Raw genomic sequence first — 72,089 nt, 5'->3', positions numbered from 1 at the left:
GTCCGACTAAAGTGCGGCGCAAAGCCCTTAGTAAATGTGCCCCAATGTGTCCACTAGCCTAGGACTAACCTCATTCAGGCACCAGGGGAGCTAATGCCAACTACTCGGGAGCGGCACAAATACTGCACCTCGAAGCAGCGATGTACAGCACCCACAGTACCAGGTTTTAGCCTAGGAGCGCCACTGACTGTTTTCTTTACTACAACCTTGCTTGGACTGCTTGTTTTCTCTGACAGACACCACCTATGCTGTATGGCTGCCTCTAATCTGGATACAACGGACTGTCATATATAAATGTGGAGTAAGGGATAGTGCCCCTACTTATTACATACAAGTCAATTTAAAAGTATTAGGAAATACTGTGTAATGGAATAAACTTTTACTCATAGGAAAAGTATACAACCACCGCTCCATTCAAACTGGAGGGAATGGGGCTCACTGGGGACGAATTATAATGTCTTGTACACCAGTTTTCTGTTACGCAAGGCATAAAAAATGGCAATTTTTGGCAAACACAATGAACCAAATTAAACATTTGTGCCCTGGCATGGAATTTAATTCTGGTGCAAGTAATACTCCAGAATTACTAAGAAGTTGGAATAAATTACCGTATATACTCGAGTATAAGCTGACCCGAGTATAAGCCGAGACCCCTAATTTTACCACCAAAAACTGGGAAAACATATTGACTTGTGTATAAGCCGAGGGTGTAGTATACAGCAGGCCAGCCAGCCCCATGTAATATACAGCCAGCCTGCCCCCAAGTAGTATACAGCCAGCCTGCCCCCAAGTAGTATACAGCCAGCCTGCCCCCAAGTAGTATACAGCCAGCCTGCCCCCAAGTAGTATACAGCCTGCCTGCCCCCAAGTAGTATACAGCCTGCCCCAAAGTAGTTTACAGCCTGCCCCCATGTAGTACACAGCCTGCCCCCAGTATGCCAAGCGAATAAAAAAAAAATAAACTTAATACTCACCCTCCGACAATACTCACCTTTGATGCTCTGCGGCGGCTCCCGGTCCTCGGAGGTGGCGGCTCCCGGTCCTCGGAGGTGGCGGCGGCAGCTCCAGGTCCTGTGCGGTGGCGGCAGCGGCTTCTCTTTTCTTTCTTCAGTAGCCGGCAGTCATGTCCATGCGATCTGCCGGCGAGCGCACACTGATGATGTCATCGGCAGCGACACTGCTGCATCATATTGTGCGACTGCCGGCTAGTGAAAAAAGAAGAGAGAAGTGGAGCCGCCGCCGAGGATCGGGAGCTGCTGCCGAGGATCCGGGTGCCAGAGGGTGAGTATTCTTTTTTTTTTTTTAAATTGACTCGTGTATAAGCCGAGGTGAGGTTTTTCAGCACATTTTTTGTGCTGAAAAAATCGGCTTATACACAAGTATATACGGTAATGATTCTGGTGGGTTTGGCACCAAATGGTCTGACAGTACACAAAGCGCTGATCTTCATAAATCGATCCCAGTGTATTTCTGTTGTGCAACTGAATACAACCCAGCCTTTCTCACTGTTTTACAACTACATTATCTCATTTCTATAGTCTAGATCAACAAATGAACAATGTCTAACAGTTTCTTGTTTTTGGGATGATTTATGTTAAGTTATTACAACACACAAGAACTCAAAGCCTGAGAACGAAGAGATTCCTCTGTATTTCAGGACAGTGTGGCCTGTTGCAGATCTTAAATCAAGAGCCTGCTGGAGTCCAGATGTTCACAATTTCCTATTTAACTATCACATGGTTAATGCAGAATATTCTAGTGCTGAATGCGTATAGATACAAGCATAAATCTTCCAAAGATGCAGACCAGTGATGTTACATCCGAAACATAGTTTTTTCATAATTAAATAGGGTGCTCTGCTAGATCCCATAGTCTGTAGTAAATCAACAAACAAATAAACCCCACAGCAGAGAAGTTAATTTCAATTGCAAAAAAACTATAACAAAAAAACTGCAAAAACTAAATCTTAAGGAATTTTTTAATAAAGAAAAATTCACTTTGCTGGAGGTTGAGAGGTTGAAACTAAATTACTGTGGACCTATAACCATCTCTATCAACTGGAGAGGTTTACATTAATTTTACATTTTCAACAAACACATTTTTCAATAAATTCAATATTCTTTTCATGTAGATGTGATACTTCAGTAGGATTGAAGAAGGATTGTACAGACTTAGGCTACCTTCACATGATAGTTGTTTTTGTATGTCCACAATCTGCAGCTGTAATGGCCATTTTTGTGGCGGGTTGCTGGGGAAGAATCACATGGGCTGGCCTAGAAATATTAAGTGTCGGGACTGGTTGCCATATTTGAGTACTGGACGTATTGGACTTGGGACTCTGGTCCTTCGGGACTCCTATGGATGTTACTGTATGTGGGGAAGAAGGAGGGTTTTTTTTCACACAATAGAGTTATAGCATGGATATAGCATAGAGCTATATGATCATTCTGCCTTAAACTGTAATTTCTGCATACAGCAGGATTAAAAATTTAACCTCTGGGAAAAGATAAGATAGGCAATCTGTCACTCAGATTCCGTATACTGATATAGGAAATTTGCCAATTAGTTTGCATAAACCGCATGCAGAGTGAGTAAAATCAACCTATTGTATTGTTATAGGTAATCAATCAACCAGGTAACCTGTCAATCAGCCTGTAAGGCTGTATTAAATTATCCTGGATTAAAAGAGGACATAGGGAGAACTTGGAATATGGGCTCCAAAAATACACAGCGGAGGTCAGGTGGGGGAATCAATAAATTATGGAAGGCATCCCCGACCAAGACCAGACAGACCCCAAAGGAATCGAAAGAAGTGAGAAAGGATAGATCTAGGTTCTCATATCTTCAGACGGAGGAACTCCCGTCTGAACTGAAAGAGACCCTCTCTGAAATCTTGACTGTGGTCAAGGATACAAAAACCTCAGTAGAAGAATCCAAGCTTGCTATAGGGAAAATAAATACTCAGATTGATTCCTTACAAACAGAAGTTACGTTGATGAGGGATGAGATTAATAAGACATGGGAGAAAATTAAAGGTTTTGAAAATAGCTGCAAGGAACTGGAATCCAACATGAAAGAGATAAGATTGGAGGTAGAACGTAATCGAAAGGAGAACTGCAGACTGCAGAAAAAACTGACCGACCTTGAAGACAGCTTGTGGCGTGCCAATATTAGAATTATTGGTTTTCCGGAAGGTTACCAGGAAAGAGATATGTCGGGTAAGGTGCAAAAATGGTTGATTGAAATGTTTGGTATAGATGGCCTCTCCGCGGTGTTTGGCCCCCAGGCGACCCTCCCAGAACTATTCTTGTCAAATTGGTTAGCTTTCGGGATCGAGACTACATCAGGCAAAGTCGGGAGAGGGTTGCCGATGCATTGAGGGATGCTAAAATCTCTATCTATCAGGACTTCTCAAAAGATACACAAATGAAACGGGAATCCTTTATAGGAGTTAAAAAGAGATTAATCGAAGCTAAGTTACAATATGCAACCAGAAGCAACCAGAACTCCATAATGCAGTAAATATATAATTTGGGGTCCTTGCTGGAGGGAGAGGAGGAGTGGCGAGAGTGGATTTTGGAGACCTACGGATCTTGAGACGCCGTTGGTCAAAATGTGGGGTGGGGATAGTCTGCTGGCTGGGGATTGTTTTTTTTTTTCTTCTTCTCTGTTATAAATGGTTAATGAAATACAAATAAGTAAACATCTTCCAGCACTTATCTGCTTGCTGGAAACTCATCTCATTGCAGATTACACTTACTGTTTCCAAAAAGATGGATTGGAAAGGAATTCCACTCATATGGTAACATTTTCTCAAAGGGTGTATCTGTGTTGATGTTTTTAAGTTATTAATTCTAGGATAGATAAATTAGGCAGGTATGTTTTTCACACAGTCAACTTAATGGCTTCAGAGTTATATTGGCCTTTATGTATATCCCACAACCAGCATCATTTGAACTATTGCGCATACTGTTAAATTTTGAGGAAGAATATGAAAGCTGCCCCCTAATGATTATGGGGGCTCTCAATATGGTAACGGAGGATGGGAGGGATAGACTTAGATTCTCACAGGAGATGAATTGTAGGATAGAAAAAAAGGAGTAGATTATCATATCTCTGTGAGGATCTAGGATGGATAGATGTCTAGAGGCAATTATACAGAAAAAGAAGACCATTTTCATGTATGAGTAGATCTCTCTCCCGTATCAATTTATGCTTGATTAACATCTCCTTCTTCAGTTTAATTCACAAGATGGTATACAAAATATTTTCATCTCGGACCATGCCCCCGTGATGATTATACTAAAATCAGGGGATAGAAGCTGTCGAAGGTTCAAGCTGAACCCATATTGGATCACAATTTTACAGCCACAAATCGAACTTGAGGAAACAGTTCAATGGTTTTGGGATATTAGCTCCCCCTCATCAGACTTAGTTTGGGATACTCTTAAGATGTATGTGAAAGAGTTGTTCATAAAAAAATATTAAACAATCTAGGGGTCAGTTTGGACAGAAAGAAGTACAATTGAAAAAAGATCTTGATAGTGCGGAGAAAGCTTTCATGGGAAGTCCAACAGAATCAAATCAGAATCAAAACAGAACCTGCTTTGTAGAGAGGCATGGCATAATTTTGTGACCGAGAAAGCCCAGCACAGGTCGTTTTGTCATGCACAAAATCTATTTGTGGAAGGAGGTAAGCCAGGGAGATTCCTGGCGAACAAGCTACAAAACCCTAAGAGAAATAATTTCATAACAGCATTTAAGGGAAGGGACAGACGAGTTACGAGGGACTTAGATGAGATCCTGAATATTTTAAGAAACTTCTATGTTGAGTTATGTAACTCTGAGCAGGAGGTCAGTAAGGAGATGATAGTAAAATATCTCAACGAATTACAGGTCCCCAAAGTTACCTCACAAAATAGAGAGATCTTGAACGCCCCAATTACCATAGAGGAGCTTAAAATGGCACTTGAATCATTTAGTAAGGACCCTTTACCGGGCCCGGACGGGCTACCATTCAGCCTCTATAAGAAATATAGCACCCTTCTTTTGCCTAAATTATTAAGGGTTTTTAAGAAAATCCTTGCACGTGGTAGGGTCACAAACTCAATGGCAGAGGCTGGCATTGCACTTGCAAAATTGTTAGCCCTGAGATTACAGAAAGTCATACAAAACATAATACACAGGGACCAGAATGAACCTTATTAATTAATGTAAAAGTGGATTTATTTGTATCAATATGGTTAAAGCTAATAAATATTGGACACCCTATTTAGGGCATTCAGTTAAAACAAAACAAATCAAAACTGTAGAGAAGGTCTCATTAAGGGTTTACACATGCAAAAGGAATCACATGATCAACATACGGTAAATCATATGTGTGTACTTATATTAAATGATGCATGCCAGCAACAGGGATATCTTTTTAAACAACCTAGTCCAAATTAAATGAATATATTATTCTAAGGACACCGTTACCCTGTTTGCTAAATAACTCTAAGCTCCCACACCAAGATCACATACAGTAACTAAACTCCTCTTAGCCAACAGTTTGCACCAACTAAATACCATCTAGAATTTGTCTGTCTATCCACCTATTGTCTAATGGTGATAATATATTTTCATTTTGTGAGCTTCATATAAGGGTAAGGACACAAAGAGAAAACTTGAACAAAAACAACATTTGAAGAAAAAACTTTAACCACATAAAACTGGCCATTTTTTGTTTTTGTGTCCATTTTTCACTCCCCTACATAAAAAATCTAACTTTTTTATTCTTCCATGTACAGAGCTATATAAGGGCTTATTTGCAGAACAATTTTTACTTCCTATTGATAGTATTTGATATTCTATGCTGTGTAATGGGAAGTGGGAATAAAATTCCTGATATTATTGAAAAATAACATTTGCACCATTTTTTGTGGGCTCTGTTTCTACAGCTTTCACTGTGTTCTCCAAAGGGCACCTTGACTTTGTTCTTTGGGTTGGTACAGAGAGACCAGAATTATATTTTCTGTTTTATTAGGTTTAAATACGAAATAGATTGAAAAAAAACAATTCTTTGATTTGCCATATTCTAACATTAATAACTTTTTCTTACGTCAGTATACATATAAGACACAGGAATAACTAACTTGTTTATGATTTTTTTTATTTTCTGTTTATTTATTTAATTTTTATATCACTTCTAGGGAAGTGGGTGATTTGAACTTTTAGGTTTTCAATTGTTTTAAAAACATTTTTTTAGACTATAACCCTACAGATTCTGATTGCTCCTATTATATACTGCAATACAACTGAATTTCAGTGTATGGAAGATTTGCACATGGCAGAAGCTTAGAGATCCTGCTGAAGGACAGGCCTGGGAGTCTAGCCGAGACTCCCAACTCTCATGGCGACCCATTGTCCAATATCTGATGGTGGCAGCCATAACCCCTTTCCATACACCCATCCCAACGCTTCAATGTAATAGTATTGTGCTAGATAAGTATTACGCTAGCATCATGAAAGTTGCATTAAAATTTGGCTTTAAGGAATCATTTTGGTAATTATTTTTCCATCTTTTTATTCCTAACCCCCAATATATATATTGTGATTTCATTCTGACTTTTTAAAATCGCTAACAAATACCGTAAATGCGGCTGAGATGGGAAAAGATCTACCTTTGCTTCTCTAAAGGTGGTCACAAGAAATAGTGTAGCTCAATCTTCTACCCTGTAACTTATTTTCGCCTAGAGAGTTATGGACAAAGCATAAAAAGTAAAAAACCATCTGTCAACTGCTTCACAATGATGTACCTCTCTTTTCTGAGAGATTTAGCATTATGAAGAAATAGATCTTTGAAGCTATGAACAGCTGACATTTTGAAGCCTCCTGGTAAACAACAGTACTAGAGGACTAGGCAGCATTTCATAAGATAGGAGTTCTCAGGCTGGCCATAATAAATGCTTACAATGGGAAGCTGTGATTTTTTTTGGAATTTCCCTATTTTAAATAATTAAATTCTGTCAAGAAAACAATAAAAACATAAATTAGGATTCAAGATAAACATATGAAGGTTTATTTAGTAATGAAGCAGATGTGGAACCCAGTGCGCTTATAAGGGTTCTATATAAATACAACTGAGAAACATATGTGGTCTTCTATGGCTGCTTCCTGGGGAGACAAAAATGTAAATTGGTATCTCTTGTGCCCTCAGTGTTGTCTTTAGCCAGGCAAGGCTGAGCATGTATTCACTTAAACCTATTTAATAACATTTACCTTTGCTAACCTGTGTTTTGATAACTCAAATTGTTGGAGTCACATCATCTTTTACACACATGGAAGAGATTAGTGGCTTCCCTGCTGACCAGTATTAGTGCACTAAATAAGGTAGTTCTCCTTTTTGCTTAATTAGTTGAGAATGACTTGAAGGAGATTAGGGTTAAAGGTCAAATGGATGTATGAAGACAGATGAGAAATATAAATCAAGAAAAAAAAAGTTACTTAGGCCAGTGATTGGCTGCAGGAGTTATGGATGTGACATCATTGCTACCGTAAACACTGGTGCTGAAACAGTGGGAAATGTGAAGGATCTTTTTCTATTTTCCGATCTGGAGGAGATTGTCCAACTGATACACTTTATTATAACTAGTGCAGGTCCTGAAGTGCATAATTTCCATCTTTATTGGCTTCACACACCACTCCTTTTTACAACAATTGTTTTTGTTTGTTTTTACTGGATTGGTTGTTGATTGTTGGAAACCATGGTAAACAAAAGGATTATTTAACCACTTATGAGTTGGCTACAGCTCAGACAACCCATTCAATTAAGTGTATTGTTCTTCATGCCTTACATTTTGTAAATCACATATAATGTAAACTGGATAAAAGGGATTTCCCTGTACCTATACACCATTTGACTTTTCTTCATTTGAAGTCTACAGGGCCAATGAATAGCTGAGTACAGTACATGACCAGCATTATCTACTCCATAGACAGTGAATGGAGCATCAGGGCACATCATTTACCGCAGCCTTATTCCAACTCCTCCTCACTATGGATGGAGCCATCACTGATCAGACATCTAATATACAGTCTACAATACATCATTGCCGAACTACAGCAGCACTACATCATTCGAGAAAATGGCTTATTAAGAGCAACTGTATAATTATGCTAGCTGATATCTCACTTTAATAACTATTTATCTGTAGGAGCTCAACTTCCCAGTAGATAGGGGGATCATAAAACTTACAAACTGCAGATCCCTAGCCTGGTCTTAGATCTGGGAGCCAAGGTTAGAACATTAGAAAATACTGGAATAGATGAAAGATAATAGTGTAATTAGAAGTGCATTTCCAAAAACCAAGGGAAAATGTAAAAAAAAATATTATAAACATCTGAAACTCTCAGTGAATTATTATACTGAAAGCCGGTGACTTAACCAATTTAAGTAGCTGATTTTTTTCTCCAAATGATAACACATTTAACGAAAGAGCTCATCGAAAGTGCATTGTCCGATGATAATGCACTGTGCAGCGATTGTGCAAGATCGTGGGCCGGATATCCTGCATGTGTCGCTTCCCCGCTCATGTCCGATGGAGTTCACCTTCTTCTTCCTCGATGATTTGCCACCAACTGAAGGCGAAACAAATACCTAAGAATGTAAGCACTTGGCTAGAAGACCTAACTCTAAAACAACCCCCAAAAAAGGGTCTTATATCTTTGTGTTACCACAAACTTCTGGGGACACCATATAATATAGTAAAACCAGCATATATCGCTCAGTGGGAGAGGGAATTAGACATTACGTGTACACCTCAGGATATAGCCAAGATACATAAACACTCACATGGGTTCTCAAGGTGTGTGAAAGTCCAAGAAAATTCATATAAAATCATCACAAGGTGGTACAGAACGCCAAGCTATCTTAAACAAATAGGTTTATGTCCCACAGATGAGTGTTGGAGATGTGGACACGCAGAAGGGAACCTCTCCCATATCTTCTGGTCATGCCCCCGGATTAGACCATTTTGGGAAAGTGTGGAAGAACACACCTTCTTCTTCCTGGTACATGTAAGTGCTTGGTCTTGCGACACAATTTGAAAGCCCGATGAAAGTGCGATCCCGAACCTCAGTAAATAAGTCCCAATATGTTTTAATGGTTTGTGGAGTCTATTTCCTGTGGTTGAAGGGATAATTTGGTGAAGATGCATTAAAGGGGTATTCCCAGGAAGACAAGATTCTTAAATATACTCAGGATAACAAAATAACATATTCTCTAATGCACCGTTAATACAGCAAAAATACAGCATTTCACAGATATAATTCCAACCTGTCTCTATTAGTCATGGTGTTTACAGTTGGGTTGCCCCTGGAAATCTGCTGATTATAGTCGGATTCTTCTCATGAATACATTCACCTGTTTTCACACTGGAGTGCTCTCTGCCTCCTGCCTCTCTCTCTAAATTACAAGACCAGCTCAGACACAGGCACTTCCTGTTGGTGAGCAGCAGTGTGCAGAGACTTACTCTACAAGCTACAGGCAAGATAATGGGGGTCACCGACGTGTTACCTGAATATTTCCGATTTGCGCAGATTTTCCCTGCATTGCCCCGGGATTTTGGCGCACGCGATCGTATTGTGGCGCACCGGCGCCAGCATGCACGCGACGGAAATCAGGGGGCGTGGCCGAGCGAAAACCCGACTGATTCGGAAAAACCGCCGCATTTAAAACAATAAAAGTGTCGCTTGGGACGCGCTTACCTTCACTTGGTCCGGCTCGGTGAAGTTGAGCGCGTTCAGATGCTTTTCAGCGCAGCGCACCTGGTGGACGGTGCAGGAACTACCTTGATGAATCCCGGCCGGACCCGAATCCACCGCAGAGAATGCGCCGCTGGATCACGAAAGGACCGGGTAAGTATATCTGCCCCAATGTCTTTATCCTGGAGGGAGGCATATAGCAGTAAAATTGTAAAGTAAGGGGGTTAAAAGGATCTTTATTGTGTAAACATCACAAAGGGTTAAAATTTGAGTACTTTCTTTTTTGGGCAAACCCCTTTAAAGGGAACCTACCACCACGATTCTACCTATAAAGGTAGAGCGGGTGGTAGGAGGATGTATGGGATGAGGATAGCCCTTTTTAGAGCTATTCCTCATGTCCCCGCTATCTTTTTAAAACTTTAATACAAAAATATGTACATTTTCTTAAGCAGCTACTTGGGCATGGAGTAGCCAGACATCTGACATTTGACAACGGCGCGCAGCTACAAGAAGTGGAGTTCTGTGCAGTAGCAGTAGCTCTGGCTTCGGAGTAGTGGCTGCGCAGCCGCGGGCTGACCGTTCTTGGACAAGGGCGCGCAGCTACAAGGAGCTGCGCGCCGAAGATGTCAGGGTAGGAGGAGAAAAGAGTCTACTGGGGCGTGGAGGAGGCGCCACATGTAGCCTCATGTCTGGCTACTCCACGCCCCAGTAGCAGCTTAAGAAAATATACATATTAGGGTATTAAAGTTTTAAAAAGATAGCCAGGACGTGAGGATTAGTTCGAAAAAGGGCTATCCTCATCCCATACATCCACCTACCACCCGTTCTACCTTTATAGGTAGAATTGTGGTGGTAGGTTCCCTTTAATGACCACTTTTTAGAGGACTTTTGTCTATAATTGCAGTTTATCACCTTACCATAGGATAGGCAATAAATGTCTGATAAGTGGCAGCTCCATCCTGCTTCCTGCACATCCACAGTGAGGAGGTTGAATCAGTAAATCATACACCCACCCGCTCTATTCACTGTCAATAGAGTAGATAATACTGGACAGGTACTGTACTTGATTATTCATCGGCCCTGTAGACTTTAAATGGAGCAAGTAGTGGATATGAAGAGCCAGTTCTACTGATTAATCGGCACTAGTGTTTATCACCTATCATGTGTATAGGTAAAACATTCAAATTATGAAGCAGCCCTTTATTGACTTTCCATGTTATAGATGAGATAATTGGTTCCGGTAATATTTTTTCCTGAGAAAAGGTCATCTTCATATATAATGACCCAGCCTGGAAGACCCCTTGTGAGGTAAGGCTACATTCATTCCTCGTTTTCTGTATATACTCAGTATATACACCAGAGCATGTATATATACTGTCAGAAGGAGGCATCTTTTTTTCCTCTGTCTGTTAAGGGATAAATTGTATTATATATATATATATATATATATATATATATATATATATATATATACTAGCTGTAGCTCAAGGTGTTGCCCGGGATGCTATTAGCTATAACAAAATAGAATTGGTTAACACAAAATATTTTATTTGTATTTATCTCTTTCTCTGACTGTCTCTGTCTCTGAGTGTCTCTGTCTGTCTTTGTTTTTGTCTATCTATCTCTGTCTACGAGTGTCTCTGGCACGGATTGTCTGTCACTGACTATCTTTGACTGTCTGACCGTCTCTGTCTCTGATTGTCTATGACTATGTCTGTGTCTTTCTCTAAGTGTCTCTGACTGTGTCTATCTGTCTCTGTCTACGACTGTCTCTGTTTCTGTCTGTCTCTGACTATCTCTGACTCCAGGTTTCTCTGACTATCTCTGTCTTTCACTGTCTCTATCTCTGATTGCCTCTGACTTTGTCTGACTGTCTTTGACTTTCTCTGTCTGTCTCCAACTTTCTCTGACTGTCTCCGTCTGTCTCTGTCTGTTTCTGTCTCTGACTGTGTCTGGTTTACTCTGCCTGTCTCTGATTATGACTGTCTCTGGCCGTCTCTGTCACTTTGTCTATGTGGGGATTTATGCGAAGTGTCTGAGAGCAGAACTGTTCTAGTTGCCCACGGCAACCAATCAGAGCTCTAGTTTAATTTTCCCACAGCTGTTTACAAAATTACAGCTGATCTCTGATTGGTTTCTGTGGGCAACTGGAACAGTTTTACCTCAGTCATAGGCCCTGAGTGACAGGTTCCCTGAGTCACAGAGAGCGGCTTTGCAAAATTTGTTAAATACGATGGTGCAGATTCCTTTAAACACAAAAACATGGGATGGAAAAACACAGGAAGCTGCATCTATTCTTCCTGTTCCCTCCTGCTGAGTGATGTAGACAATCAACGCTGGCCTTAAGTACAGATGCATAAGCTCTGGGAGTACGCAATTGATGTCACAGTCTATATAAGGACAGTGATATCATAGAGGAAACACCATGAACATCCCCAGCAGCCGGTCATTGGTTGCTAACGATGTTCTCTCCTCCTCCCACTTTCAGGATGGAGGAACGGAAGGACCTATCCATCTGTATGAATCCTCCTGATATATCCTTACAAAGGTGTGAAGGCTTAGTATGTATTTACACACAGTGGGGGGCGGGGGGATATCATCAGGCAGGCTCCTAGGGACAGTTTGTAGCCTTGTGTAGACATGTTTGTGGTCTATTTTTTCAGAGTATTTTCAAAATGCTGCAAACTGAGGTTATGTTAAAATATAGTTTTTATTTTAGTTTTTTACACTTAGTTTTATGCCATTTTGAAGAGTTTTCGGGGTCAATAGCATTTTTTTTTGTTTTGAATCTGTTGGAATATAAACAGTGTCAGGCACAGTTAATTCTTGTATAAGGTAAAGGCCAAGAGTGGCAGAATATTGCTTGCTAATTTATTATTGTTGTCATGCTTCTGCATTATTTTAGACATAATTTTATTCCAGAGAGACTGATATAAAATGTACTTGAATTTGGGAAAACATTAGTAAATCTTTTTGGTCTTTGAAATTCCCTGCAAAATAATAAACACAGCTGAAAACTTGTTTTCTCTGCCAATTTAATCTTTTCTAATGGACAGTGGCAGCGACCCATAAAATTTCTTGGCCTGACATGAGTCAAATAATAAGAGTTTATAGCTAATTTACACTGTAATAACATCAGTGCTGGGTATGTGCAAGTCTCACTTATTTTCTTATCTTGTTGGGCACCAAATTTGCTGATGTCATCAGTATTAGTATTACCCTGGCTATCCTGGCCTTTACATGGGAACCTGTCATAGTGTCTCAAATCCACTAAAGTCCATCAGGTTCAGTAATGTCATGTGTTAACCATTTCATAAGTAATTTTTCATACTTAGACTAGTATAAATGACTTTATGTAATTTATATAGCCATTGGGGCACATTTGAGTCCGTGAGCCAGTTTTCTGTCGGACTTTGCACATCATTCTTTCTACTGCAAACCAAATGCACATTTAAAAAGTGCCACCCTTTTGTGGCACAGCTGCACTATTCTTCATGCGCCACATATTTCTGCACTGAAGAGGTCGTTCTAGTGCTCAGTCGAACCGTGCACCATATTTAACATGAAAAATTTGGCAGAAGCGTGTTGCACGCCCCATGTTAAAGGTGCACAAAAGAAAGTGGTGCACTCTGTAGGAGCAGTGCAGAGGACGTCAGATTCATGTACAATGGGCACCAGAAATCCTGAATCTGCCTCCCTGTGCACTATACACAGGCAAACTCCACATAGTGCACATTGCACTGTTCTTAGTAAATGTGCCCCATTATGTTAAAATTATTTCTGAAGCATTTTCAAAGAGATATACACTCAGTAAGGAACCAATACCTATTCTTGGTTAATAATGTGTTAATTTAAAAACTCAGGGAAATATTTACCATTATATTCTGAGGATCAGACACCTTATAACTAGAGATGGGCGAATCGATTCAAACATAGTGGAATTCGATGCAAATTTGATGGAAAATTCGATTTGTCTGAAGTTTAAACTGATTTGTTTTTCCCCTCTTTTTTAGCTAAATGGGCACAAGCACAACGTGTTACATGGGGCAGAGAACTCAGGGAAGGAGAAAGGAACACCCCCAATGACATCTGCAGACCTGTAAACCAATCATCGACCGGCAGGCTTATGTGATGTCACACAGCCCTATAAAAACTGTCAGCCATTTGCAATCTCGGCGATTCACACTGCATGTGTAGCGTCTAGCTGCTTTTACTGTACTGTGCTGTAGGGATTTCTGCTCCAATCCCAGGGTGTGCGTCTAGGGGGATCTGTATACCCCAAATAGCAGTTCTTTTTTGTTACTGAAGCGAGTAGAAAGAAATCTGTTTCATATCCACACAGCTGCTGTAGTGATTACTCCCCTCTCCCAGGGTGTGCGTTTAGGGGCATCTGTATACCCCAAATAGCAGTTATTTTTTGTTACTGAAGCGACTAGGAAGAAATCTGTGTCATATCCACACAGCTGCTGTAGGGATTTCTGCTCCTCTTCCAGGGTGTGTGTTTTGGGGCATCTGTATAGCACAAATTATAATAGTTTTTTGTTGTTATAGTTGAGAGCAAGAAATAAGTGTCAAATCCACGTAGTTTTTCACTCCAATTACAGAGTGTCCATTGTGGGGTATCTGTATAACGCAAATTCTCATGTAGTTGATTAACCACTATGTCAGACAGAGAGCTGGCAGGTGGAGCAGGCACAGGTCGCAGCACAATAAGGGGACATCACAGCAGGGGTGACTCTGTGAAACCAGAACTGCCATTGTCATCTAGCGGCAGTGTGTTTTGTTGATCTAGGTCACCCAATTCCTCAAATATAACATCTGACAACCCCAGACAAGAGTCTGTGGGTTTGTCAGATACAACAATTAGTTGGCATGGTCCGGGAGCAGGTCAGCGGTCCTAACCTGCCCTCAACCTGCCTCTGTCCTGTTCATTTCCCTCAGCCAGAGAGCTACTAGGTGGTCTGGGCTCAGCGTCACTATACAGCCAGAACAAAGTGTTTGAGGACAGTCAGCAGCTGCTTGGCAGTGAAGAGGTAGGGCAGACATATGCTGCTTCGTGTAGTAGGCAGGCTGTGCATACTGACACCGGTGAGGAGAATAGCGGTGACGCAAATTGATGATGATGTAGCGGATCGCACATGGGAGCCGGGGGTAGCAAGGGACTCATCATCGTCGGGCGAAGAGAGTGTCAGCTTGCGTATCAGGCAGCGGAGCAGACAGCAATTCGCTACTGTGGCCGTGAGTCAGCAGGGTGGCAACAGTGTGAGGATGGGAGCCAAACGGCCGCGGGGTACAAACCCCGCTTCAGAGGTCCAATTAAGCAGTGGTACAAGGGGTCAGCAAGGCAGCGGGGTTAGTAGTCATTCAGTGCAGAGTGTTGGCAGTAAAATCACCACCTGGGAGGTGTGGCAGTTTTTTGTTAGGACACCAGAGTAGCCGAGCATGCGTATATGTAGAGTCTGCGGGCAGAAAGTGAAGTGTGGCCAGGGAGCTAACATTAGCACCATGGCCCTGTATCAACACATGCAGTGTCAACATTCAATGGCCTGGGAGAAACGTGGAACATACGTGGAGGTCCATCCTGCTGCCGCATTAACAGCAGCAGCACCTAATGGCACACATGCCATTTCAGCCATTTAAGACTCCTTCACCTCTGCTAAAGCTGGTTTGTCCTTGACATCATCTCACGATCCAGATGCTCCTGCTCCTCGCTACGCATGGCGCTATGATTGAATTAGTTCCTGCTCCTGCGTTCCTGTGTTCCTGCATTCCTGTGTTCCTGTGTGCCTGTGTTCCCATTCCCATCTGCCTGGACCTCTCGTTGCTGACCCTGGATTGGACTTGACCTTGCATCTCTGCGACCTGCCCTGACCCTGTGCCTGAATCTGACCACAAGACTGTCTCCTGCTAAGGTACTTCAACCTCGGCTCCCACCGTGGGCTAGTCGCACCTGTGGAACAACCTAGTGGTACCCTGCCGCAGCAAGTCCATATCGTTTGCGGCGGCTCTGGTGAAGACCAGGTGCCACTTAGATTCCGGTCCCAGGTGTCGGCTAGTACCAACTCCTGCGGTGGTCCAGAGGATCCACTGATCCCGAATCCTGACATTAATGATGCAAAGAGCTAGAATAGATGGAAGTGGTAAGTGTTCCTCTTTAAAGGAACACTCCAGTCAAAGGTGATTCATTGCATTATACCTTGTTCAGGGCCTGAAGGGAGGAGCATAATTGTAGGTTCTAGCGAGGTTCTAGGAATACAATGAAAATCAGTAATGCTCCTCCCTTTAGGCCCAGCACCATGCATTATTCAATGAATTAGCTTTGACTGGACTGTTCCTTTAAGACACTTCCAGCATTTTGCCACTTATTAGAGCTCTTTTAGGTGAAACATAAATATGCGGTAATTGGTAATAAATGTATGATTAATTAACAACAAATAATAATTATGTAATAATACTGTCAGAAGTATATGCTGAGTTTAGTGGAGTGGAATAAGTTTGATTTAAGGAATGTATTACTGGTTACTAGAAGGGTACATATTGAATATGAATTATATGGAAATATGGAAATAATCTAAAATAAGAAGGGTTAGGGTTTGAATTTGCACTTTATAGGGCACCATATTTTGCACTTTAAAACACACCAGGGTTGAGTAAGGTGTTTTTGTTTAAACAGAAACAAAATTGGGAAAAGGGAAATTTAGTAAGATAGATACACTATAAGATAAATTTTACCTTACTGACTACTCGATTATTGATAATTTTTTTTTTTTTTTTTTTCTTGAACTTCCACATCGCCCCCCTATACCAACCGCCCCCCCCCCCCCCCCCCGGGTTTTTTTTTTTTTTTTTTTTTTTTTTTTATTAAGCACCTTGATACAAAGCTGATTACCTTAAGTAAAGTGGCAGGCAACACTTCGGGAACATAGAGTGTTCAGTATAGGGTGGGAAGATGAAGTTTTAAGTAATGCTTTATATGGAATTAGAGGGGAATACTCCATGAAAACGAGGGATCAGGCTTAATTTTGCACTTTGTATCGCACTATATCCGGCACTTTAAAAGGTATTAGTGTTAAGTAATGTGTTCTTGTCTATACGGAGAATAATACTGGCAGAAATAAAGTAGAATTAACAAGAGATAACACACGATAAGGTGATAATATTTATTGCATGTTAAATTCTCTGGATATTGACTATCTGAACAATGTTGTTTATTATTATTATCATAATGGGTTTTTTGTTTTTTTGTTTTTTTTTTTATCCGCCTCCCCTTATTCCAGGGAAACTAAGTGCGCTTAGGAAAAATAAATATGCATATGTATTATTTAAGGGAGGGTGGGAGAGGGAGGGGGAAAGGGCGGAGGGAGGAGGAGAGAGGAGGGAAAGATTTCTTTTTTTTTTCTTCTTCCTCCCAACCCTGGCTCTCTTTTCGTCTCATCACTCTTTTTACTTATACTTTGATACCCAATTTCCCGCTTTAAAGGGGAAAGATTGGCAAGTTTCAGTTGAAAAGTTCAAGTTTAAGTGACCTTGGTAGTAAGCGGGCATGGTACCGCTTCTTTCCATAAACCCCCAGAATAAAAAGTAGGTTAAGAAGATCTAAAAAAGAAAACCTACATGACCCTTGAGTTCTGTGGGACAGGGTCCCCTCGATTCTTTATAAGGCTTTGTTTGTTTGTTTTGCTTTTTTGGCTTTTTTTTTGTGTTTTTTTTTTTTTTTTTTTCTTTCTCCCCTTCCCACGCTCCTTCCCTGATCATTGGTCCAATTAATTGATTAGTGAATGAACGGTTTAGGCTCACAGTCATCCCTTCTGTTAGGTTCTTTGAATGTTAAGGGCTTGCACAGTCCCGGCAAGCGGTCAATACTATGGAACTATCTGAGGAGGAAAAAACTCCAGGTGATATTTCTACAAGAAACACACCTCTGCCTCCGCAAGCCATATCGATTATCTTCCACTTCATATCCTCACGCATACCATAGTTATACGTCAGACCCGAAAGCCAGAGGGACTAGCATATTGATTTCTAGCGCACTTCCTTGGGAATGGATAGATACATATTCTGACGAAGAAGGGCGAGTGGTCTCAGTTAAGGGACGCATCGCCTCCCAGATATTCACATTTACATCTGTATACCTCCCTAATAACGGCCAGGGCAGAACTTTGAATAATATCTTGGACAGGTTAGCTAGATTTGAGGAAGGTACCGTGATTCTGGGAGGAGACTTTAATGTGGCCCTAGACCCAAGAGTAGATATCTCATCAGGAGTTTCACAACATTCAGCCTCGGCATTGCGCTATATTAGGCGCATTATACATGGCCACAGATATGTTGACTCCTGGAGATTACTGCATCCAACGGAAAAGGATTATACATACTATTCCGTGCCGCATGATGTATACTCTAGACTCGACATGATATTTGTTAAACATCAAGATTTGCAGTTACTCCAGGACTCAACAATTGATACTATTTCATTTTCTGACCATGCCCTAATTGAAATAAGGGTATCTCTTGGGGTTTCCATGCCTAAACAGTGGCAGTGGAAACTTAATGTTTCACTACTGGAAGATTTACAAACATTGACGGAAGTAAAACAGGCCATAGAGGAGCATTTTACCTCAACCCAGGGCGGTGACTTGGACCCTTACACCAGGTGGGAAGCTCATAAAGTAGTTAGCAGAGGGGTTTTTATTAAGTATGGTGCGAGACGGAAGAAGGAAAGAGACAGACGTTTAAATGCCCTACTTGAACAAATAAAGGTACTCGAAACACAACATAAACGTCTACCGGACGGCGATCTTAGGATACAACTAATACAAGCCAGGGAAGAGCTAAGATCGTTTCTGCTATATAAAGCAAAAAATACACTTAAAAAATGTCGCCGTTTTTTCTATGAAAATGGGGACAAATGCAGTCGGGGTTTAGCAAAAGCTTTGCGCAATCAGAGGTCCACTACATATGTCCCAAATGTAAAAGATAAACAAGGCAATAATGTCAGTTTACCTGATAAAGTGGCAGAGGTGTTCAGGGAATATTATGCCTCATTATATTCAGCAGATAGCGCCAACCAGGCTACAGCAAACCCAAACTTTAGGGTACATATACAGGATTATATAAGGGAGTCAGGACTACCTTCCTTATCCGAGATCGACCTGGAAAATCTAGAGAGCCCAATCACGAAGGAAGAATTGGAAAAGGCAGTAGGGGATACACCGCTCGGTAAAGCACCAGGCCCAGACGGGTTTTATCTAGTATATTATAAACAGCTATTTGAGGAATTGAGTCCATATATGATTGAGGCATTTAATTCTCTGACAGTTGGCCAGACCTTCCCAACAGACTCTCTCAGGGCATATATCACAGTCCTTCCAAAGGAGGGAAAGGACCCCACGCAGTGTCTCAGCTATAGACCGATCTCCCTGCTCAATGCAGACACAAAATTGTTGGCCAAAATACTAGCGGAAAGACTGATGCCAATGGTGGCTAAAATCATACACCTAGACCAGACAGGCTTCCTTAAAGGCCGGGAAGCCAGAGATAACACCACGAAGGCTATTAATCTAATTCACTACACACAGGTACACAAACAGGCAGTTGCTCTGCTCTCAACAGACGCAGAAAAGGCGTTTGATAGGGTGAATTGGGTATATGTAGCTGAGACACTGCGTGGAATAGGCCTGAAACAAAATATGATGAAATGGATTTTAGCACTGTATTCAAATCCCACTGCAAAGGTTAGAGTAAATGGGATCCTGTCAGGAGATCTGCAGATCTGTAACGGAGTCAGACAGGGTTGCCCATTATCTCCACTAATTTTTGTTTTAACCCTGGAACCATTCCTGAGACAAATAAGATCAGATCAAAATATCTCGGGTATAACATGTCGATCCGAAGAAATTAAAATAGCTGCATATGCAGACGATTTATTATTTTTTGTATCCAACCCAAGAATCTCTATTCCTAACCTCATGCGCCGTTTAAGAGAATATTTCTGCTTATCTAACTTTAAAATTAATCTCTCTAAATCTGAAGCATTGGCAGTAAACATACCACTGGAAGAGTCAAAAAGATTGGAGGAACTGTTCCCCTTTAAGTGGCCAAAGGAGGGACTATCATATTTGGGAATAAAGCTAACATCTAAATTAAAAGATCTATATAAGATAAATTTCCTTTCTTTACTAAGTACTATTAAAAAGGACTGTGAAAACTGGGGTAAAGGGAGGTTTTCATGGCTGGGCCGTTGTGCCATATTTAAAATGAATATCTTGCCTAGAGTTCTATATATGTTTCAGGCCCTCCCAATACACCTCCCAGGCGTCTTTTTTAGGACAATAGCATCGATACAGCAAAGATTTACATGGGCGGGGAAAAAACCACGATTAAAGAAGGAGATCTTATACAGACCAAGAAACAAGGGGGGACTGGCACTGCCAGACCTTAAATCTTACTACAGAGCTTCCCACCTGGTGAGGGTACTTGACTGGTGCAAACACACTAAAAATAAATCATGGATCACTGTGGAACAGCAACTGTCACCAGTCTCACTATCTAGTGCTCCCTGGCTTGAAAAAGAACTACTCCCACAATTAATGAAACATCCAACAATTGGGGCAACTCTAAGGGTATGCTCCTCCCCTCAGGTCAAAAATGGATTAATTCCAACACACTCGTCTCTCTACCCGGTCCTGGATAACCCTAGATTCTTGATGGGAATGGAAGATATAATCTTTAGGGACTGGAATGCAATGGGGGTAAATAGGGTATCTCAATTCCGCTCAGGGTCAAGATGGCGTTCGCCAGGGGAAATGACAGAAACCTGGGGGGTGAGAACGCTGACCCCATGGAGATCTATGTTCTTGCGCTCCTATTTATCCACATTTCCGCAGTTAGAATGTTTTGAAAGTGAAAAAACTGACTTTGAAGAAATATGCACAAACGTAGAACCTGCCCAACACTCCTTATCTAGGATCTATGGCATATTAATGAAAGAAATGAGCCAAACACTGCCCACTTTTACAACAAAATGGGAACAGGAACTTCAAATTAATTTGAAAATAGAACAATGGGAACGAGTATTTCAATTTACGTATACTTCTCTTATTAGCTCAAGACTTCAAGAGGGGAACTATAAAATTATATCACAATGGTATCAAGTTCCACTGAAGATACATGCCATATTCCCAGAGGTTAGCCCACTGTGCTGGAGATGTGGAAGGGAGGAGGGTTCATTTGAGCATGTTTTTTGGTCCGGTTCTGTGCTGCAGCCATTTTGGCAAGCAATACATTATGTTATCCAACAGAAACTAAATATTAATTTCCCCTTTGAGCCGGCCTTTGTTCTTTTACAACACTGTGAATTCCCTAAACAAGTATACGTAGGGTCATTATTACAATATTTATTATTGGCAGCACGCTTATGTATACCGATTTTTTGGAAAAAAACATTAGCACCACCTATGTCCCTCTGGCTTTCAAAAGTAAATGATATTATGAATATGGAAGAATTAACTTTGTCCGCAAAGGGAGCAAAAGATAAATTTGATGCCACTTGGGGTATATGGACGAGATTTAGTTGACAGAAGAGGACAGTTAGAGTTTGAAGGCTTGCCAGCAATTAAAGTTGATACTCACGAGGATTCTTGAGTATGGTTGGGAGGAGCAAGAGGGAGGCTTTTTCGTTTATTTATTTATTTATTTTTCTTGTTTTTCTTTTTCTTGCCTAATGCTTGTATTGTGTAAGGGTGGATATTTTCTTGTTTGACTACTTTGTCGTGTATTGTAATTTTGTGTCATGTATTGCTGTGGTTTTATGGATGTAAGTATTTATAAAAAAGAGATAAATAAAAAGTAAAGTTTCAAAAAAAAAAAAAAGAAGTATATGGACATATACTGTGAACAATTACCTTGCACATCACACAAATGTTCATATTTAGGTGACAAAGGATTAAAAGGGAACATAGGAGATTATTAGGCAGATCTTTACAAATGGCAATGCCCAGCTGGAAGTCACCACCCAGGAACCACATTAGTCAGTCACTGTCACAGTGGCTGCTTTGTAAATGCTATTGAAGTATTCCAAGCTTTGCAGACATTGTTCTGTGTCCTGAATTTGCACAAGGATCTTATATGTAAAATGTGTTTTCAGCAATCCCATTTATGTGAAACCCAAGCTTGACCAACACTGAAAATAAAAAAAAACAACACACAAAGTAAATTACTCTAGAACATGGGCGCCAATTCTGTCAGAAACAGGTATGAATAGAAAACAGCAGATTCTTGGTGTTACGGTGGTATGTAACACAAGGATCAGCAGCTATTCAACTCTTCCTCTCAGATTAGAGTAGCACAACAAGACCATGAAGAGGTCAGTCCTTACTGACTAATCCTTTGCCGCAGAGGCTCATTGTCAGATTTATACTCACTTCAAATGGGGAATAATCTTCTCTCTAGATCAACTAAGATTGCCCAAAGTCTGAAAAGAGCTCCATGGCAACTCCAGCGTGGCTTTTCAATTACTTGGAAGGATTTGAGATGTGCAGGACCCGCAAAGGACTTTTTTTCTTTTCACGGGGATTACTTCCTAAAAGAGCAGCTAGAATATGTAATAGACATTTTGGGCTGCATATATTAGGAACTTCTCTTATGGTCTAAAGATCAATCTGTAAAGCTGTTTCTGGGAAGGGGTCACACAATATATCTGAAAACAATTTGAGTGCTTTTGATTCTGAGTCTCCATTATAGGGGACCAGAAAAGCAAAGATTTCCCCTAAGCAAGCAACTAAGATAAACATAATTGTAATGTCATCTGTAAATATGGATGAAAACATGTGGGAAAGTCTTTCCCACCAAGGACCTAAATCTGAGTTAGGCGGTTTTCACACAGCCCATATCTAGCCTACAGCCACACACCGGAGAGGGATGAGCAGCACTCCCCTCTCCATAGCGTTGCACAGAGCGCGGCCATACGTATGGGGAAAGATAGAGCATGCTCTATCTTTTCCCCAAGCACCATACAGTACGGTGCCACACATATCTGGTGACTGTGCAGGCGCCATAGCCTTCTATGGGGATGTACCTCTATATCTGGCCGCAAACTTGCTATCAGCACTGTAAATCATAATTTAAGAAGCAAACCAAAGGAACAATGCTTCAGATTATCAATGTACCTCATTTAGAAATCTAGAATGTTAACACCCTATTAGGGAATTCATAGTTATTAGTTAACATTTCCACTTATCTATAATACAGAAGGAGCTAAGATTTGGGGCTAAAGCAGCAGGGACCCCAACCAAGATCTCGCTATATTTACAGAATGTCCAAAAACATACTGGTTGGTTGATTTGATTGTGAGTCCCATGGCCACAATTTTAGAAAGATTTAGAAAGGCTGTAAACATAACAGCCTATGCTTTCTTATATCCAGTTCTCTGGGACCGAGGGGTGCCTGCTGTCACTGCCAGCCTTTATTTATGGCGCGGCTTGTATTAGTGGGAGCACGCTAGTGACGCTTGTTCACTGTTGACCCTCTGTATAGAAACAGTGGCTGGCAGTGACGTGTGGCACCATACTTGTCTGGAGTGCCAGAGAGCAGTAAGTGGTTGGTTGTTATTTTTACATCAGACAGGGTCCATGTAATAAAAAATATCAGGCCATGTGCTGCCCATCAAAGCACATAACTTGATGAAATCCTAATTATTTGGAAGAATACTAGCACAGGAACTTTCATTACTGCAGGTTTCTTCCAGAAGTTTGTTTAGTTAGAAGAAAAACCCTTTAACCTCTTGTCTTCCATCAGGAAGTCATATTCTGTTTCCTAGATAAAAGTCATGATAAAGCGTCTGCCCTCAGTGAAGAGATGATAGAATATATCAGATCTGGTAGAAGGACATTCTTGTGCACCTGATATCTCCTGAAACATGATGGTGCACAGTAACTCTTGATGATGTGCGGTTCTTCCAAATCATGATAGAAGAGGCACAGATAACTCTTTGTTTGAGAACAGTTTTCTCATTAAACTCACATTTTCACGGTTCACCAGAATAACCAAGGTCTGTCTACTGCTTCTTCTGTTGAACAGTTTTATTCCATTAAAGATAACATAAACTGCCCGAACAATTGCAGCATTGTGGTGAGCAGAAGTTCAAAGGGTGAACACACGTCACGGGGGAAAAATGTCTGCTTTGAAGACGAAATAGTAGGTTATGGTTGTGAGGTTTAATGGAATTGTACTTTTAAAAGAAATCATTTAACAAAAACTGCAATAAGTTTTATAGCAGGGATAGAACTGGATATGGTTTGTATCAAAAAAATACATTATGGTTATGTTGCAGTTGTGTATATTTTTGTCTTTCCTTCTGTTTGAACATTGTATGGTTTATGTTGTTTTTACATTTTATGGATTCATTTATTAGAACGACAGTAAAGAGGAAAAAATCATATGGGGCATTGCTCTGGCAAAGCAGAGAGGGGACCTTTGATGCCTATATGCCCTACTCAAAACTTCTTGTTTGTTCATAAAGTTTGACAAGTTTGATTCTTGCACCATAAATTTAATAAGATACTTAAACAGGACCTTTATCTCCCAGTTTCAAGTTTTGCATAGAGAAAAAAATTGTAGATTGTAACTCATTATAATAAATGTTATGAAGCTTAAATATATAAACCTCTGATTATCCCATGAGTAATGAGGCCAAACATGTAAACTTTGTTTACTCTGTTATCTATGTTATTCATTGGAGACATGTATCTTAAAATTTTTTTTATATAATTAAGAATTTTGGTTTATTAGGCCTTATATATGTTCTGGTCGTTTGTCTTTTGTTCCATGTTTAGTTTTTTCTATCCTGGAAGGTGCGACTTTTGTTTTTGTAACTTTTTGTTGCAAATGTTGCAAATCCACTTGGACATAAGCCATGTAAGGGAGGTTTTGTACAGGAGTGGACACTTCTGTAAATTTTGGACATATGCATTTAAGGCAGTGGCCTACATCTTTACGCACTCTAGTCGCACCCCAGGGAGATGTTGACATATCAAAATGACTAAAGCTGTAAATTACAACTTATAGAAACAAATGTGCCGCATATCAAATTATTGAAAACTAGCTAAATTTAGAAGAAACCAATACATTTCAATAAACTGTGAATGCAAAAATGTATAAATTAAAAAAGGAGCAGTCCAAACTTTCAATGCCAAGAAGCTTTATGTGTAAATTTTAAACATTTAAAGCTTGTGAAGTTATTAAAATTTACATGTTCAAACATGGTCCAAGGAAATAAAAACACGCCATATCCTGCCATATGCAATATAATGTCCTTGCATGGAAAGTAACTGCGCAGCTGTACTTCAGTATTGCACGCAATCCTTCCTCTGCACCTGATCCAAGGCCTAAACAGTTGGAAAAATAAAGAAAAAAGTGATAGATTAGACAAATATTGCACAGAACATCTGGAAAATAAAGATGAATAAGGCACATTGCACAAAGTTCAGACAAATGTGTACTTAAAAATGAGTATACAGTGAAAAGTTGAAAGACAACAAAAAAGCCTTAAAAATAAAAAAAAAATGCAGAAATAAAGATACATGTCCCCATTAGCTGGTGCGTGGACTCACATTCAGACCTACATTTACCTTGTTTTGAGGCAAAGGTGATTTTTACAACTTTCTATAGTTTAGTAGTTTACTCTAGTAAGTTTGAAATATACTAATCTGATAAAAAAGGGATGAAGTTGTTTCCTGGACAGTGGTTCAGTGGTTAGCACTGTAACCTTGCACCATTGAGGTTCTTGCCAGTCAACAGCTGTGTGGTGGTTGAATATTCCCCTAGGGCAGTGGTGGGGAACTTATGGTACAGGTGCCAGAGGTGGCACTCAGAGCCCTTTCTGCGGGCACTCAGGCCATCACCCCAGGACAGAATTCACCAAACAATGAGTCTTCCTGCAGTCCCAGGCAACTTAAGAAATGCTGCTCTCAGCACTATTGTAAAGCGACTCTTCTTTGGCTGTTTGGAACTGCAGGAAAAGTGAGAAGGTGTGGACAGGGCTTCATTATCTTTGGAGGTCCTCCTTCTGGACCCACCATTCTTCCTGTACAGAGAGACCCTGGAAAGAAGCTACAATGATGGTCTAAATTTGTCCTCATTCTTTCAACAGTATTGGTGGCCTAATAATAATTTAGACTATATATTCAGATCTTAAAAACTTCTGGGCCCCAATGCAAAATTGTAGATCGACCTCCTATAATATTTAATTCTATAGTACTGACTGATTTATTCACATGAATTATTTGTGATTAGATTATGAGAAAAAAAAATAAGAGATATGCTTTATTTAAAACGTTTTATATTTTGCTAATGCAATGAATTAAAATAATTTTAGTTAATTACATAGAAATTATCAGGATTACACAAGACTGTGCTGCATCCACCGAAACTATGAAAAACCGAAACATATCCACTTGCTCTACTTTCAAGCCTTCTATATTCTGTACATTCACTTTTCTGTTTTATGACTCACTTAAACATCTAACAAATGTAATCATGAGATACCAAATTTATATAGGTTTTATAATATTTTCTTACATTAGCAAAAATTAAAACCTCCTTTACAAAAAAAATTCTTCAATTTGCCATCTTCTGGTGCTAATAAATCTTCTTACTTTAGTATACAGAGCTGTGTGTGGTGTCATTTTTTTAGACTTTTGATGATGTTTTTAATGCCACCATTTTAAGGACTGTACGACCTTTTGATCACTTTTTATAAAATTTTTAAGTATTTTTGAAAATGGCAAAAAAGTGGCATTTTCAACTTTGGCCACTATTTTCCATTATGGGATTTAACGCCGGAAAAAACTTATTATGTTTTTATAGAACTGACTTTTTGGGACGTGGTGATACCTAGCATAGTTACATTTATATCAGTTCTAGTGAAAGGGGGGTGATTTAAATCTTAATTTTTTTGTAATTTTTTAAAACTTTTTTTATTAGTTTTTTTCCTATTTTTCAAACCCCCCTGGGATACTTTAACCCTAGGTTGTCTGATTGATCCTACCATATACTGCTATAATACAGTATGGCAGTATATGGGGATTTTCTACCTCATATATTACAATGTGCAAATCGCACATTGTAATACATGGGCTAAAATCAGATATCCTTGGGTCTTTGTATGACCCGAGGCTGTCATAGTAACCTCCACTGATCAAATCCTAAATGGCGGCGCCCAAGTGCCATCGAAATTTAATTGCCTCAGGCAACTTTGCCGGAGGCATTTACAGGGTTAGCACCCACGATCGCTGTCAGCACTGACAGTGGGTGTTATGCAGAAAACGCCCCACCTTTTATGGAGAAGGCTTAGCTGGTGAGCCCTCACCATATACCCGCAGCCGGCATGTGACGTATAAATATATCATGCGTTCGTAAGGGGTCAAGGAGCCATAGACTTCTATTGCCCTCCGTGATCTCAAGAAGGTTATTTTATTTGGCCAACGGTTCAAAACTGTTTTCTTTTTCACTTTTCTGTACCACACTTTTCCTTGCAATAGAAGCACAATGTGAGGTTCTTTTACTAAATATGGAAATATTTAAGTGAATTTATGGGGAATGAGCAGCACAAGCCCTGTGTGGTCTGGCTGCATTTGGTTTGCAAATACAAAAAAGCCAGTAATTAACTTCATTATGGAAATACATACCATCTAATTTTATTTATTTCATTTTAGAAAAGAAAGAAGTGCAATATTTACGACACAAACATGAATTGATACAATAGGATGAATGAAACAATATGCCTTGTTCAGAGCTGGAAAATACATTCAGTGTTTACAATAATGAAGAGAACTTCCTTGAGAAATCTGCTCTCAGGCTGGTCATGGCGCATTAAAATTAGCCTGTTACTTACTGATTTTGTCCAGCTACACTTAAAGAGGTTGTACCAGGATAATAATAAAAAAATATATGTCTACTTTCACCCAGAGATTTTCTCCATTGAAGCGAACGGAGCTAAGCTGCAATACCAGACCCATGAACTTGTGAGCCGCGATTTCTGTGAGAAAGCAAAAACATTTTTCTCATTCTAATAGACACATGTTAAGAAAGACAAGTTCAGAAGCAATGGAGAGATGTATCAATCTGTATATGCCAGTGATTTGCGCACTGCATACACTGAAACAAACTACCCAAGGGTAGAACATGCCAGCTAACCCACATGCAAGATTCTGCTGGAATGGCAGACCACTTGTGATTCCACTGGTGCACGAAAAGTCCAATCACGGCCGTCGTGAATCCAGTAAAATAGAAGAGGAGACTGGCACTCAGAATGAACTTGTAGGGTCTTATCCAGATGATATTTATATAAAATATAAAACACATAACATCCAACAAAAAGGTAAAGCAACGGGGTCAACATGTTTTGACTCTCAGCGTCTTACTTACGAACCTCAATTTACTGAATATTCTAGACCATTTTTAGGCTGTTTTAACTCCTTTGAAAAAAGGGGCATTTCTTCTGTAACTAGAAGATGTGACCGGACAGAAAATAACCAGTGTGCCAGAAAATTCAGTCGATTCAGAAAATTATCAACGGCTAGAACCCCAATGATCACAAGAACAGAATAGACGTCCACCATTACAAGAATGATGGTCTCACCAGGTGGAGCATGCATCCTGCCACACCATTCAGTAATATGGATTTGTCAGAAATTACAGAGCACGGTGCTTCGCTATCTCTGGCACTACATAAAGAGTGAATGGGAGTGTAGGGCGTAGCTGGGTGCTCCCAATTTCTGATATTCACATCTCATGATCAAGGCTTAGAATGTAAATAAATTTGTAAAACATAAATAAATGCAAATAAAAAAACCCATAAAAATATGTCATGGGAAGTCATTTAAAGTACGAATGACATGACATGAAATTGGCTGTCCTAATGGACAAGTACCACTTCTGGAGTTATTTTCTTTCAGCTATTGTATTCATTCATTTGAAGTTGTTTTCATTAAAAATAATTATGCATATAAAGGAATTAAGCACTAACAATAATTCAATATGCTCCTTAAATAAAACAAAATAAAACTATATTGAAGATCTGCTAGAGTTATCAATAAAGCTGTGTGTACAAGACCTATGTTATACATAATTGCATATTGAACTGGATCTGTAGCATAATTAAAATGATTAAAGGGATTGTTTAGTTTTTAAATAAATAATTGTTTTTATAATGATAAGTTTACCAATTTTCCCAAATTCTTTCTGTATTAATTCCTAACGATTTTCTAGATCTCTGCTTGCTGTTATTCTATAGGAATTTTCATTGGTTGGGGATAGAAATCTGCCCATGGTGTTGTAATGTCACACAGGTGCTCCGATTAATTTCTGCATTATAAGGAGACGTACACCTGTGTGACCATGGACAGATTTTTATCCCCTGGAAGTAAAAAATGAAGATTCCTATAGAATGACAGCAAGAAGAGATCTAGAAAGTGGCTGGCTTTAGCACAAAGCTTGGATTGCAAAAAGAGGGAGAGGCTATGTGTTGGGGATCCCTGAGTACATGGTAGAGGGAAGGGCATTAATGTTAGTGGCAGCCAGGGATCACTCATGGAGATAATATAGGCCATATAGGCTGAAACACATCTTACCTGTTTTTCCACATGCATGTTATGCCAAGGAAGATATGTGAGCCCATTATGATGGAATTTTAAAAAGAAACATGAATAAAGTCAAGTAAGACAGGTTTCTATGAAAATAGAAGTAAAAAATCATATGATAAAACAAGGGGATACACATAATCCATAGGGAAAATTCAGTATTCCCTGAAACACACTAGTATGATTAATTTGTACAGTATATACATAACTTGGTTGAACTTGATGGACATGTGTCTTTTTTCAACCGTATAAACTATGATACTATAAACTATGATATATAATTTATGACATGTTGCCCAGAAATTTAAAAAGGGTTTTTAAGTTTCCACAATAAATGTTATTATTTTTCAATATACATTTGTAATGGCCCGGCCAATGCAGTAATTACAAAATAAATCACTCCTATCACGTCCAGCACTTTCCATTGTAGTTAAAAGGTAAACTTGTCTTATTTTTTATTCTAAATGAACAGATTAAAATGTTCCTATGTACATGAATCTAGATTGAGCTGGTAGATGTATCCAATCTATGCTCATCCTTAAAACACATCAGTGATTATATTGGCGTCTCCTTCGGAACATGGCCAGGGACTTAGGTCCAGGTATGTACCACCTTAGTTATGTTTGTGTATCTTGCTTACCAAGGTGCTACTTAGTAGCTAATAGATGGCAGCTACTGGTACATAGGCAGTTTCTGGTTACACAAACAAAAAAATCTCACTTCTGTTTTAATTATTTTATAGGAAATGGATTTTATGCAACATGTAGGTATGGATATGAGTAATCTTCTCTCCGCTTACCTTCTTGTAAAGATGAACATGTATATTACTTCATGGGGAAAAGGTTACAATATTATCCTAAAGATCTGTGGGACTTGATGCAGAGAACTCCTGCAGGATTGAGTTGATGAGTTTCAATAGAAAAAAGGTAATAATTGCAAAAATGTAAATACAGTATGCATCAATGCATCTTCTAAATTCTTCCATAGCTTATGTCATGAGCATATAGGCCCACAAGCCTTCACCTAGATGTTATACAGCATGGTTACAGGATCACAGTGATGTCCTTCTGTAATCCAGGAGATTGAGAATTAGACAGAAAAATAATTTTAAATGTTTCATACATATGACTTAAGGAGTCACTGGGGACTGAGAACGGTCACACAGGTTCACCTTTCCTGGTTTAATTTATGTCCCATAAGACAATTCCATTATTCTAAGTCACCTTCAACAGCTGCCACCCAGACTTGTGATGATGTACCTGAACTATAAGTCTCAGAACTATAGGAGGGGCTGTCCTTGCCCCCCCCCCTTGACTATTTATGCATCATAGGAAGGTCTATTTCAATATATTGTTGTATCTCCCAGAATATTGAAGGACATCATTGTGATCTGGACGTTGTCCTCCATAACAGGATGGTGGAGGTTTGTGGGTTTTTATCCTCATAACCGGATCCCTTTAATTATTATGTCTTTTCCATGTATATTTTGGTATGGCTTATACGAGAACCGTACAGTACTCTGAATTCACTAATGTTTTCAGAGTTAAACTTTGACCTATATTGCTTATGTATGCTATTGCTGACATGACATATACTAAGCCTCTATTGTAAGAAGTTTGCCCGTAGAAGTAATAAGGTACAACAATAACGTAAAACATAACTTTTATTACAAGTTGCCCTAAAATAAGGCACAGGTTCACGCCTACTTTTCACCTCCACATTTAATATACATCCTTTGTACCTTAACATTTCAGTATTAAGACTATGTAGTGGATTACTTGGATTGGGATATTTCAGCTGTTTAACATCTGTTCCGTATTTGTCCAGGTCATCTCCATGGTGTGTCTAGCCAGACTCCACAGTAAGCAAACATCTTTTAAGATCCTTCCAAAGTTTTTCTAAATGACCCAATGCTCCCAACCTCTGACCTGATGGTTCTTTCACCTTTCTTTTATGTTTCAATCCTAAAACACCATTCCACCTGACAATTCCATGATATATAATAAAAAACTAGATCAAGGCTGTTGTTTAAATATCATAAATTATATTCTTCTTGTCAAGGCTTCCTGGTCTTCATTAAGTTGGTACAGATTAAATAAGGGCACAAAATCAAAGGCATTAATAAGGTAAAGAAAATTTCCATGACCACATAAAGGGATACTCTTTTGTACATTTATATTAATGAGCCAACAAAGCACAAGAAAGTATCTTTAGATTTGCTTAATTTATTACTTTACTGATTCTACGGCCTAAAACCCACGAGCCAGTCTGATGTGACTAACTTACATCAAGCTCGTATTGTGTGCATGCCCGAATGTCCGGCCCGAACGTTAAGAGAACTGGAACTGAATATACCCCTCAGGCCTGTGTATAGTCCGGCCTAGGCCACATTATACCCCTGAACTCTGAGAGGCAGGGCCCCATATCAGACTTCTGAATGGGGCCCCCCTACACCCACAAAAATTATACATTGTTCTATACTTACAGATTTATACACTTTTACACACATTTATACACTTAAGTGCACGCATTCATGCACTGATAAATATGCTGTACAATGTGCAGCATAATGGGCACATTTACTTACCTGTCAGAATCGCGATCCCCGCTCCGGAATGTCCACCGGAATGCACATCTGCCGCGATCTACATAGATCCTGCACCCGATATCCTGCATGTGTCGCTTCGCGCTCAGGTCCGCCAGAGTTCACCTTCTTCTTCCCGGTGCATGTAAGTGCATGGCTTGCGACACAAACTTGAGTGTTAAGTCTGAATCCATCGGACCGTCCAACGGCTGAAAGCTGGCAGGATTGCGTCACAATCCAATCGCGTGCGACGCAATCCCCGACACAATCTCTATACCAGGAGATATAAAGTAACCTATTCCCTTGGCTTTGAGTTTACATCAAAGCCAATAATTACACAACTGTTATGTATACACAATTTGCACATTATGTTTACACTGCATTTGCGTAAACGCAATGTAAAAAGGATGTTAGTCTAGGCTCACATGTTGTATTTATATAGTGATAAAATTGCGCTTAGTTAACCAGTTAACCAGTTAACTTATTTAACCAGTGTGCTGATAGCACATTGTAATGAATGAGGAGGAAAATCCCCATATAAGATAGGATCGATCAGACAACCTAGGGTTGAAGTACCCTAGGGAGTCTGAAAAATAGTAAAAATAAAAATAAAAAAAAGTTTAAAAAAAAAATTATAATAAAAAATCCAAAAATTTCAAATCACCCCCCTCTCCCTAGAACTGACATAAATATAATTAAACAGTAAATATTAGGTATCGACACGTCCAAAAATGCCTGATCTATCAAAATATGATAAAGTTTTTTCAATGCGTTTAACCCCGTAACGCCCAAAGTCGAAAATGGCACTTTTTTGCCATTTTGAAAAATATAAAAAAATCTATAAAAAGTGATCAAAAGGTCGTACAGTCCTAAAAATGATATCATTGAAAATACAAATCAAATTTCGCAAAAAATGACACCACCCACAGCTCCGTACACCAAAGTATAAAAAAGTTATTAGCGCCAGAAGTTGGCAAAATCAAAAAAATAATTTTTGTACAGGATGTTTTAATTTTTGAAAATGTATGAAAACATTATAAAACCTATACAAATTTGGTGTCCCCTTAATCGTACCGACCCAAAGAATAAAGTAGACATGTCATTTGGGGTGCTCAGTGAAAGACGTAATATCCTAGCCCACAAGAAAATGGCGCGAATGCGTTTTTTCACCATTCTCACTGCATTTGGAATTTTTTTCCCGCTTCCGAGTACATGGAATATTTAATACCATTACTATGAAGTGCAATTTGTTACGCAGAAAACAAGCCATCACACAGCTCTTTACGTGTAAAAATAAAAAAGTTATAGATTTTTGAAGGTGGGGAGTGAAAAATGGACATTAAAAAACAGGAAAGGGCCCAGTCCTTAACCGGTTAAACAGTGTAAATGTGAACACCATGTTTACACCACATGTCCGTAAAGAGTTGTATGCAAGGACAACTATTTTGTTTTTAAGGGACAAAATGGTTACATTAATGAGAAATTATCTTCACACAGGGACATTTTTTAACCCCTTAGTGATGCAGCCTAAAAATACTCTAGTGATTGGGGCATTTTTAGCAAATTTTCATATACGGTTGTTTAAGGGCCATACATCTTTTATTGCATGCTACCTTGTTTGGGGTTAACAGTGGAAAAGGATTTTTTTGTAATTTATAGTACTTTTTTAAAATGAACTCAAAATGAACTGATTTATTAATGAATTCCCTATTTTTTTCAGTCATTTTGATATATAATATGTATAGTCTCGGGCAAAGGGGGCAACTATGACGTGGGTATACTCTGGCCTGGGGGGGGGAATACTCTGGGCTAGGCCACACCCCGGGTATAATCTAGGCTGCGGGTATACTCTAGCCTGTTACACCTGCAAGTTTGATGGAAGTTAGCTGAATCCGACTCACTTGTGGTCTTACCTAGTGCAACTTTTCTAAGTGTAAACATTTAATTGTACAGAATTATTCCAGAATGTAGCATTATAGAATATGGCCTTGCACTCCATCATCATCATCTTCAATATCACTTTCACCTGGTCTCACCATCACTCATTTCTTTCATCCACAGGTATGTCTGCTTAATTTGGCACCAGAAGTCCCAGCGCTTCTCGTCTTTCTCTGCACCTTTCATGCTATTGGTCTGTGTAAATGCAAATCTGTTTCCCTGTCCTCCCTGAGTCCTCCCTGACTTCCTGAATCTTGTGTACTTGCAGTGGCACTTATTAAAAATGCACTGTCAAGATGGTACTGTTGTAGGTGGCTGTCTGTGCATTGGCTCCGGCTTCTGAACCCCCCAACCCTCTCACCCAGCCCTGCGGCATTAACTTGTCCTCTCACTCTATCACTCCCCACCAAGCTGATCATCAGCAGTAGAAACTCCATGTCGCACAACTGGTTGCAACAGAGCGCCGGTAATGGGTCCTGGCTGCCAAGAGCATCAGTAGCAGCTTCATTGGAGCACCTGAAATGTAAGTGATCACAACCAGGGCCTTACAGCAAGTCAGGAGGACGATACACCAAGGCTCCAATGGCAGCCACAGCTCTCCATGTGTTAAAGTGACTGGTATATTTTTGTACCGTAATTGCTTCCCCATATATAATGTGTCATGTAACCTGTATTGTTCTGTATTGCAATGTCCTGTAACTGTTTTTATGCAACCAAGGAACTAGCAACATATAAGAATGCACCAATTTTTATTGTTAAACTTGTGTCTAACTGTGTAACAATTGCCGGTACACTTTGTACAAAATGATTTCCCCCCGGGGGATCAATAAAGTTGTACTGTATTGTATTGTGGGTTTTAGACATTAAAGGGGTTGCACGGTTCCTGACCTCCAAATCAAACTCATGGGTGTGATTAATACACCCTCTATTGCTAAAAATACAATAACTTTCACTTAAATGTTGTGGTAATTGTTATTTTTACCAAAAATTACCTCTTTATTCCTACAGGCGGGAACCGAGAAAGCAAAAAGGCTGCCACACTATGCATTGGGACTACAAGTCCCATGATGCTTCACTCCCACCCTTGTATCGTAGAGGAGGCAGACCTTCTACATACAAGTAAGTATGCTGTATGGAGAATTACACTGTGTGCAGCACATGTGCGCGCACACCGGAGGGTGAAGACTGCAAGTGGTGGTGGATCCTAGACTGTTTACCACGCATGTGCGGCCAGCGCTGGGGACTAAGAACCTGTCATTTCTCTGGAGATGAAGGACTATAAACAACTAGTGCCTTATAACTTTATATTATATTATCTGTAAAACTCCCTACAATCGCTAATAACATTGAATCAGTGAAGGGAGTGACTTTTAAGCCCCATTACAGAGATAGGAATTATCTTTATATCCAGTGCTACTGTAGTACATTGCACAGTATAGGTAACACTGGAAACAATAGACCCCTGTTTAATACACTCTGTGCATTTACTTAAGAAAGCATATTTGAATACTTTGTTTGAAGTATACTTGTTCTTGTGTAATGGCTGTCAAAGAGATTTGCCTTGCGTAACTGTTACAATTATCTTTGCCAAGTAAAGTATGGAAGCCGGCAAGAGAAGTATCGAATATCTTGTTTAATTAAGAGATAATAGTTTACTATAAATTTTATCACTTGAGAAGATACAGAAGTTCTTTCAACATCAAAGAAATGAACAAACTTCAACCACAGTTTACTTCTTGCACCTAATTATAATGTTACTTGAGAAGCTTCAGGAGGAAATATACTATTAGGAACAAGAACTCTGCACTTTTATCATCAAAGTATTCTTTAAGGTTTGGAGCTGTTGCTTTTCTTATTGCTTTATGCAATGATATATTATTTGTTCTGCTTCGTGAAAAGAAAATTGTTGCATATGAACAGGATCAGTGGCTGAATTACTACCATAGTATCTACTACAGGGTCTGCTATAGAAGCGGGCCAAGGCAGGGCCTCCTGACAAAGAAACAGTTGACTGCAATGGTGTAGCAGGGAGCGGTTTGATTCCCTGCTCCACCATTGTGCCTCTGCTACTTCTTTGTGTGGCTGAGGCTGGCCATCACCATGTGATGACCTCATTGCAGCTGCTGCAGGGGGTAGAGGAAAGGTGAATAATCTGTTTTTATTTTTAATTTGAGGGGGCATGAGAAATGGGGGCTATTGTAAGTGGGATGTAAGGAAAAAGGGGCATAAATTGGGGTCTACATAAAGGTGGGATTAAATGTGTGTGGGGGGTGTAAGTGTTTTGTAAATTGTGTATAAACTGTTAAAAATAAATTAGCTGATTTAAAAGGGTTGATAGAAGGGGGTGTTATGAGAAAGGAGATACAAAAAGGGGATATTTAACTATGTGGGTGCCATCATATGATTTTAATAGTGGCACTACATTAAAATATATTATAAATTAAAATGAACTGTATGAACTGTAGGCGTACAATGTAACTGTACATTGAGGTACTGACATATTCACACACTATAACATACGGTTACGAAGGGGGAAGAGTCAAAAATTTGCAATCGGACCAAGTTATTTCCAATAAAGGATTCAACATTGTGATCTTTACAGACATGCAGATGAGATCAAGTCTTCCTCAAACATTGCACCCCTTTTTTTATCAATGTAGGTAGGACATATGTCAAGATCACAGATTTGGGTTCAGGAAGGAAGCCTGCTCTCAGCCCACCAAAACCTAAGTTATTTTAGTTGCCATTACTCGTCATATACACTCACCGGCCACTTTATTAGGTACACCTGTCCAACTGCTCGTTAACACTTAATTTCTAATCAGCCAATCACATGGCGGCAACTCAGTGCATTTAGGCATGTAGACATGGTCAAGACAATCTCCTGCAGTTCAAACCGAGCATCAGTATGGGGAAGAAAGGTGATTTGAGTGCCTTTGAACGTGGCATGGTTGTTGGTGCCAGAAGGGCTGGTCTGAGTATTTCAGAAACTGCTGATCTACTGGGATTTTCACACACAACCATCTCTAGGGTTTACAGAGAATGGTCTGAAAAAGAAAAAACATCCAGTGAGCGGCAGTTCTGTGGGTGGAAATGCCTTGTTGATGCCAGAGGTCAGAGGAGAATGGGCAGACTGGTTCGAGCTGATAGAAAAGCAACAGTGACTCAAATCGCCACCCGTTACAACCAAGGTAGGCAGAAGAGCATCTCTGAACGCATAGTACGTCGAACTTTTAGGCAGATGGGCTACAGCAGCAGAAGACCACACCGGGTGCCACTCCTTTCAGCTAAGAACAGGAAACTGAGGCTACAATTTGCACAAGCTCATCGAAATTGGACAGTAGAAGATTGGAAAAACGTTGCCTGGTCTTATGAGTCTCGATTTCTGCTGCGACATTCGGATGGTAGGGTCAGAATTTGGCGTCAACAACATGAAAGCATGGATCCATCCTGCCTTGTATCAACGGTTCAGGCTGGTGGTGGTGGTGTCATGGTGTGGGGAATATTTTCTTGGCACTCTTTGGGGCCCTTGGTACCAATTGAGCATCGTTGCAACGCCACAGCCTACCTGAGTATTGTTGCTGACCATGTCCATCCCTTTATGACTACAATGTACCCAACATCTGATGGCTACTTTCAGCAGGATAGTGCGCCATGTCATAAAGCTGGAATCATCTCAGACTGGTTTCTTGAACATGACAATGAGTTCATTGTACTCAAATGGCCTCCACAGTCACCAGATCTCAATCCAATAGAGCATCTTTGGGATGTGGTGGAACGGGAGATTTGCATCATGGATGTGCAGCCGACAAATCTGCGGCAACTGTGTGATGCCATCATGTCAATATGGACCAAAATCTCTGAGGAATGCTTCCAGCACCTTGTTGAATCTATGCCACGAAGAATTGAGGCAGTTCTGAAGGCAAAAGGGGGTCCAACCCGACTATGCCCAAATACAATATTACACTCACTAGTTTTTCAACTAATGCCTTTTCTGAGTTCATGGAATCGTTAGAATACAGGAAAGCTCTTATTAAATTGAAATTTAAATAACAAAAAGGACAGTGTTTAGAAACAAAGTGGTTATCATAAAATAAACAGACATACACAAACAATGCAAAACAAAATAGTTTGATAAAATAAAAAGGATAAAAAACAGAACTTGCTACATTGCAGGAAGATATAAGTCTGGTGCCTCAGGAAGCAGAAATAAGCGATCAATCTATCCGTTAGTGATCTCCAAAGGAGGACAACATGCTTTGGTGACAACATCCCCTCGTAGCCCTGTAACGACATGAGAATGGCTTGGTGTATGTTAATGACCTTTTACGACCAAGTCTTTTATGAAACTTTTATCCCTCAAAATCTTTATATGATTATATATTACCAGGCATGGATCCTACAAACTTGGTCTTACTTCCATCTTTTTCCTCATAATGTCCCACACATATACTAAATATGATGCTATCAGTTGTAATAATTTAGGAATTATTTAATTGTTTCCTGTTGCTAGGGTGACATTCAGTGCTCTTTAATACAGTAACAGCAGAGACCTGGATGAAGTTATTAGGGAAAAGCATGTGGTCAAAATATGTATCATGCCACATATTTATTTGATGTGTATAGCAAGATGGGGGTTTTAGATTCTCCCAGCGGGCAATTAGGTTTTATGGTCGTGTCTGGTTCTTGTGGGTACAGGTTTTATGACCCAAGCCTCCTGGCCTGGTTTAGGGACAAGTTGAGGAATTTCAATCGAGGGATAATTTTGATGTTTTTCTATCTTTATCCCCACAACATATTATATCAGATAAAAACCTAAGTGCATGTTCACACATAGTAGCTTTGTGGCACCCATTTCAATTGTCTCATTTATTTAAATTACCTTTTAGTTACAAAATTTCTTGCATTATAACATACAATGCATATGTCTTGTGTCCCTGGTATAAATCTTTTCTGTGTTCAACATTGATTTATGATATATACGCTCTTCCTTTCTGCTGGTGTGTATCTTATGCTGCTGGGTTAGGACACTACAATTAGCGTAGGAATACAAGCATTTTACAGGCATTTATATATGTGTATGTGTGTTTGTGGTGCCCTGTATGGAGACCTCCAATTGCAGAAACAATGTATACTTTATGCATTTAATTGTTTCTTTATTATCCTATAGCAAAATTGTCTATGTAAAGCATCTTCAGCTGTAATGATTTATGGGGTTGCAGTAATAGAACTTCTCAGAATTTGTAGTAAAAACACTATAATATTTGCCACGTTTCCAGGAAGACCCCCTTCCAATGTCAAGAATTTGTTCAGCAGGGCACATCCTTATTTCATCTTTTTCCAGAAAATCTGGTCAATATTAAACTTCAATATAGCCTTTATGCACACACTATACACTTGATTTAAAAATATACTATACATCTGATTGGAAGATTCGACAACATATCGACATAACTATTGGCCCCAATGTTGGTTAAGTCAGCAACTATAAACTGACATAATTGGATCGTCCTAGGACATAGCAATCATATGTATTCCAAAAGACGACATTATAAAATGAGATATTCCGTCATAGCATTTTTTTTATATTTCCACTGCTGGAAACATCATCTCTAGAGACGACAGCCTTCCCAACTAATGAGACTGACCCCAGTTCAGGTGGCATGATAAGGGTTTGCAGGAAATTATGAGTATAATACATTAGGGTACAGGAACCAGTGATCATGAGGAGATGAATTAGCAGGAGAGACTTTAGCAGGTTCTAAATGTTATTGTCACTTTTTCATTGCAAAAAAGAGTTGGAAAGTAATACCAATTGGATGAGTTTATGACAATGCATCCCCTTTTGATTTTAAATGTTTTTTATGTCTTTTACCATAACAGATAAATATTTACATATGCAACATCCCCCACCTGGGCCTAGTCTTTTCTTGGGGCATGGAGGCAGCCGGGGCCCAGAATACTGGAGTGGCTGGCGGTTGCAACCTAGGCATGCTAATGTCACGGTGCTTGGTTTGGGGACCAGAGGGCTGTCCTGCAGCCTGGCAGGTCTCCAGCGGGTGGTGTGTCCAAGATATTAGATGAGGGAGAGGCTGTGGTACAGGTTCTCTCTTAGTGTCCGTAGTGTGAGTCCCTGGAGGATAGATGGGGTGCCCTTGATGGTTATACAGCCATAGCAGGGGCCAGACGGAGGCAACGTTGTGCATAAGATAACTTACAGTTCTTTATTTGAACCAACAGTAGCAACAGGCCAAACGATTCTTTACAGATGGCGGATACTGGGAGTGATCTTGGAGAGTGAACCTCAGGAGTTGGGTCACTAGCCTGGATGCAGGGGCAGGCTGGGACGTGCACAAATGGAAAACGAAGGTATTCCAGCACTCGGTATCTTCTTAAAAGTTTCAAATTTTTATTGTGTAAATATTAAAAGTTGAAAGGTCACATCTTAGCATAACATCAAAGAGATCTCCACGTTTCGGACTAATGTGCTTACGTCCTTATTCATGATCTAAAAATCGCTGTGATCTGCCATCTTAAAAAGGAAAATGACCAGGTGAATTGATTTGTACTTAATTAACCCTTGCGTATTGGCAGCGGAAATGCTTTCCACAATACAAACACTTATATATTATAGTATATGTTTAAAGCATTAAAATATAACATACAATACCAACTTAGTTGTTCAAATCTATCAGCATATTCTATCGTTTACTGCCAAAATACGTGGCTATACGTACCAACATACGTCACATGACCAATGCATTATTTCACGGGGTTGGAGCAAAAGACTCAAATGACATATCCCATTGTGTATGTTATAACAATTTTCAATACAAATACAAAGTATCTGTTTTATTGTTTAAACCTATCGGCATTCGAGTGTTTAATGCTAGAATCCAAAACATCTCACGATTGCAAGTTTGTGTGTTCTGTTGCCTCCCCTGGTTGGAATAGTAACCCTCTCTATGCCCGTGACTTCCAAGGAGGAAAAATCACCTTTATGTGTGTGGTAAAAATGTCTAGAGAGACTAGAGATGTTTTTATCTGTAGATTTGGAACCATCTGTTACATGTTTCGCAATTCTCTTTTTAAGGGAACGAATAGTACTCCCGATATACTGTACTCTGCAAATGTTACAATAAGCCAAATAAACAACATATTTGGTATTACAGTTTATGAACGTCTTCATCTTTATGGGCTTGTTGTCTTGTTCAGAGGAAAAAACTTTTTTGTTGGTCATAAATCTACATACATTACATCTGTTCCCACCACAAGCATAGGAACCTTTAATATCTAACCATGTGTTTGATTTGCCCTGTGAGGCAGAGGAAAATACAGAAGGTGAGACCATATTCCCTATTGTACATGCTCTTCTAGAAACAAACTGACATCCTGGACGTAAAATATTTTTGAGTTAATTATCTGCTTCCAATATTGGAAGATATCTTTTTATTATTTTGATAATATCTTCATAATCCTCGCTATACGTTGTAGAAAAAACAACTTTACGGGGGATGAGATTCTGTCCCTTGTTCTCATGTTGGTTTTTTAAGAGGGTTTCCCTGGTTCTATTGCTGGCTATAGCCTTTGCTCTTTCTATGTCCCTATCTGAATATCCTCTGTTTTTTAATCTATTTGTCATATTGATGCATTCCTTTGAATAGGTGTGAGGGCTGCTACAGCTTCTCCTTGCTCTGATAAATTCTCCTACAGGGAGATTACGAATTACATGTTGTGGATGGCAACTGGTGGCTTGAAGAATTGAATTACCACTAATTTCTTTGCGATATAGTACAGACTCGATATTGCCCGTGGTGTTATCTCCTTTCAGAGTCACATTAAGGAAAGCAATATCATTTGTGCCTATATTATGTGTGAACTCCAAATTATGATCGTTATTATTGATATACATGATAAATTCAGATACAGATGTGGTCAAGCCCCTCCATATGAGCAGACCATCATCTATGTATCTTCCATAAAAATAAATGTAATCTCGGAAAGGATTGTTATTAGAGATGAGCGAACATGCTCGTCCGAGCTTGATGCTCGGTCGAGCATTAGGGTACTCGAAACTGCTCGTTACTCGGACGAATACTTCGCCCGCTCGAGAAAATGGCAGCTCCCGCCGTTTTGCTTTTTGGCGGCCAGAAACAGAGCCAATCACAAGCCAGGAGACTCTGCACTCCACCCAGCATGACGTGGTACCCTTACACGTCGATAGCAGTGGTTGGCTGGCCAGATCAGGTGACCCTGGGATAGACTAGCCGCTGGCCGCGCTGCTCGGATCATTCTGTCTCTGGATGCCGCTAGGGAGAGAGCTGCTGCTGGTCAGGGAAAGCGTTAGGGTGTTCTATTAGCTTACTGTTAGGCAGGAGTGATTCTCAAAGAACCCAACAGCCCTTCTTAGGGCTACAATAACGTTCTACTTTTTTTATTTTAATTTGCATCTTTTACCATTTTGTGAGGAATTAGCAGGGGGACTTGCTACCGTTGTGTTTAGCTCTTAGTGGCACACATATCCATAGCAAAGACCGAAGTGGGAAAATTCAGTAGGGGTTGGATTTCTATTAGGCAATAACTCAGTGTCATCTCATCTGGCATAGTAGTGTGCTTCCTTTGATACTTGGCTAGAAAATAGCCATAGGAGAATACAAACAGCTTCTTGAAGCCTACAGTAGCGTTCTATATATTTGATTTCTGGTTGATCTGCTGGTGGCTGTAGTTTCTGCAGTGCATGTACTTGCCAATTCTGAGCAATTTGTAGTGAGACTTGCGACCGCTGTGTTCTGCGCTTAGTGGTGCACATATCCATAGCAAAGGCCGAAGTGGCAAAATTCAGTAGGGGTTGGATTTCTATTAGGCAATAACTCAGTGTCATCTCATCTGGCATAGTAGTGTGCTTCCTTTGATACTTGGCTAGAAAATAGCCATAGGAGAATACAAACAGCTTCTTGAAGCCTACAGTAGCGTTCTATATATTTGATTTCTGGTTGATCTGCTGGTGGCTGTAGTTTCTGCAGTGCATGTACTTGCCAATTCTGAGCAATTTGTAGTGAGACTTGCGACCGCTGTGTTCTGCGCTTAGTGGCGCACATATCCATAGCAAAGGCCGAAGTGGCAAAATTCAGTAGGGGTTGGATTTCTATTAGGCAATAACTCAGTGTCATCTCATCTGGCATAGTAGTGTGCTTCCTTTGATACTTGGCTAGAAAATAGCCATAGGAGAATACAAACAGCTTCTTGAAGCCTACAGTAGCGTTCTATATATTTGATTTCTGGTTGATCTGCTGGTGGCTGTAGTTTCTGCAGTGCATGTACTTGCCAATTCTGAGCAATTTGTAGTGAGACTTGCGACCGCTGTGTTCTGCGCTTAGTGGCGCACATATCCATAGCAAAGGCCGAAGTGGCAAAATTCAGTAGGGGTTGGATTTCTATTAGGCAATAACTCAGTGTCATCTCATCTGGCATAGTAGTGTGCTTCCTTTGATACTTGGCTAGAAAATAGCCAGAGGAGAATACAAACAGCTTCTTGAAGCCTACAGTAGCGTTCTATATATTTGATTTCTGGTTGATCTGCTGGTGGCTGTAGTTTCTGCAGTGCATGTACTTGCCAATTCTGAGCAATTTGTAGTGAGACTTGCGACCGCTGTGTTCTGCGCTTAGTGGCGCACATATCCATAGCAAAGGCCGAAGTGGGAAAATTCAGTAGGGGTTGGATTTCTATTAGGCAATAACTCAGTGTCATCTCATCTGGCATAGTAGTGTGCTTCCTTTGATACTTGGCTAGAAAATAGCCATAGGAGAATACAAACAGCTTCTTGAAGCCTACAGTAGCGTTCTATATATTTGATTTCTGGTTGATCTGCTGGTGGCTGTAGTTTCTGCAGTGCATGTACTTGCCAATTCTGAGCAATTTGTAGTGAGACTTGCGACCGCTGTGTTCTGCGCTTAGTGGCGCACATATCCATAGCAAAGGCCGAAGTGGGAAAATTCAGTAGGGGTTGGATTTCTATTAGGCAATAACTCAGTGTCATCTCATCTGGCATAGTAGTGTGCTTCCTTTGATACTTGGCTAGAAAATAGCCAGAGGAGAATACAAACAGCTTCTTGAAGCCTACAGTAGCGTTCTATATATTTGATTTCTGGTTGATCTGCTGGTGGCTGTAGTTTCTGCAGTGCATGTACTTGCCAATTCTGAGCAATTTGTAGTGAGACTTGCGACCGCTGTGTTCTGCGCTTAGTGGCGCACATATCCATAGCAAAGGCCGAAGTGGCAAAATTCAGTAGGGGTTGGATTTCTATTAGGCAATAACTCAGTGTCATCTCATCTGGCATAGTAGTGTGCTTCCTTTGATACTTGGCTAGAAAATAGCCATAGGAGAATACAAACAGCTTCTTGAAGCCTACAGTAGCGTTCTATATATTTGATTTCTGGTTGATCTGCTGGTGGCTGTAGTTTCTGCAGTGCATGTACTTGCCAATTCTGAGCAATTTGTAGTGAGACTTGCGACCGCTGTGTTCTGCGCTTAGTGGCGCACATATCCATAGCAAAGGCCGAAGTGGCAAAATTCAGTAGGGGTTGGATTTCTATTAGGCAATAACTCAGTGTCATCTCATCTGGCATAGTAGTGTGCTTCCTTTGATACTTGGCTAGAAAATAGCCATAGCAATAGGATAGGATTGTTTGGTTTTAAAAACTCAAAAAAAAACAAAAAACACAAAAAAACACCAAAAAAAACAAAAAGAAGTAAAAAAAAAAAAAAAGTTATAACTCTCATTTTAAAAATGTTTAACCCGAGGGCTAGGGGTAGAGGACGAGGGCGGGGACGTGGGCGTCCAACTACTGCAGGGGTCAGAGGCCGTGGTCCTGGGCGGGGTGAGACACCACCTGCTGATGAGGGAGCAGGGGAACGCCGCAGAGCTACACTCCCTAGGTTCATGTCTGAAGTTACTGGGACTCGTGGTAGAGCACTGTTGAGGCCAGAACAGTGCGAACAGGTGATGTCGTGGATTGCTGACAATGCTTCGAGCAATTTGTCCACCACCAGTCAGTCTTCCACGCAGTCCACCCATGTCACCGAAATCCCCACTCCTCCAGCTCCTGCACCTCAGCCTCCTCCCCCCCAGTCTGCCCCCTCCCAGGAAAATTTGGCATTTGAACCGGCATACTCTGAGGAACTGTTTTCTGGACCCTTCCCACAGTCACAAACCACTTGTCCGGTTGCTGCTGAGCAATTTTCCGATGCCCAGGTTTTCCACCAGTCACAGTCTGTGGGTGATGATGACCTTCTTGACGTAGTGGAAGTGTGTAAAGAGGTGTCCGACGATGAGGAGACACGGTTGTCAGACAGTGGGGAAGTTGTTGTCAGGGCAGGAAGTCCGAGGGGGGAGCAGACTGAGGGATCGGAGGATGATGAGGTGACAGACCCAAGCTGGGTTGAGAGGCCGGGTGAACACAGTGCTTCTGAGACGGAGGAGAGTCCTCGACCTGAACAGGTTGGAAGAGGCAGTGGTGGGGCCAGACGGAGAGGCAGGGCCAGAGCTGGTGCATCAGCGCCACTGTCAACTAGTGAAGCTCCCGTGGTGAGGGCTCTTGCGGCGAGGGCTAGATCTTCAGAAGTGTGGAGGTTCTTTAAGGAAACACCGGATGACCGACGGACTGTGGTGTGCAACATTTGCCAAACCAGGCTCAGCAGGGGTTCCACCACTACTAGCTTAACTACCACCAGTATGCGCAGGCATATGAATGCTAAGCACCCCACTCAGTGGCAACAAGCCCGTTCACCTCCGGCCGTGCACACCACTGCTCCTTCCCCTGTGTCAGCTGCTAGTCAGCCCCCTGCCCAGGACCCTGGCACAAAAACCCCATCGTCGCCTCCACGATCCTCCACAGCATCCACCAGCGTTCAGCTCTCCATACCCCAGACGCTGGAGCGGAAACGCAAATATAGTGCAACCCACCCGCACGCCCAAGCCCTTAATGTGCACATCTCCAGATTGCTTAGCCTGGAGATGCTGCCCTATAGGCTAGTAGAGACCGAGGCCTTTCGCAACCTCATGGCGGCGGCCGCCCCTCGGTATTCGGTCCCCAGCCGCCACTACTTTTCCCGATGTGCCGTCCCAGCCCTGCACCAGCACGTGTCAGACAACATCATCCGTGCCCTGACCAACGCCGTTTCTGACAAGGTCCACCTGACCACGGACACGTGGACGAGTGCTGCCGGGCAGGGCCACTATATATCGCTGACGGCACATTGGGTTAACTTGGTGGAGGCTGGGACCGAGTCTGACCCTGGGGCTGCTCATATACTGCCGACGCCGAGGATTGCGGGGCCTACCTCGGTCCAGGTGTTTCAGGCCTACTATGCCTCCTCCTCCTCCCACCCCTCCTCCACCTCCTCCTCCGAACTACCATCCGTGGGCACGGCGCCATCAGTCGGTAGCTCTAGGCACAGCAGCAGTGCCGTCGCTAAGCGACAGCAGGCGGTGCTCAAACTGCTGAGCCTAGGCGACAAAAGGCACACCGCCCAAGAGCTATTACAGGGCATCACGGCGCAGACTGATCTGTGGCTGGCACCGCTGAACCTCAAGCCGGGAATGGTTGTGTGTGACAACGGCCGTAACCTGGTGGCGGCTCTGCAACTCGGCAGACTGACACATGTGCCATGCCTGGCCCATGTGTTAAATCTGATAGTGCAGCGTTTCCTCAAGACATACCCCAATCTGTCTGATTTGCTCACGAAGGTGCGCCGCATCTGTGCGCATTTCAGGAAGTCCAGCCCAGATGCTGCCACTCTCAGGGCAGCGCAGCGCCGCCTCCAACTGCCCGCTCACCGACTGTTGTGCGACGTGCCCACGAGGTGGAATTCAACACTGACCATGTTATCCAGAGTTTACCAGCAGCGCAGAGCGATTGTAGACTGCCAGATGTCAACTTCCACCAGAACTGGTAGTCAGGTCAGTCAGCTTCCTCAAGTCTACAATGAGGAGTGGACGTGGATGTCTGATATCTGTCAGGTGCTGAGTAACTTTGAGGAGTCAACACAGATGGTCAGTGGCGATGCCGCCATCATCAGCCTCACCATCCCGCTGCTTGGCCTGTTGAAAAACTCTCTGGTCAGCATGAAGTCGGAAGCTTTGCGCTCGTCACAAGAGACGGGGGAAGAATATTCCCTTGTTGATAGCCAAAGCACCCTGAGGTCTGTTTCTCAGCGCATATCGGAGGAGGTGGAGGTGGAGGAGGATGAGGAGGAGAATGTTGGCGAGACACAAGAGGGGACCATTGTTGAGTCCTTCACTGTTCAGCGTGTATGGGCAGAAGAAGAGGAGTTGGAGGAGTTGGAGGAGGAGGAAATGGACAGTCAGGCCAGTGAGGGGAGTGAATTCTTACGCGTTGGTACTCTGGCGCATATGGCAGATTTCATGCTAGGCTGCCTATCCCGTGACCCTCGCGTTCAAAGAATTTATTCCAGCACCGATTACTGGGTGTTCACTCTCCTGGACCCACGGTACAAGCAAAATCTTCCCACTCTCATCCCTGGAGAGGAAAGGAGTGTGAGAATGCATGAATACCAGCAGGCCCTGGTGCACAAGCTGAAACAGTATTTCCCTTCTGACAGCGCTAGCGGCAGAGTGCGTAGTTCTGCGGGACAAGTAGCGAGGGAGAGTAGGCGAGCAGGCAGCTTGTCCAGCACTGGCAAGGGTACGCTTTACAAGGCTTTTGCCAGCTTTATGTCACCCCAGCAAGACACTGTCACCTGTCCCCAGTCTCGGCAGAGTAGGGCTGATCTTTACAGAAAGATGGTGAGGGAGTACGTAGCTGACCATACCATCGTCCTAAATGATCACACAGCTCCCTACAACTACTGGGTTTCAAAGCTGGACATGTGGCACGAACTGGCGCTGTACGCCTTGGAGGTTCTTGCCTGCCCTGCCGCTAGCGTCTTGTCCGAGCGGGTTTTCAGTGCAGCTGGTGGCATCATCACCGATAAGCGTACACGCCTGTCGACTGACAGCGCTGACAGGCTGACGCTTATTAAAATGAATAAAGGCTGGATTTCTCAGAATTTCCAATCTCCACCAGGTGAAGGAAGCTCAACCTGAATAATTGATCCACTCCTCCTCCTCCTCCTCCTCATTTTCCTCCTTCTCCTCCTCTTTGTACAGTAAAGCAGAGGAAAATGGCTATTTTTTGACAGGGCCCACTGGCTCTTGCTATAGTACTTCATGCATTTAATTTTTCTGGAGGGCCACCTACCCGGTCCTCTGTTTGAAACAATTTTTGTGAGTGCCACATACAGGCACTCAATCTATTCCATTTTTCTGGAGGGCCACCTACCCGGTCCTCTGTTTTAAAAAATTTTTGGGACTGCCACATACAGGCACTCAATCTATTCCATTTTACTGGAGGGCCACCTACCTGCTCCTCTGGTTTGAACAATTTTTGGGACTGCCACATACAGGCACTCAATCTATTCCATTTTACTGCAGGGCCACCTACCTGCTCCTCTGGTTTGAACAATTTTTGGGACTGCCACATACAGGCACTCAATCTATTCCATTTTACTGCAGGGCCACCTACCTGCTCCTCTGGTTTGAAACATTTTTGGGACTGCCACATACAGGCACTCAATCTATTCCATTTTACTGCAGGGCCACCTACCTGCTCCTCTGGTTTGAACAATTTTTGGGACTGCCACATACAGGCACTCAATCTATTCCATTTTACTGGAGGGCCACCTACCTGCTCCTCTGGTTTGAACAATTTTTGGGACTGCCACATACAGGCACTCAATCTATTCCATTTTACTGCAGGGCCACCTACCTGCTCCTCTGGTTTGAACAATTTTTGGGACTGCCACATACAGGCACTCAATCTATTCCATTTTACTGGAGGGCCACCTACCTGCTCCTCTGGTTTGAAACATTTTTGGGACTGCCACATACAGGCACTCAATCTATCCCATTTTACTGGAGGGCCACCTACCTGCTCCTCTGGTTTGAAAAATGTTTGGGACTGCCACATACAGGCACTATCCAAATGAAATTGTCTCCATAGCAGCCTCCACACGTTGTCTCCATTGCTACCTCCAAAAGTCGTCCATATAGCTGCCTCCATACATCGTCCCTTTATCAAACGAGGTGTGTCAGGCAGAAATTTGGGTTGTTTTCATGGATTCCACATCAAAGTTGTTAACTTTGTCGCCACCCTGCTGTGTTATCCACAAAATATACTGGCAAACTTTTACCATTTAGGGATATTATTTCAGCGCTTCTTGCGCATCTGTTTACATTCCCCTCACCCGGCATATCCTAAACTTATAAGAACGCTACTACACTTGATCTTATACAAAAGGTTCTTAGAAGTGCTGTTTGGGGAGTAGCCTAGAGACAGGGGCTTGGATTGGCGAAAGCTCGCCTGGCAGCGGAACGCCAGCTCCATGCGCATCATGCGCTTCTTGCGCATCTGTTTACATTCCCCTCACCCGCCATATCCCAAACTTATAAGAACGCTACTACACTTAACTTGGTGCAGGCTGGGACCGAGTCTGACCCTGGGGCTGGTCATATACTGCCGACGCAGAGAATTGCGGGGCCTACCTCGGTCCAGGTCTCAAAGGCCTACTATACCTCCTCCCACCCCTCCTCCACCTCCTCCTCCTCCGAATTACCATCCGTGGGCATGGCGCCATCAGTCGGTAGCTCTAGGCACAGCAGCAGTGCCGTCGCTAAGCGACAGCAGGCGGTGCTGAAACTGCTGAGCCTAGGCGATAAAAGGCACACCGCCCAAGAGCTATTACAGGGCATTCCACATCAAAGTTGTTAACTTTGTCGCCACCCTGCTGTGTAATCCCCAAAATATACTTGCAAACTTTTACCATTTAGGGATATTATTTCAGCGCTTCTTGCGCATCTGTTTACATTCCCCTCACCCGCCATATCCTAAACTTATAAGAACGCTACTACACTTGATCTTATACAAAAGGTTCTTAGAAGTGCTGTTTGGGGAGTAGCCTATAGACAGGGGCTTGGATTGGCGAAAGCTCGCCTGGCAGCGGAGCGCCAGCTCCATGCCAAGATCCAACTAACATAGTTTTAACTGCAGCACCTTTAATCTACTACTAGTTCACTGCCTCCATACATGGTCCCCTTATCAAACGAGCTGTGTCAGGCAGAATTTTGGGTTGTTTTCATGGCTTCCATGTTAACTTTGTCGCCACCCTGCTGTGTAATCCACAAAATATACTGGCAAACTTTTATCATGTACCGATATTATTTGAGCGCTTCTTGCTCACCTCCTTTGGTTCCTCTCTGCCACCCATTGGTTTGAAGCCTGAGTCCATTTAGGGTATGTCGCCATGACACTCTCTAGCCTGCTGCCGCTGCCTCTGCATGCCGTCCCCTATAGTGTCAGGGTCAATTATTGGATGTTTTAGATGCTATCTAGCTTCATTCTGTCACTCTGTCATGGCCATGCTGTTGCCCATAATTTTGGCATAATGGTGCGATTATGCAGCCTCAGAGGCATCCATGCATGCTGCCCCTGCTGTTTCCTGTCCATTTCCGTGGTGTTTCCATCCTTTTCTGAGGTTCCCAGGTGTTTGGCCAAGCTTCCCTGTGCAGAGCCTTGGTCCCCTTGAAAAATGCTCGAGTCTCCCATTGACTTCAATGGGGTTCGTTATTCGAGACGAGCACTCGAGCATCGGGAAAAGTTCGTCTCGAATAACGAGTACCCGAGCATTTTAGTGTTCGCTCATCTCTAATTGTTATCAGAATAAATGTATTCTTGTTCCCACCAGGAAACATAGATATTTGCAAGCTGGGACGTAGCTGTGTCCAATGCTGGAAGCATCCTGGTAGTTCTGTGAGAGCTCACCTGAGGTGTGAGGCACACGCTGTCTCTGTCACTCAGTGTGTAGTTGATGTGCTGAGGCCTAGGAAGATCTTGTGCTCTGAGGTGGTGCTCCTCAGTCAAGAGCTGGGCCTCAAGAGAGCTAACTCCTCCCCTGACTAAGGGTTTTGTTAATCCCTGGTCAGGTGATCTCACTCTCCAGTCACACTCCAATTACAAAGGTGGAACATTAGAGGATGATAATATTAAATAAGATTAACCCTTGCCTATCCAGGCAGTATCTACTGCTGCATAATTACCTCTATATGTACAAGGGGCTTATTCGCAACTACTCCTCTGCCATGCACATTGGCTGGGATGTTGCACATATTTTAATAGTTTTCCCCGATATTCCACATTAATAAACAATGCATTGGGGTTGTTACTTTTCTTTGGAGTTGTACTCCACTATTATATGTCTTGTTACTACATAAAGGTACATTTTATCAAGGGGAAAGTTAACACCTGGTTGTAAATTTATACGTATATTTACATGAAGGATAACAGCACAAAACTGTTATAAGCAAAAGGGGATCAAAAATTACCGTTTAATGGGAAATGGAAGTAATTGCTGAAACTTGCCATGTGATATAACAGATCTTCTTTAGGACTCTTTCACATTGGTGTTATTTTTCACGTCCGTGGCTCAGTGATTTCCACGGAGTCCTCACAAAGCCATTGATTTCACATTGGCTTGGATTTTCACTGATACATTCTCCTTGGAAAACATTATGACATATGTCCTATTCTTTTCACTGATGTGGATTAAGGAAGGCAATAGAAGTCTATGGGTCTGCTAAAAACGGATGAAACAACCCTTTTTTCACTGGTATGATGTTTTCAAAGCTATGTTCAACTTTCAGGTTTTTTTGCGGACACGGAGACAAAAGAGGTACAAGAACGGAGAATAACTGAGACACAACAGAGACAAAATGGAACGGAGGCACAACTGAAGCTAAATATCAACACCAATGTGAAAGAGCCCTTAACCCCTTCCTGACATTTGACGTACTATTACTGCATGGCGGGAGGTGTGTTCCCGCAAAATGCAGTAATAGTACGTCAAGCTTCTAGCGCCGGCTCCTGAACGGAGCCGGCGGCAGAAGCTGTGAGTGTCGGCTATATATTATAGCCGACACCTGCTTCTAACACCCGTGATCGGAGATTCCTCCGATCTCGGGTGTTAACCCCTGACACGCCGCGGTCGCGCTGACCGCGGCGTGTCAGTGGCATTTAGCTGGAATCGGACCCCCCCCCGCAGTGCTTACCGGGGGGGGGGGGGGTCCGTGGTTCCAATCACAGCCCCGGGACTGCGCGATCCTCCTTCACATAATACAGTGTAATACTATAATACAACTTTTTCTGACTTCATTTTGGTAGCAAATAAGTTGCATTGAGTTTTTTTTAACATTTACCTTCAAAAAGTTCTTAAAATATATAAAGCCATTTACATATAAGAGCAGATTGCAACAAATCTATTAATTTGTCACAACTTGTAGGGACATACCGATCACATATGCATTCCAACTGAAACGCATGCGATCATTAACAGGCACCATGTATTTTGCATGTAAACTATGCAAACGATGTGGTAATCATTCCCGATTGCATGCATTTCAGTAAAAATACACATGCAGATCGAGCCAAAGCAACTCTTTGTAGAGCCATGTGAGAATTTAAAAGGGATGTCCACTTTAAAGAAATAAGGAAAAGTTAGACAAGACCATAGACAGATGTCTATCCACTGGAAGAAGTCTATAGCAGGACAGCAAGAAGAGGTCTAGAAATTGGACAACTGTTTTAAGGACTTTAACATCTGGATTCTAGTGTTAAATAAGGCACAACACAGGCTAACACACTGCACATCGAACTTTGCAGGGAGAGTCTTAAGCAAAAAAAACACCACTTCTCTGACACCGTGCCAAGATAACTGCAAAAAAAAAAAAAATACACTAAAAGGAAAGCCAAAAATGTGATAAATCGCTACCCCCCCAATGTTTATATAAAATGATAATATAAAGACCTTACCCAATGACAACTATCCCATAACACTTCTGCTTTTAATGGAGAATAAAATTCAGAGTGTGCACCATCACCAGCATCATGTGTCGCTTGCTTGCGTAGGCATTCCCCGCTGTGTGTTTTAGCATTCAGTACATAGTAAGTGTAGCATTACAGTCAAGCTCTGCTAAGGCCAGTAATGAGGTTATATCATCACAGAACCAAATTGCATGCAGATTTTTTTAATAAATGTTCCAAAAATGAAAGAAAACAGGATCATTCTGTTTCAATTAGTAATTATGGGACATTTGTAATTATATAACAAAACATCCTTAAAATCCCCCCAACATCTCTGGAAAACATGACATTAGGGCTTAACACTTTGTCCCCTTTGCACTTGCACAGCATATAGCACTTAGGAATGATTAATAGTCCGCATGGTATGCAGTGTTTGCCTTGGGTTACTAATAATGTGCAGAGGAGTGCCTGCTACTTCAGCCGCTAATCAGTTTGGACAAAAGTACTTGTACAGTATAAATAGTCATAAAAGACTGACTATACACCAAAAGACAATGATTTATTCTAAAAACTAGACTCCAATGCAAGCAACACCAGCCTGTTATGAGAAGAATGTGGATTTCCTAAACAGTGAAAGACTCTTTGTAAGAGAACTCAGAGCAGCATGTCAACACAGGATAACAGATCGGATGAAGTCAGTCAATACGCCCTACATGAACTGGGTCAAAACGTAGAGGAACAAAATAAGGAATCAAAAATATTTCAATAAACACATGATATGGTCATTTCATTTATATAGTGTAAGCATTGCAAAAAAAAAAAAAAGGAAAAAAAATTCTTGTTAATACTTCACTCACATTTTAGCATTATCTTTATATATCAAGCCACTTGGTATATGCAGAGGTTGATTTCATGCAACTATGGCATATGTATCACAATTTAGGATGTGCCATTAGTTCCCCCTGAGTAGATTTCAACTGATACGGTAACTTTCTGTTACACTGTGTACTTGCACATGTGGGTATGGACAAGGCAGAGTTTCATATTTCACAAGGTTTTACATTTATGGAGAGGAAATGTGATTCTTATACTATTGTATTGAAGTGAAGTAGTTGGTGCACAGACTTATCATGTTTCTGTACAGGGGTCTGCTTTGGGGTACTATGGTACTTTTTAAGTGTTTTTTTACAATTTTTGAGATATGTTTTGTTGTTCACTAGTTTGTTTATGAAATAAAGAGTTTTTGTATCTTTTTGCACATACTTTCTCTCTTCGTTTTCTTTTTTGTTTTAAAGCATATAATTATATAAATACCATTTATATATAATACAGACCAACAGTTTGGACATACCTTCTCATTCAAAGAGTTTTCTGTATTTTCGGGACTAGAAAAATGGTAGATTCACACTGAAGGCATCAAAATTATAATAAACTTGTGGAAAAAAGTGTGAAACAACTGAAAATACCTTATGTATTTTAGATTCTTCAACGTAACCACCAGCTGTCACCAGCAGGGCCAGATCATGGGAGGGGCTCCCGGGGTGTGCACCATGAGGCCCCCACCACTTTGCTTCTATGGAGGGCCCCCATCAATGGTGGTTTACAGTGTGGGCACATCCTCCCAGACTGCTTCACTGGCTACTACTAACAATAGTACTTGCATTGTTCAGCGCAGCGCAGGATGTCCTGAATAGCGCCTGTGACACAGGAAGCGCTTGCTAGCTTTTTGGCTGTATATAGTTATTGCTGGGGGTGGAGGGGGTGTATATAGTTAGCTATTGTTAGGGGGCTGTATATATTTATTGCTGGGGGGCTGTATATGGTGATTGTTGGGGGCTGTATATAGTGATTGCTGGGGGCTGTATATAGTGATTGATGGAAATCTGTATATAGTGATTGCTAGGGCGCTGTATATAGTTATTGCTGGGGGGCTGTATAGAGTGATTGCTGGGGGACTGTAAATAGTGATTGCTGGGGGGCTGTATATAGTGATTGCTGGGGGGGCTGTATACAGTGATTGCTGGCGCTGCATACAGTGATTGCTGAGGGGCTTTATATAGGGATTTCTGGGGGTAGAGGGGCTGTATATAATGATTGCTGGGGAGCTGTATATAATGATTGCTTGGGGGGCTAAATATTTTTCTTGCTGGAGGGCTGTATATAGTGATTGCCAGGGCCTGTATAGTGATTGCTGGAAGACTGTATATATTTATTGCTGTGGGGCTGTATATAGTGATTACTGGGGGGTCTGTATACATTGATTGCTGGGGGGATGTAAATAGTGATTGCTGGGAGACTTTATATATTTATTGCTGTGGGACTGTATATAGTGATTACTAGGGGCTGTATATACGTTTTGGGGGGGCTGTATATAGTGATTACTGGGGGTGGGGGTTGTATACAGCGATTGCTGGGGAGCTGTATATAGTGATTGCTGGGGGAGATGTATACAGTGATTGCTGGGGGGCTGTATATAGCTATTGCTGTTTCCTGTCTGGACTAAATTCAATGGAGGCCCTCACCGGGTTTTGCACCAAGGGGCCCCCACTAACGTTAATCCAGCCCTGGTCACCAGAAAAGGTTTTCACATCACAGTTATGTCAAGTTTAATAGGTGAGATTTCTTGCCTTATAAATTGGGTTGGGACCATCAGTAGTGTTGTGCAAAAGTCAGGTGGATTTACAGTCCTACTGAATATATTGTTTGAATTTTAATTATGGCTAGAAAAACGCAGCTAAGTAAAGAAAATGAGTGGCCATCACTACTTTAAGAAATGAAGGACAGTCAGTCTGAAAAATTGGGAAAACTTTGAAAGTCTCCTTCAAGACTGTTAGAAGACAATTTCAGGTGACTACCTCTTGAAGCTCGTCAAGAGAATGTCAAGAGTGCACAAAGCAGTAATGAAAGCAAAAAGTGGCTACTTTGAAGAACCTAGAATATAAGACATTATATATACATTAAGTATATATAATATATAATTCCACATGTGTTAATTCATAGTTCTGATGCCTACATAGTTCTGATCTACAATTTTTTTGTCATGAAAATACAGAAAACTCTTTGAATGAGAAGGTTTGTCCAAATGTTTGGTCTGTACCTGATGTTACATTGAAAAGCCATCCACATGTATTAAAACAAGTTTATTTATGTATACCCGATTAATGATTTCACAAAGGAACTATGTCCTGAAAAAATGAACAGCACTAAGGAGCGAACTAAGGTTTGTTATTTTTTTATCCATCCCTCTAAGGCAGACCTGGGCATTGTATGGACCAGGGACCCTCTAACTATGGCCTCATGCGGGCGACCATATGTTTTTCCTGTTCTGTATATGCAGCAGTATTTTGGCCATAAATACAAGACACTTTTCACCCGTATGAGCACGTATGGCACTGTATACATACTTTATCTGTATAAAATACAGTAGGCTGGCAAATGATGGCTGGCTGACTGTTGGCTGGCTGGCAAAATGCACTTCCCACTGGTTCTCATCTCCATGGATACTGCACGTATACACAACAGCATATGGTGCACAAGTGTATGCAGCAAGTATGCAGCCCGCATTTTATATGTTCCCCTAGACTTCTACGGGAGGTACAGAACAGAAATACATGAGAAAATTTAACACAATCTATATTTTTTTATTTCTCACTCACAGCACGGTACGGCAAGTTGCACAATATGGCTGCACATATTTATGGGTGTATATATACGGCTGTTTTATACATTTGTGTGCATGAGGCCTATATCTGACCGGTCCGTAAGAACTCATTGGAAAAGTTGAGCTCTCATCCCCGTTATTAAATAATGTTGCAATTAGGTTCTTCATAAATTTTATTGTACTGCTTTAGTTACTGTTTTTCTTATATAAGGATAGGTTTTTCATACTGAATACAGTATATAGGTATTGCGTAGACCTGAGTTCAGTATATAAGTCTGGCCCTCTAAAACCATTCCAATTTCTCATGTGGCCCCATGGCAAAATTAAATGCCCACCCCTGCACTAAGGTTACGAGTGCAGTTACTGGCCCACAGATGGACAAAATCGTTACTGTAAAAACTGTGCATGACTCTTCATAGATGTAGTAAAACGCCTAAGGTAAAGGAAAAAACTAAAACCTCAGTATCGACTAAAATATTGCAGGATCTATAATAAACACGAACAAACAACTGAGAAAACAGATGAATTACCATATTTGTATACAGATATAGAAAATGGCCCATTTGAATGAGCACATATAGGGTGGAAATCGGAGATTCAGGAGATCCTGAGATTTGTAGTTTTGCAGATTTGTGAAGTTCTAGAGAGATTGATACAAATGATTGTAACCTTCGTCTAAGAAGAGAGAAACGTGTCACATTGTTGTTACAAAAATATTAGTACAATTCATTGCAAGGGTAAGAAGAGATAAATCTGCTGCAGGGTTACACAGTGATATATGTGTTCAGGACACAGCGAGGAGTAAATGTGCATATGTTTGGATTATATAAAGTACTCTTGAATTTTAAACAGACTTGGCTTGAACAGTACACAAAGATGTTTGACCTGGCAAGTATCTGATCAGGATTGATGATTTGCACATTATGTACAGCAGATGTCTCTATAAATATATAGCGCAGTAGAAATATGTGCTAAAGTGCTTAAGAGGATATGTACTGCTCCTGGATATTAATTTACTGCTAGTGAAATGACTTCATTAGCCAATATATGAAAAGTATTTAAAACTTCAAAGAGATCTCCAAAGCAGTTACCCGAAGGTAACCCTAAATGTTAGCCAAAAGATAACTAGACAAAGAGTCAGAAGTGTAAGGGCTGCTTTTTCTTACTAAAGCAATGCAATCCAAGGCCTAAAATATGGTACAAAAAAGTTAAAAAAAATAATGAAGACCTAAAAGTTTAAATCACCCCCTTCCCCTAAAATAGATAATAATTAAATACCATTTATACCCGAGTAAAAGCCAAGACCCCAAATTTTAACACTCCCCCACCCTCCACACCCGGCAGGCCCTCTTTTATCCCTTGTGACTCCGGTATCGGCTCTGTGTTCCCGCATGGTCCGTTACAGTTAATAGTATGTGCCGGCACATGTAGTAGAACGTCAGCGTGTGACAGACTGTGCAGTAACACAGAGCTGGTGGCAGAGTCACGATGGATTGAAGAGGACCTGCCCGGAGGCGTTGGAAGGTGAGTACACTTTTTGTTTTGTTTTTCTTGACTCAAGTATAAGCCGAGGTAGGAGTTTTCAGCACATTTTTGTGCTGAATAACTTGGCTTATACTTGAGTATATACAGTAAACAAAAAATCAGAAACATGTCAAGTATACATTTGTACAGCAAATTCTCATTTTTTAAATCTATTAAAACATTTTGTATCCCCATGATTGTAGCAAATAAAGTAAAAAAGAGGAGGTGTCATTTGGAACAAAAAGTGAAAGATGTAAATACAGAGCCTAAAATAAAATGGCTCAAATAAATTTTTTGCCAATTTCACCACATTTAAAATGTTTGGGGAGTCACAACAGAGATAGTTAACTAAGCACAGATACAAAAAAATTGTCAGGTCTGAGAGCCAAATTTCAGAAACCATAAATAGAGGAGAAAGGAAATAACAGCGGAGACATAGAGCTAGCAAAGAAACTTTAACCAGCAAAGAACACACAGGGTATGGCATCTGCTCCAGGTGAGAGGGGCAAAGCTCTGAGAGTGTGAGCATGTTACCCCTTGATGGTTCAGAGAAAGGTTTGCAAAGAGCCTGGCGAGGTTGTTTTACAGAAGTGCAGCCACTAGCTTACTGTTCAGATTGCAGACTGAAATGAACCAGATGAGACTCTCCATAAGGGAAACTCTGGATGATATTCAGTGTCTTCTCAGCCTGATAGTTTGAACGCCAAGGACCCTGACACAGATGTAACAGTTGTGCTGTTATATTACGACAGCTATCATGGAGCTTGTACCTAGCTGGTAGAGAACTTACCACAGTTTGCTTGTTGCAGGTAACCCCTGAGAGCCGTGATGAAGTTAAAGGTCTCTATCACGGACATACTAGTTAAACAAGCAAATGCTGCATAAACTTCAGGTCAACATTAAGAAACTTTTGGCAGACACAAAGTAAAGATCAACTTGTATTTCTACATCTGTCACATTCCTCTGCTTGTAAAAGGACATAAAGTAGGATTTAAGGGAGAGCCAAAGAAATGATTTCAGAAGGAAAGCTTACGAGTGGCCCCTGAGGGTCGAAGGACGCCTTTTAGTGATGTAATATAATAATATTTAAAGGAAGCCAAGAATTCTTTCTCCTGAAGGGTAGAGCAATCCAATTTCAGTTCTAGATCATACAATTATCTCATCCCGCATCACCTGATATATTGAAATATAATCCTATGTTGAATCTTTGCCCAAAGAGTAAATGAATTATACCATCAGGGTGTAACCACATTTTGCCACTAACATGACATCACATAGCCAAAGATGTCCTGGGAGTGGAAATATATGTTTAAAACATTGTATTAGATTTTAATTTTACAAATGGAAGTTACATTTTGTTAAATTGGCCATATCTAAAGTTCTTGGGAGTCTAAAGTAGGCTTGTCCATATGTTTTGTGGGCAACCATCAATATCAATGTCTTCCATGCAATTCTTGTGTTACAGCTCTTGAAGGAAAGCTTTTAATATAAAAGAATGAGTAGTAGGTAACTCATTATATTGCCATACAAATTGAGCTCATTTTAGAAAATAATAAGTTATGATGCGAGATGTGAGGATAGTCAATAGTTTGCAGTGCATGAGGACTAGCTGCTGGGACTCATTCCTCTCCTCTCTGCATAAGCTGATACCTCACTGAGCCTCGACTTGATAGAAAGGATATGTCATATATATGTGATAGGTGCTAGTTACACTCATGCCAAAAATGGGGGTTCACAAACCCCACTCCTACAGCCTGGCCAAATGGAGAGTTTGTCAAGCACGCACAGCCGTCTTCCTTTCAAGTCTTCAGGAACAACAAAAATAGCTGAGTATATAACTATTTTCCTCATTCCCATAAGACTGGATGGAGAATGGCTCTCATGCATAGCAAATTCTCTGTTCAGCTCAACTGTGGAAAGGAGGTAGCTGTGCAAGAGCCTAGGCTATAGAGGGGGTCCACGCTGGCCCCAGAATGTTTTCATAGAAGCTTCTTTTTGCCCATGTCTAAGCCAACTAAAAGGGTTCCTATTTACCCATTAATTTCCCTAAATCGCCTTATTAATTCACTCATTAGTTGTTGAAAATATGTTAATGGGTTTACTGATTTATGCATGCCAGAGATGGGGACCCCTACCATAGTAGAGGAAGTAGCTACAAGCAATCAGTTCTGTAGATCATCATGACAGTGAAGACATATTCACACACAGACAGAACTGTCCAGCTCAAAAAGCAGGTCCATGCACAGTGTCTCTTATGTTTTTTTAAGAGTGGAAAAGATAAAAAATATACAAACAGTGCCGTGATCTTAATATATATACATTATCTTAAATTCTTGCAATTCATTTTTTTAACAAAAATCCACTCTTATTATTTACAACAAAAAAATTCCTAACCCACTCCCACCCCTGAGGGCTGCAAGGAAAAAAAAAACCCAAACTCTCCCACTGTATCCCAGTCCCTCTTTCTTTGTTTGATTGATTTAGCCATATATCCCACAAAGTACCCATTTTTTGTTTATTGTTTTATCTGCCCTTTCGTACATACCAATATGAGTAACAAAATTTCTCTCCTCAATAGTAGGGGGTTTTACTGACACCCATTTCCTAGCTATAACTTATCTTGCAGCAAACGACAAATTGTATACCATACATTTTTGTTCTCTACTTCCTTTTACTTCAGTGTGCCCCAGAATTAGTGTCTACCTCAAGAGATTTCTTCAACTTAAACACTACTGCAACTTTTTTTCCAAAAACTATGAATCCGACTACATCTCCTTCACATATGATCCCAGCTAGCAAGTTCTATTTGACATCTCTTACAATATTCATCAATCTCTAACGTCTGTAAAGAACAGTGTGTCCAGGTGAGCTGAATTTCCTTGATTCTCTGATGGATCATGGCAGTGGCTCATCAAATCACTAGAAAAATCCTCCGAAATCTACAGAGTTTTATATAGTTTTTGTTTTTACAGTGTGTGTTGAATGTCCACTAACCTGATATTCTGATAAACTGGAAATGTTCTACATTTGGAGCAAAAAATCTAGACTCTAAACTAAAACACAATCCAAGAATGAATCACACAAAATCTTTTATTAGGTGAGACCAAACAAAAGTAACACCACATATGTTAATCCTCCTTTCTCAAACTGAGCATTTACAGCTCTCAGAATGACTGAAAATGAGTAAGAGGTGTTGGAAAAACTATTTTAACTTTCTTGTTTAAGGGAATGTCTTACCAGAAACTAAACTAAACATTTTTTCATATTTTCAAAATGCTCCATATTTTATTGTCATGTGTGTCACGGGTGCTCCCGCGATCCATGTCTCGGATCGCGGGTACACCCGTGCTCCACTGTCTGCCGGTCCCCGTCCCCCTGCCCTCACTTACCTCTTCTGGATCCTGTCTGTGCTCTGGGTCCCAGCTTTCAGTCTGCATGCCTCCTGCCTCCAGGCTGCGTGCTCCCGCTCCCAGGGCGTGTGCGCGCTCTCTTCCCTGAACTTAAAGGGCCAGCGTCCTTCCCATTGGCGCTGGTCACTTCCTGGATCTTCAAGTCTTCCCAGTGAAGTGAAAGCCTCCTGTGTATCCCAAGGTCCCATTCCTGTGTGTATCCCGAGGTCCCGTTCCTGTGTGTATTCCGAGGTCCCGTCCCTGAGTGTGTCCGGTGGTCCGTATCCTGTGGTCCGTGTCCGGGGGTCCGTGGCCGGTGGTCCGTATCCTGTGGTCCGTCTCCTGTGGTCCATATCCTGTGTTCCGTGTCCGGTGGTCCGTAGCCTGTGGTCCGTCTCCTGTGGTCCATATCCTGTGTTCCGTGTCCGGTATGACTGTGCTCCTGCTGTGCCGTCCTGTGGGTTCCAGCCCAGCGGTGACCTTCTGCCTTCCTGTGCTTCTGCCAAGCCTTCCCGGGTTCCCACCCAGCGGTGTCTTCATTCCGCACCATTCCGTTTCCAGTACTCCTCTGCGGTCCTGCGGTCATCTCAAGTTGTGACTATTTTCTGCATCCATTGCCTTGGCTGCCACCGTGGGTCCCATACCAACCCGCTCGGTGGTCCAGTGGGTCCACAGACTCTGCCCTCAGAGACTCTCCCCGCACCCCCGTGCGTGACAGTAAGATCCAGCCATGGTCCCTGCTAAGGCCATGAACTCCGCCAAGGTCTTGTATCCTGCTAAAGCCATGGACTTTGCAAAGGACTCACATTTGCTTTTGGACAATTTTTCTGGATTACTTGCCCAGCAGTCCAAGCAGCTCTTTTTTGGGGGGAAACAATTAAGCAGAGTGCCTCCGTGCTTCTACAGCTGCTTGACTCCCAGCAAATGCAGGCTCTGCTTTCCCTAAAGCCTTCCCAGCCTGTTGTCTTGCATCAACAGCTGCCTGACTCCCAGCAGTCTCAAGCCCGGCTTCCACGTCGCCCTCGCTTGGCTGCAGTGTTCCAAAAGCAACCAGAGTCTCCGGCTCTCCCAGAAGCCGCTCCAAAGTCTCTGGCTCTCCCAGAAGCCGCTCCAAAGTCTCTGGCTCTCCCAGAAGCCGCTCCAGAGTCTCCGGCTCTCCCAGAAGCAGCTCCAGAGTCTCCGGCTCTCCCCAAAGCCGCTCCAGAGTCTCCGGCTCTCCCAGAAGCCGCTCCAGAGTCTCTGGCTCTCCCAGAAGCCGCTCCAGAGTCTCTGGCTCTCCCAGAAGCTGCTCCAGAGTCTCCGGCTCTCCCAGAAGCTGCTTCAGAGTCTCCGGCCTTCCCCAACCCACTCCAGTCTCCAATGTGCCAAGACCCGCTCCTGCCTCCGCAAATTCCCAGTGCTGCTCCGGTCTTCCAAGAGCCATTTCAGCCTTCGCAGCTACCCAAAGCTGTCTCTGCTTTCCAAGGACTGCTCTTGCCTCCACAGCTTTCCAGTACTGTTCCGGCTTCCCAAGAGCCATCCCTGCCTCCACAGCTTAACAGTGCTGCTCCGGTTTTCCAAGAGCCATTTCAGCCTCCGGCCTTACTGCTTGTTGAGGACTCGGCGGTTTCCTTAACTCCTGGCCGGATCTTCAAGTCTTCCCACTGAAGTGAAAGCCTCCTGTGTATCCCGAGGTCCCGTTCCTGTGTGTATCCCAAGATCCCGTTCCTGTGTGTATTCCGAGGTCCCGTTCCTGTGTGTATTCCGAGGTCCCGTCCCTGAGTGTGTCTGGTGGTCCATATCCTGTGGTCTGTGTCTGGTGGTCCGTATCCTGTGGTTCGTGTCCGGTGGTCCGTATCCTGTGGTCCGTGTCCGGTGGTCCATATCCTGTGGTCTGTGTCTGGTAGTCCGTATCCTGTGGTCCATGTCCGGTGGTCCGTATGCTGTGGTTCGTATCCTATGGTCCGTGTCCGGTGGTCTGTATCCTGTGGTCCGTGTTTGGTGGTCCGTAGCCTGTGGTCCGTGTCCGGAGGTCCATATCCTGTGGCCCGTGTCCTGTGGTCCGTATCCAGTGGTCCATAGCCTGTGGTAAGAGTCCTGTGCTCCATCTACTGCAGTCCGTATCCTGTGGTCCGTTCCTGTACAACTGTGCTCCTGCTGTGGCGTCCTGTGGGTTCCAGCCCAGCGGTGACCTTTTGCCTTCCTGTGCTTCTGCCAAGCCTTCCCGGGTTCCCGCCTAGCAGTGTCTTCATTCCATACCAGCATTTCCAGTACTCCTCTGCGGTCCTGCGGTCATCTCAAGTTGTGACTATTTTCTGTATCCATTGCCTTGACCGCCACCGTGGGTCCCATACCAACTCCCGCGGTGGTCCAGTGGGTCCACAGACTCTGCCCTCAGAGACTCTCCCTGCACCCCAGTGCGTGACAATGTGGCTACCTACCATATATATGAATATACAAAAATAACAACCTGCAATTGCATAAACCAGATTTTAGTTGACTGTAAAGGTAGACTTGAAATGCTTCATTGCACCAAAGTGGAAGCCGGTAGTGTGAAGATCTCATGAGAACTTTGGATTGGGGCACCATATTCCTAAATCACTGCCACCCTGCTCTGTACATTACACTTGAGATACAGATATATGCTACACAGAGATATACTCACAGAACCACACTCATGCACCTCAAATGTACTGTACAACAGCAGCCCCCCTTATTAATATACAGACAGCATATTAATATACAGACAGGGTTACGTACAAGATAGGACCGGTAGGTTTTTTCTTAAGTTAAATTTGTATGTAAGTCGGATCTGTATATTTTACAATTGTAGCCCCAGCCAAATTTTTTGGGGTCTTTGTGACATTTTAAAAATGTTGAATTGTCATAAGAACCTGGAATAACACTAAAGCTTCATTGCAGACACCTCTGATAACTGGTATAGCTGTTTATTGTAGCCTAAGGCTAAAGAATAGTAAATTGCCAACATCCAGAGGTCTGTTTGTAACTAGGAGTCGTATGTAAGTCGGGTTTTCTTAAATAGGGGACTGTCTGTACTGTCCAGCAGCTTTTATTAATGAAATGTCTACACCAGCAGCCCACCTTAATAATGAAATGTCCATAGCAGCCCCCTTACAAATGGTGTTAAGTAGACCCTTGGTGACAGTCTACCCCCAGTAAATGTTCAGAAGCCCCCTTAATAATAAAATGTCAAAAGCAGCAGATGAGCCCCTCATCATATAAAAAGAAAAATACCTCCAGCGCTCCAGCAATCTCTCAGCTCCACATCTCTTTTCCCATGTAGCAGCAGGCATGTCCATGTGTGTGCACTCTGCCTGACGGTGGTGACGCCTGATGACATCATACAGTGTGCACAGGCAGAAAGTACAGACATGTCTTTGTCAGCACAGGTATTGTAATGAATTCTATGCAGATGGTATACGCATATGATTGATTTTCTTTCCTTCTGTAATACCCCTACATCTCCGGGCCTGGTCGCACCCCCTGACACTCCAATTGTTACTGACATTATCAGCATCTCAAAGCAAAATGTTTGAATTTTTGGCTTTGCTTCCATTTGCTTCCATGTACCTTTTTACCACCTCCATCAACTCCAACTTATTCTATCACTTAATCATTATATTGAAAACACATATACACACATATACACACATATACAGTACAAGAAATATTACAGTTATTGCACTGCACACAGATTCTTAGACCCAACCTTTTGATGTAGTTTTTGATCTCCTATGATGATAGATGATCTAGTTATATGAACCCCCGTTTAAATGGGTTGTTCTTTTAATTTTTATATTTGTTTCCCCTTATCCATAGGATAGGGTATATAAATCTGATTAGTGGTAGTTCAACTGTTTGGACCCCCACCGATCATGATAATGGGGGCCCTGTAGGTTATACATGTGTCCTGCCACTCCATTCAATGTCTATATTAAGTGTCTGAGATAGCCACATGAGTAAGAGTGCCGGCACTCCTAGAGGCATTGAATGAAGTGGCAGGATACATGCTCGACCCGCTAATCCATCAGTTAGAAGGAATGAAACTTTCTCTGTGGTGGTTCCAGTGAGCGCAATCCCCCTGTGGATTGTGGATATCAAAGAAACTACCCCTTAAGTTTTATATTTTAGTATTTATTGCATGCAGTGGCGTAACTAGGAGAGGCAGGCCCCCATATGAAACTTCTGAATGGGGCCCCCCTTACCCCTTAAAAAATATACATATTTATATGCTCACAAATGTGAGTTACAGTTGCGCAGTATACACAGTACACATATAGAGCATAATGCAGTATATATACACATCATACATTGTGTATACATACAGTATATACACATCACAGATACAGCATATATACATCAAAGATATATCTTATATACATCACATATAAGTTATATACATATTATATTGTACAATGTATATGTATATAATTGTGTATATAATGGTGTCCATTCTTTTGACAGGTTGGATGATGGGGCCCCCTGACACTGTGGGCCCCATAGCAGCTGCTTTGGCTGCTACCACTGTAGTTACACCCTGGATTGCATGTATAATTTTAATATTTGTGGTAAAACATGTTTTTGTTCTGTCCAATGTTGAAAATTGCAGTCTTCTGTTTTGTATCAACTTCCATTTACCTTTGGAAAAGAGAAGTAACTGGATAGACATTCCAATCACAGGTAACATTTGCTTTCATTCTCATGCCCATCACTAAAACCACAAGAGTTGGAGCTGCAGTTTTTCCTTGTCATCCTGAAGACTGACATCAGATACTTCAAACACTTTGCTACATCAAACAAATTTGCTACATATGTTATCACGTTTCTGGAGTACACAGTAACAGTTGAAGCACATGGCTTTACCGCATTAAACTGATACAGAAATTTCTCTACATGCTCCATTGCTACTATAGATGATGCTTGATGTTTCTGTCTACGCACTGAAGTAGTCTTGTTTCCTACAGACTGAAAACACTGCTGGGATTTTAGTGAGAGATGGGAAACCACACAACCTGCACTTTGTAAATTCTACTAACAGCAAATGAGCTGAATGTGAAAATCAATCATTCACTAACTAGACAAATGTATCCACAGGGACAGAGTGTTTCTTTTCACATCACATAAAACAGGCACTAAAGATCTCCGCACAACCATCAACTGTATATTATTAATTGTTGAGGAGCTCTATTCCAGCCTTTCCTCTATAGAAACCTCCTACATCTCTGTGGTGTCATTACATAGGACTTATGTCAGTGTCAAATAATAGAAATATAGTTTAAGTGCCTTTTGATATAAGCGGATTGAAAAGTAAGCATTTGGCTCATAAACACTGCATTTGGAGCTTTTATGTTTTCTGCAGACTTTCTACTACCTGTAATAAAGTTCTCTAGAGTACAATAACACTTGAACTTGTAAAGATGCTATATCCATTAAAGTGACAGAACATATAAGTTGTGGTGCCATTAGATACGTTATTAAACTGCACATTTGCATTTCAATCAATTTTATTAGTTTCAATTATATTTTGAATTGTTAAAAAATCTTGCTATTTTCTTTACAGTAGTGTTTACGTTGGTCAAGTATGAATCTATCAATAACTATGTCTATGGCATTCTCCTGCAATGTAAAATGTTCAATAATAAAATTACAGATTATGGGGGATATATACAAAAAAAAATAAGACATTACAGATTAAAAACTAAAAAAAATAGTCATTTGATATAATAGGAGTGGGGACCCTGCTTTTGAGAGCTTACAGTCTATAAATTCAATAAAAAGTTATGGTATGATCAGAGATAACGTCATACATCGGTGGGCGGGGGGAGGAGTGCGGTATGTGCGGTGTGCTGCGGAATGACGTAGCACGCGTCGCACAGAGTTGGGGCACGATGGTGCTGTGCGCCTGATGCCGGCTCGATTAAAGCCCCGTATGTGACTTCCGCAACCGACAGCACTCGGGGGCTCAGGAGAGGAGACGTGGATGCGGCACGTGGCGGCTGGACAAGACGTGGAGCGGCTTTTGTCTTCTGCACGGCCAGGAGGTGTTGTAGGCGGACGGAATGCCGAGCCCAAAGTGCAAGCAGCCGGGGAGTCCGTGAGGGTCCGCGAATGGTGGAGCAGCTGTTGGGAGCTAGTTTCCTGCGGCCGGTGAAGACCTGGGGCTGCCACCCTAGAGATCGAGGTGCAACCCAAGCTACAACTCCACGCCTGTTTTTCTTCTGGGTCTGGGGGGGATCCCTGTGGATGGAAATCTTCGGGGCTACCCCTCAGCTGAAGATTAGTACCAAGGAGGAATCTTTTGGCCCTGTTCGTTGAAGCTGCTGCCGGTTCCCGTCCCCGACAGCTTTATGTCGCCCCACGTGATAGCTGCATGCCACGGTTCTATGGTGATGACCAGAGGACAGTAACAACAGGAGGGTGAGAGCTTTTAATGTTTCTATAAGCACATATGTCCGCTCTATATAATCTGGACGCTGCAGGTATCTGTTACTAACATTGGTACTGGATTAATTAACTGTACTGTGCTCCTCTTTGGCTCTCTACTAACCCTCAAACCGTCCTAATATCTCCAGTTATAGCGCTCTTCTCTCACCGTACCCATTGTATAGCTCTTAAGATCTGAGCTGGAATTGTCGGCATTTGTATGTGCTCTCTACTTGACTCTCACTTAACATCGAGCTCTGCTATTACGGAACTTTCACTTTCTGTGCAGCTTCTAACATCTTTGCCCTGTACCTATCTACTAGGAATAACAGTAGGAATAACAACAGAATATATGTGTTATATCCGTTCTCCGTGTCTCCTGCTAACCGTTAATGTGCCCGATTTGCTGTACCTCTGTTATTAGCAATTCTCAACGTCCCTCCCTGGATGGTCCTTTTTTTTTTTTTTTGTTTTCTGCTAAACCCTGAATCTGCATTTTGAAATTTATACAGTGATCAGAAATGCTTTCTCTTTTTTGTAAGTGATGCTATGTACTCGTATGCTATGTTATGTATATTATAGCTGTATGAATAGCTTCGCTAAGTTTATGAACTGACCTTGTTACAGGGAAATTGCAGATTGAATTCTCTTGATTTTGTTAACTGAGTCTTATAAGAAAAAATGGGTAGCAGAAAGCAGCTAAAAAATGCTACGAAATCCCGTTTATCGGATACGGGCAGCTCCCCAGGGGAGAAAAAGAGAGATGGGAGAATGGAAAGATTTTTACAATCCCCTGGAACCACTCAGGGGAAAGGGAAAAAGGAGGGTGAGGAAAAAAAGGGTACAAGTGCAGTGGAAGGGACAAGCGAGGTGTCCCTGGAGAGGACTATCCTTGAAGATAGTATTGGTGGAGGGGAAGGATCCGTGGGGGAGATCCTTGACGGCAAGGAAGAGGAAAAATGATTCATATGTTAATAAGAAGGGACCCTCCTTGGTAGATTCTTTTGATCCGTAATGATCAAGATATTTTCCTGTAATGAGAGAGGCTTAAATGAAAAATTAAAAAGGAAGGCAGTGTTTGACCTGTGCCTCAAACACCAACCGGATGTGATATGTTTCCAGGAAACTCATCTGCTGAGTGATACATGTGAAAGGCTGCTAAAACCCTGGCTAAGTCATTATTACCACTCGACCTACTCTGCGTACACCCGTGGAGTGAGTATAATGATCTGTAAAAAAGTGTGCTTTGTAGAATATGAAGTAAAGATAGATAAACTCGGTAGATGTGTAATTCTATATGGCTCCTTGAATGGCTTGGAAATTGTTATTGTGGGTATTTATCTCCCCCCTACCGCACCAGTGGAGGTCCTTATTAACATTGTGAATCAACTAAGCAAATATGAAGGAGCCCCAATATTCTTGATAGGAGATTTTAATTTTGTGATGAACGAGGGGTTAGATAAAATGAAGAGGGGAGCATCGCACTTGTACAAAGGAAAGCAGACAGATACTCTATTTGGTAGATTGGTATATGAACTGGGGTATAGTGATATCTGGAGAGAGAGAAATCTGGGTAAGAGAGCCTTCACATGTTACTCTAAGTCACACGAGTGATAGACTTGGTTCTAGGAAATAAGACAGGGAATGAGTAAATAGAGGGGATAACATTTGGAGCTAGGGGTTTGTCAGATCACTCTCCTGGTATTGTCTTTTATAAGATCAAGCCATTTTGGTATGGCCTGGTTAAGAACAAGGCGGACATAAAGGGAGAAATCCAATTCTTTATTGATGGAAATATGGAGGAGATGGACATTCGGGTGGTGTGGGATGCACTAAAGGCGTACCTGAGAGGAGTAATAAAAGAGCAGATCATCTATGGGAAAAAGGAGAAGAGAGTGTTATACCAACGCCTGAAGGAGAAGGTAACAAATCTGGAGGGTCAATTTGTGGTGAACCCAAATGAGGAGAATAGGCGGGTTTGGGTAGAATCACAGGAGGAATTAAGGAGATACGGTTTTGAAAAAGCCACTCTAGAGAGCAAAAATCAGGCAAATAGATCAATACTGGGTCAGTATACATCTATGGAAAAATTGGCAAATTTATTAAAAAATTGCAATGAAAAGAATAAAATAACTGCAGTCAGGAATAGACACGGCCAGATAGTGACTGGACAGGACGAGATAAGAGAAGAGTTTCGGCATCATTTTGAAAAATTATATCAGACGGAAAACATAGTGGGAGAAGAAAAGATGAAGGAGGTGTTGGCCGTAGTGCCCATTCCTAGGGCATTTGGAGAGCCCTTTGAGTTTGGTAGAACTAGCAGAAACTCTAAGAAATTTGCCCAAAGGAAAAGCTGTGGGCTCGAATGGTATCCCACCGGAGGTAATGCTACAGAATGAGGAAATACTACTTCCGGTTTTATTGAAAGTTTACAATCACTCACTGTCTGAAGGTTTGTTTCCATCTCAGTATGAGCGACTGTTTTTTTTAAGCTCAGCTCAGGTACGCCATGTGTGTCCGTCAAAGGGAGGAGGATTTTAAGGAACAGGTCCATCCATTAGAGGCATATTTTACTCCACAGGTAGATAAAAGAGCTATGACCTCCAGGGTTTATGAGACTCTACAAAAAAGCAATGAGTATCCTCCTGCTAAGGAATGTTTCGAAAAGTGGAGAAAGGATGTGCCAGATCTAAAGATGGAGGAGTGGGCAGACTCATTGCATATGATCAAAAAAATCACTAAAAATATGTCATACATTGTAACTCAATTATTTATAGTACACAGGGTACATTATACACCTAAGCGTCTAAATTATTTTTGGAAAAAAATGAGGAATGTGATTTGCTGGATGCGGACTTGATTCATAGCTCTGGAGGTACCCAAAACTCCATTGCTACTGGAAGAAGGTAGTGGATAAACTGCAACTGATATTTGATTCTAATATTCCGTTAAGTGTACAGGTGTGTATTTTAGGTACAAGAATGGGTATAGGGGGAACGGTAAAAAATATTACTTATATACAGCAAGGAAATGAATTCTCTACCACTGGAAAGATAGTGAACCACCTAAGACGATGGAATGGGTAGCAAGGTTTGACCTTGTGTGTCATGCAGACAGGCAGGAGGCACTAGAAAAAGGTTACACAGCAGAAAGGGTTTGGGAAGTGTGGTTAACAGGATGCATTAGAAGTAACTAAGGATATTGGTCCCTGGCAATATGGAATATCCGATCTGTCTAGTCACTGAAGTCCACCTAAGGTTGCCGTCAACCGCCGGGGGGAGGTGGGGGGGGGGGGAGGTTAGGGTTATATATATCTATAAATTAAAAAAAAGGAAAAATAGGAAAAATTTGCATGTGAATTGAACTTTTACAAGCTTATATTTTTTTTAATGTGATGATATCTGTTTTGTCATATGTCATTTATGTTATGTTGCTGATCTGAGAATTAACGACACTGTAACTGCTGTTTGTATAAATAAAGTTAAAAAAAAAAGTTATGGTATAAAAATGTTATTCTGACTACAGACACAAAGATATATCTTTGATGTCTATGTTCAACTGTACTGTAACTAAACTACCTAGTAAAATCACATTAGTACTAGTATGATAGAAATGTGGTGATAAATATGTTTGGATTGTACAGATCCGATTGTTACTTTACAATGGCTTCAGGGCACAGTTTTTTTATACAATGGCTTTTTCTACCCAATGTAACATGAAACTATATCCAAAATACGGCACCAAAGACACTCCAAATCTGTGGTATCAGTGATTGACTGGAAGGTCCTGTGTATGACCCTGAAAAAGCTTCTGTCCTCTACAAAAAAGGTTTACAGCTTCTGGCAGTCATTTCTGGTTTTTACATGTTCTTAATTCAAAGATACTGATGATAGAAACCATCAACTAGTGTTAGATATAAAGTGTCCCTAAACTAAAATATAAATCACATCATTTTTTGAGGACCCTTTCAAATTAGCCTTTTAGAATGGCAGGGGTAAGCTGTAAGTACCGAGCACCAGCTCAGGTTGAGCTGGTGCCGGTACTTACCTTCGTTAGTGTTATAAACCGCGGTATCGTGGTTTTAACACTTTTTAAACTGTAGACCAGAACAGGCTTCGGCTTCGTGCGCGCGCCTACATAGGAAATAGCGGAGATGTTGCGCGTGCACGGTCGCGCGCAGCGCCGAAGCCTCTCCTGCTCTAAAGTTTAAAAAGTGTTAAAACCGCGATACCGCGGTTTATAACACTAACGAAAGTAAGTACCGGCACCAGCTCAC

At 41.6% G+C, this 72,089-nt stretch overlaps 1 long non-coding RNA gene across 2 annotated transcripts; it reads right to left on the bottom strand.

The window, feature by feature from the left end:
• Positions 1 to 24,974: 24,974 nt before the first annotated feature.
• On the bottom strand, positions 24,975 to 58,820 carry LOC140134034 (uncharacterized). 2 transcript variants are annotated; one of them, XR_011856031.1, is made up of 3 exons: positions 58,792 to 58,820; positions 38,073 to 38,187; positions 24,975 to 25,127 (listed from the first exon to the last, which is right to left on the bottom strand). It is a non-coding gene; the product is annotated as an uncharacterized lncRNA (long non-coding RNA). The 2 variants fall into 2 exon arrangements; XR_011856030.1 differs by lacking the exon at positions 58,792 to 58,820 and adding an exon at positions 56,221 to 56,301.
• Between the last annotated feature and the right edge of the window lie 13,269 nt (positions 58,821 to 72,089).

Source organism: Engystomops pustulosus, chromosome 5 (assembly GCF_040894005.1).
Source record: "Engystomops pustulosus chromosome 5, aEngPut4.maternal, whole genome shotgun sequence".
NCBI lineage: Eukaryota > Metazoa > Chordata > Amphibia > Anura > Leptodactylidae > Engystomops > Engystomops pustulosus.
The sequence above is the reverse complement of the archived record's forward strand: the minus strand, read 5'-3'. Positions and strand labels throughout refer to the sequence as shown.